A 72,089-nucleotide genomic window follows, 5' to 3' on the forward strand; every position below is an offset into this window, starting at 1 on the left:
GACAACGGCACTCTGTTCACAAGTGAGGAGTTTGCGAGATTCATGAAGATGAACGGCTGACGCCATATCCGTACCAGCCTCCCCGAACAGGCGCCGGAATGTGGCGACTAGGGCCTTTTCACAGTAACTTCATTGAAGCCTACTCGTGACAATAAGCGATTTTCATTTCATATCCGCACTGCCCCTTACCACCCGGCTTCAAATGGGTTGGCAGAGCGCGCAGTGCAGACATTCAAACGGGCCTAAAGAAGCAGTCTTCCGGGTCAATGGACACAAGATTGGCTCGCTTTTTGTTTTCGTATAGGACCACGACACATGCAGTGACTGGGGTAGTTCCTGCGGAACTCCTAATGGGCCGGAGACTTCGCATCCGCCTTAGTATGGTTTTCCCGGACATTGGCGCAAAAGTATGCCCTACACAAGAATGGCAGGGACATGGTTTTTCTCGGCATCGGCCGATTTGACAGTTTGCGCCCGGTGACCCAGTGTTCGTTCACAATTTTGCTGATGATGCCCAGTGGGTCCCTGGCATAATCTTTCGCCAAACGGGCCCTATCTCTTACCAGGTGCAAGCCCAGGGTCGTCTCCAGCGCAAGCATGTAGACCACGTTCGGTCCAGAAAACCATCCCTTCCAAAGATTCCCTGCCACCAGAGCTCATTTCTCCAGCTACAGAAACCAGACACAGTGGAAAGTATTCCTCACAATCTTCCTCTGTTGCCGCACTCAAAGCCTGCGCAGGTCATTGCAGAACCGTGTGGAGATAATGACGCTGAGGTGACGGAGGCAGCGGACTCCGACTCTGAGATGGAGATACAGGACGCCTCAGAGGGGGAATCCTCGGACCCACAGGCCGGGGATGTACAACCGTTATGCCGTTCGTCATGGAAGCGCCGTTCTCTGTCTCGTTACACGCCGCCCGATCCACGCCTCATGCAAATGGTGTCCGGCCTGCGGCAAAACGAGTCCGATGCCCTCCTTCGCCAGGGCCTTCGGTGGATTCCTTGGACTTTGGGGGGAGGGATGTTATAACCTGTCTGCTTACACTGGCTGGGGTCTAATGGCCATCCCACAATCCTTTGGGAGTATGAGCTTCTCCAATGAGGGGGGCGGAGAAATCATTAGCAGATTCCCCGCATAAATAAAGCTGGCCAGTTTGGAACCGGCTAGAGGAGAGTGAGCAGCAAGGAAGTTGCTGCTGCAGTTGTATATATATGTTCTTGTAAATAAATGTTATTTCTTTCTATCCTTCAACGCGTGCTGGATTCTTCGTGGCCCTCACAAAAGAGGAAATTTTTAAGGTGATGGATGGGGTGCCAATCGAGGGGACTGCTTTTCCCTGGATGGTGTCAAGTTTCTTGAGTTTTGGAGCTTCTCGCAAGTGGAGATATTCCTTCACATGTGTGCCTTGGAGATGGTGGGCAGGCTTTGAGGAGTCAGGAGGCGAGTTCTCTGCAGATTTCCCAGCCTCTGACTCGCTCTTGTAGTGACAGTATGTTTATGGCTGAACCAGTGCCAGTTCCGTTTCTATCAATGGTAACCCCAAGAGTGTTGAGAGTGGGGGATTCAGCAATGGGAATGATGTTGAATGGAGGTGGTTAGATGGTTGGAGATGTACATTGCCTGGCACTTGTGTGGCACAAATGTTACTTGCAACTTATCATCCCAAGCCAGATTGTTGTCCAGGTGTTGTGCAAATGGACATGGACTGCTTCAGTATGAGGAGTGATGAAAGGTTCTGAATATTATGCAATCATTAGTAAACACCCCGACTTAGAAGACAGTTCGGACTAGAATTATTATTTCTCCGTTTTATTGGTGTTCCATTTTAAAGTATACAAGACCAGTTCAGACCAGTATTCTTATTTCCCCGTTTACTGTTTTTTTTCTGCAAGGGAAAATCAGTGACTATGGTCGCCACACTGTTCCATGAAACAGTTCCTGATGTTACAGCAGGGATAGGCATGGGCTAAGGTGTCACAACATTGCTCCATCAAACACTACCAGAACAGGAATGGCACAAATACAGAGGAAAGCTCCCTCCACATTTGAATCAAACACCCTTAAGGCAGCTCTGCACAGATGAGTGTTGTGGTGGACAGGACTCGGCAGAGACTTTGGCACAGTGTAATTGTTATATTGAAGTGTACACCAGGAGGGCTGTGACTTCCAAGAAGGCAGCAGGAATTCTGACAAATGCATTCCACTCTACAACAGATATACACAGGAGGGTGTGCTTACTCACGTCACAGGCTTTCCACATGACCGTGTACATCCTGTGCAACCACAAATGATTCCCACCTTCATCTACACTTGCTCCAGGAACATTTATTTCCTCCCCAGGTTCTACTGTATCCACTCTCTTATTTAGTATCAACATACTTAATCTATATACATTACTGCTTTCCCAAGCTATCCCTGACTAAACTAAATTTCATTCCACTATAACATTAGATACAATGTAACTATCCCTTTATCCTGGGTCCAAAGATGTGCGGGTTAGGTGGATTGGCCGTGCTAAATTGCCCTTAGTGTCCAAAATTGCCCTTAGTGTTGAGTGAGGTTACTGGGTTACTGGGTTATGGGGATAGGGTGGAGGTATTGACCTTGGGTAGGGTGCTCTTTCCAAGAGCCGGTGCAGACTCGATGGGCCAAATGGCCTCCTTCTGCACTGTAAATTCTATGATAATCTAAATAAATGTAAGTTGTCCTATATAATTCGAGCTACCTATGTATGATGCAGTGACAGAATCCTTTTAAGTATTGAACGTGATCTTAGCTACCTAGAAGTGACTGATCCAGTTATAGCTAAAGCCCTAATCACAGACATACAGCCCGCCATCATTCCCTGACTGGGCTCAAAGCTGAAGACAGAGATGTGCAGGCGAGGGAGCAGATAACTACCAGCACCAGCAGAAATACACCTATCCAAGTTTCATGAAAAGAGAAGATATGGGAATGAAAATGGAAAAGGGGAAGAAACTCTGAGACACATTAACATAGGCATGTGCATGGAAATGTTTAACTAACGGACATTTTAAGACTCAGTACGTGAGTAATTGAGGCTTGACATGTGGTAAGTGTCCGGGAGAAACAGGTGACTTTGAACCTGGTCTCTGCCACTGGAATCCCTTATCACATATTGTCTGGGTCTGTCGTAATCCACTTAATGGAGGCTGATTGGTAGAATTAGTCAACAACTCCATTAGCAATATGCCACTCGACTAGAAGGATAGCAGGAGATAATTTGGGTTTGTCTCCAACTTCTGCCATGCCTATTGCAGAAGGGTTTTGCCAGGGTGCCAGCGGTGATGGACTTCAGTTCCCTGGAGCAGAGAAGGCCAGAAGGAGATTTAATACAGTCCTTCAACAGTGTGAACGGTTTTGATAGGGTAAGGAGAAACTGTTTCCAGTGGCAAAGATGATTGGTACAAGAACCAAAGGTGACAGGAGGATTTGTTTTCACACTGTGCTCCAGAATGCACTGCCCGACAGATTCAATAGAAATTTTTTTAAAGGATAAATACTTCAAAGGAAAATAACTTGCAGTGCTAAGGGTACATGGCAGAGTACTGGGATTATACCACAGTTCTCTACCAAAGAGTTGGCACAGATAGGATGGGCCGAATGGTCTACTCTTATGTTGCATCATTCAATGATCAGGGGTTGAGTGACGGGGGAGGGGGGAGCGAGGAGGTCAAAGTCAAACTAAGTTGACCAATACTTTTTAAAATGACGGATATGTCCTTTCAAAGGAAATTCTTCCTCCTCTCCTCGATATTGTATATTTTTGAAATGGTTCAGGAGAATGAAAATAAATAATAAGCAGTTCAGGGAGTCAATCTAGAAGCGGCTGAGGGGCGGGAGCCAAGACTCAAAACATTTCCACCATCGATTTCACTTTCGTTTTCTCCTGCTGGAGACTCGGTGCAGGAAGGGGGCGGCTGGGCTGGCGACATTCACCATGAGACGGTGCGAACCCAGCCACTTTGCCCCGGCCAGGTAAGGACTCAGGGAGAGCCTGAGGTTACAGCAATTGCCCCTCTGTCACCCCCCCCCCCCCCATTCCTCAGGAGGGAAAGCGAAACACCGCGGGACGCTGTCAGAGTATTTCTAACGTTTCCTGTTTTTTAGATTAGTTATGAGGAAATCCGATTCGCAAAATCAGAAAGAAACCTCGATCAAAGTTCGGTCCGGCTTTGGGAGTTCGTGAGTTCTGAGCAGGCGAGGAAGGTCTACGTTTGAGGAGGGATTTGCCTGAATCCGGGGTTTCATTGGCACCGGGATTGGGGTGGATTGATGCTTATCATGTTCTGACAGTGACATCAGCATTCTTGTGCAAGTGACCGCGGATGGAACAATCTGTACACCAGAGAAATGTATCTTTCAATAATAATCTTTATTCTCAAAAGTAGGTTTACACTGCAAGTAAATTACTGTGAAAATCCCCTAGTCGCCACATTCTGGTGCCTACACAGAGGGAGAATTCAGAATGTCCAATTCACCTAACAGCACATCATTCAGGACTTGTGGGAGGAAACTCCACACAGACCGTGGCCAAGCCAGGAATCGAACCTGGGACCCTGGCGCTGTGAAGCAACAGTGCTAAGCACTGTGCTGCCCCTCAAGTGATACCTGAGGATCACCATACCTCAGGCGAGGGGCAAGGTTGTGAAGGTGGGGGTCTTCATGAATAACCTCAACCAGTACTGGAATTGGCCTCAATCTGCATCACGAACCAACTGACCAGCCAACTGAGCTAAACTGACTGCCCCATGGGGTGGATTGAAGCTGCTGTGACCATTTGTAAAGAGATTTGTGGGGGGGGGGGGGGTGCTGGTGGCGGAGGAAGAGGCACAATTCTCCCATTGCTAAGAGGAAGGAAAACAGTGGTTAAAGAAGCAAGGGGTGGGAAGAGGGGAAGGAAGAAGAATTTTTTTTTAACAAGACAAATTATGACCCTGATTGCAGAGATAATAATAACTTTCACAACAAATCTTATAGTGAAAATTGAAAATGAAATACAGGACCTTGGGGAAGGAGAAGGGGTGTGTGACTAATTGAGTGGAGTTGTACAACCATTATGGACAGAAGGAAGTCATTTGGCCCATCCTGTCTATGCTGCTTCTCCATGGAGCGATCCATCACACCCATTCCCTCCTATTCCATTGCCCTGCAAGTTTATTTTCCTCAAGTGCCTGTCTGTTTTCCTTTTGAAATCATTGATTGTCTCTGTGTCGAGTGCCCTCGTAGACATAGAGCTCCAGATAATTAAGCTGTGTAAAGATGTTCTCCCTCACATCCCCCACCGCATGGCTGAGCGACTCAATGCATTATTTGGTTCTGTCTTCACAACTGAGAACACAAATAAGATACCATAAATGATGGGAACGCTGGGTTTAGGGGGTGGGAGGAACTGAAAGAAATCAATATTAGTAGAGAAATGGGCTTGGGGAAATTAATAGGATTCAAGGCAGATAAATCCCTAGAGCCTGATAATATACAACCCAGAGTACTTGCAGAAGTGGCTCTAGAAATAGCAGATGCATTGGTGGTCATATTCCAGGATTGTATAGACTCTAGAACAGTTCCGACAGATTGGAGGGAAGCTAAAAAAATTTTTTAAAGGGGGGTAGAGAGAAAACTGGGAATTATAGACCAGTAAACCTGATGTTGGTCGTGGGGAAAATTCTAGAATCCATTATCAAAGACGTTCACTTAGAAAATAGTGGCAGGATCAAAAAGAATCAGCATGGATTTATGAGGGGGAAATCATGCTTGACAAATCTGCTGGAATTCTTCGAGGTAGAGTTGATGAGGGAGAGCCAGTGTTTGCAGTTTATTTGGACTTTCAGAAGGCTTTTGACAAAGTCCCGAATAAGAGATTAGCGTCTAAATTTAAAGCACATGGGATTAGGGGTAGTATATTGAGATGGATAGAAAACTGGTTGACTGAAAGAGTAGGAATTAACAGGTCTTTTTCAAGTTGGCAGCTAGTGACGAGTGGGGTACCACAAGGACCGGTGCTTGGACCCCAGCTATTCACAATATTTATTACTAATTTAGATAAGTGAGCAAAATGTAATATCTCCAAATTTTCAGATAATACAAACTGGGTGGGAGGGTGAGCTGTGAGGAGGATGCAGAGACCCTTCAATGTGCTCTGGACAAGTTGAGTGAGTGGGTAAAATGAATGGCAGATGCAGTATAATTTGGAGAAATGTGAGGTTATCCATTTCAGTAGGAAAACAGGAAGGCAGACTATTATCTGAATGGCCATAAATTAGGAGTGGGGATTGTGCAATGGGACCAGGGAATCCTCGTACACCAGTCACTGAAGGTAAGCATTGAGGTGCAGCAGGGGGTAAAGAAGGCAAATGATATGCTGCCCTTCATTGCGAGAGGATTCAAGTAAGGTGCTAAATTGGGGGAAGGCTAATTATAAGAATATTCGGCATGAACTGAAGAATGTAGATTGGGGCGGATGTTTGAGGGTAAGTCAACATCTGGCATGTGGGAGGCTTTCAAATCTCAGTTGATAGGAATTAAGGACCGGCATGTTCCTGTGAGGAATAAGGATGGCAAGTTTCGGGAACCTTGGATAACGAGGGATATTGTGAGTCTAGCCCAAAAGAAAAAGGAAGCATTTGTAAAGCTAGAAGGCTGCAAACAGATGAAGCCCATGAGGAATGTAAGGAAAGTAGGAAGAAACTTAAGCAAGGAGTCAGGGGGGCTAAAAGGGGTCACGAAAAGTCATTCGCAAACAGGATAAGGAAAATCCCAAGGCTTTTTACATATATATAAAGAGCAAGAGGGTAGCCAAGGACAAGAGGAAATCTATGCATGGAACCTGGGGAAATGGGTGAGATACTGAATGAATACTTTGCATCAGTATTCACCAAAGAGAAGGACCTTGTGACTGATGAGTATGGGGAAGGGTATGTAAATAGTCTGGGTCACATTGAGATCAAAAAGGAAGTGTTGGGCAACTTGAAAAACATTAAGGTTGATAGGTCCCCAGGAGCTGATGGGATCTACCCCAGAATACTGAGGGAGGCAAGGGAGGAAATTGCTGGGGCCTTGACAGTAATCTTTGTATCATCACTGGCTACAGGTGAGATCCCAGAGGACTGAGAATAGCTAATGTTGTTTCTATGTTTAAGAAGGGTAGCAAGGATAATACAGGACATTATAGTGAGTCTTGCGTCAGATTATTAGAGGCAAATTATTAGAGAGGATTCTTCGAGACAGGATTTACTCCTATTTGGAAGAAAATGGATGTATTAGCGAGAGGCAACATGGTTTTGTGAAGGGGAGGTCATGTCTCACTAACTTGTCCCACTAACTTAATCGAGTTTTTCGAGGAAATGACGAAGATGATTGATGACGGCAGAGCATGTTGTCTACATAGACTTCAGTAAGGCCTTTGACAAGGTTCCTCATCCCTGACTGGTACAGAAGGTGAAGTTGCGTGGAATCAGAGGTGAGCTGACAAGATGGATACAGAACTGGCTCAGTCTTAGAAGACAGAGGGTAGCAGTGGAAGGATGCTTTTCTGAATGGAGGACTGTGATTAATGGTGTTCTGCAGGGATCAGTACTGGGACCTTTGTTTGTAGTACACATAAATGATTTGGATGAAATTGTAACTAATAATAATCACTTACTGTCACAAGTAGGCTTCAATGAAGTTACTGTGAAAAGCCCCTAGTCGACACATTCCGGCGCCTGTTCGGGGAGGCTGGTACAGAAATTGAACCTGCGCTGTTGGCCTTGTTCTGCATTACAAGTCAGCTATTTATCCCACTGTGCTAAACCAGCCCCTCTGGTCTGGTTTGATTAGTAAGCTTGCGGATGACACAAATGTTGCTGGAACTGCGGATAGTGATGAGAACTGTTAGAGGATACAGCAGGATATAGATCGGTTGGAGATTATGGCGGAGAGATATCAGATGGAGTTTAATCCGGACAAATGTGAAATAATGCATCTTGGAAGGTCTAACACAAGTGGGAAATATACAATAAATGGCAGAACCATTAAGAGTATTGACAGGCAGAGGGATCTGGGTGTACAGGTCCACAGGTCACTGAAAGTGGTAACGCAGGTGGAGAAAGTAGTCAAGAAGTCATATGGCATGCATGCCTTCATCACCTGGGGCATTGAATATAAAAATTGGCAAGTCATGCTGCAGGTGAATAGAACCTTAGTTAGGCCACACTTGGAATATGGTGTTCAATTCTGGTCGCCACAATACAGGGGCTGGTTTGGAACAGGGCTAAATAGCTGGCTTTTAAAGCAGACCAAGGCAGGCCAGCAGCGTGGGTTCAATTCCCGTACCAGCCTCCCCGAACAGGCGCTGGAATGTGGCGACTAGGGGCTTTTCACAGTCACTTCATTTGAAGCCTACTTGTGACAATAAGCGATTTTCATTTCATTTCATTTCACCAGAAGGATGTGGAGGCTTTGGAGAGGGTACAGAAGAGGTTTACCAGGATGAGGAGAGGTTGGACAAACTTGGTTTGTTCTCACTGGAACGACGGAGGTTGAGGGTCGACCTGATAGAGGGCTACAAAATTATGAGGGGTGTGGCCAGAGTGAATAGTCAGAAGCTTTTTCCCAGGGTGGAGGAGTCAATTGCTAGGGGACATAGGTTTAAGCTGCAAGGAGCAACGTTTAGAGGAGATATGCGAGGGAAGTTTTTTTTATGCAGAGAGTAGTGGGTGCCTGGAACTCGCTGCCAGCGGAGGTAGTGGAACAGGTACGAAAGTGATGTTTAGGGGATATCTTGATAAATACGTGAATAGGATGAGAATAGAGGGATACGGACCCTGGAAGTGTAGAAGGTTTTAGGTTAGATGGACAGCATGGTTGGTGCAGGTTTGGAGGGCCGAAGGGCCTGTTCCTGTGCTATACTTTTCTTCATTTTTTGTACAGGAGCAGGGATGTCATGCTGCAATTCTACAGGGCCTTGGTGAGGCCACACTTGGAATATTGCATGCAGTTTTAGTCTCCTTATCTGTAGAAGTATGTTCTTGCTATTGAGGAAGTGCAGCGAAGGTTTACCAGACTGATTTCTGGGATGGTGGGACTGACGTGTGAGGAGAGATTGAGTCGGTTAGGATTATATTTGCAGCAGTTCAGATGAATGAGGGGGGAGTCTCATAGAAACCTTTAAAATTCTAACAGGAATAAGCAGGGTAGATGCAGGAAGGATGTTCCCAATGGTGGGAGTGTCCAGAACCAGGCGGCACAGTCTGAGGATACGGGGTTGACTATTTAGGATAGAGATGAGGAGAAACTTCCTCACCCAGAGAGTGGTGAACCTGCTGCCATCTCGGACAAGGTCTGCATGCTCGCGGCCATGTAGCACAGGGAGTGGACCACCTTTGTCTGAGACTGCGCCACATCACCCGTTGACTGTTCCACCACCTGCTGGATCTGTGCCACATCAGCCAGTGACAGCGCCATCTCCCTCTGGGACTGGGCCACCTCCCTCTGTGTCTGTCGGCCAGCGCCTGGGCAAAGCCACCGATGCTCTTAGCCATGGCCTGTTTTGACTGGGCCATGCTCAGGAGTGCCGCTGCAATGTCCAGCTGCCTCTAGCATATGGCTGCCTGTGAGAGGACAGCCCTGTCCTGGGCCTCGGCCACCGCCTGCACAGAGTGCCCCAGGCCTTGGGAATGCTGACCCATAGCCGCAACCCTCGCCCTCAAGGCCTCCACCGCAGATGCCACCCGTGCGATGTGGCATGCATGGTCGGCACCACCGCCTGCTCCTGCAAGTGATTGGACACCTCCACCTATGGCTGCAGGTGCTGGATGCTCATCGACAATCCCTCATGTAGTCTGGCTCTGTCACTGCACCTTCACGATCGATGGGACTGTCCGTTCCAGATGCCCAAAACCTGTCTGGACGCCATCTAGACCCTGGGATCAGCCGGCTCTCCGACCGTCCGCCCGTTCGGGAGTTCCTACCTCCACCTGATGTACTGGAACATCTGTTGGGTGCGCACCAGAGAGTGTCCCAGGAGCCTCTTCACTAAAGTTCTCAACTGAGGTGAATGTCTCTGGGAGGTGGAGGGTGTTGCCGATAGCTGTGGTGGGAATTCCATGTCAACATCGGGCTGGAGCTCCGGAGTGTCCTGGGTTTCAGGCATATATGGGTCAACTCCCTGTCAGTGTCGCCGCCAGTGCTCGGCTTCTGGGGTTGGGGCTGTGGCTGGGGGCATATCCCTGTAACCCCACCAAATCTTTGTATCTTTGAGCATTAATTTAGCATTGTCAATCCACCTAAACTGCACATCTTTAGACTGTGGGAGGAAACCGGAGCACCCGGAGGAAACCTACGCAGACACGAGCAGAACATGCAAACTCCACAGTCACCCTCGGATGCAACAAATGATCAAATCAAAGGCCATCAAGTAAAAACATTGCGAAGATTTTAAGACAAGTTGAATAATATTTGGACCAAAATTTTAATTATTGAAAAAAGGCTGAATAAAATATTTTCAGAAAGCAGTTTGAGTAATTTTTGAGGGAAAGAGTGATGCAGTTACATCTGTGCCATGCTCAGGAGTGCTGCTGCATTGTACAGTTACAACGTGACAGGAACAAGTTGCCCAGGATTTTTCGACAAATGCAAAATACAGCAGATGCTGGAAATCTCAAAGAGAAACAAAAAATGCTGGAAATATTCAGCAGGTCAGCCAGCCCCTGTGAAGAGGGAAACAGAGTTAATTATCATTATCATAGAATTTACAGTGCAGAAGGAGGCCATTCGGCCCATCGAGTCTGCACCGGCTCTTGGAAAGAGCACCCTACCCAAGGTCAACACCTCCACCCTATCCCCATAACCCGTAACCCCACCCAACACTAAGGGCAATTTTGGACACTGAGGGCAATTTATCATGGCCAATACACCTAACCTGCACATCTTTGGACTGTGGGAGGAAACCGGAGCACCCGGAGGAAACCCACGTGCACACGGGGAGGACGTGCAGACTCCGCACAGACAGCGACCCAAGCCGGAATCGAACCTGGGACCCTGGAGCTGTGAAGCAATTGTGCTATCCACAATGCTACCGTGCTGCAATGCTTAATGCTTCATATTGATGACTTTTCATCAGTTTATCGGACTTTATATTTCAAATGTGCACTGTGCACATGGAAATTAATGATAGAAATCTTGAGAAAACAGGGATGAGATATAGGAGGCTGGATTTTCCGTTCCTTCCTGTTGGCAGGCTCTTCCAGTTCCGCCGATGGCGACTCTCAACGGCAGGTTCCATGGCGGCAGAGGGTGCGAGCCATGCGGTGGGGCCGGAATATCCTGCTCGTAGCAAATGATGGGCCACTACCACCGCTAGAAAACACGACCCGGGGTTGGGGTTGGTGGGGGGGGGGGGGGGGGGGGGGAGGTTGCTGGTCAATCCCTCCCAATGTTTCTGGACAAGAGTGCATGTGAATATAAGATTAGTAACTATATATGTATGTACAGGTGCAGAACTATGCTTCTTTAAGGTGCAAAACTGTGTTTTATAAATAAACAGAATTCAAATGTTCAAACTTATATGGTGGGATTTGAACTCAGAATCCTTCCAAGTTCTCCTCCAAGTCAAGTACCATTCTGACTTGAACTTATGTCGCAATTCCATTGTTGCTATTGAATCAAAATCTTAGAATTCTCTACTTAGCAGCGCGGTGAAAATGCCTTCAGCACATTGCTGTGGCTCAAGGGGGCCACCACCAATTGCTGTGGCAACCAGGAAGATGCAAGAATTGCCAGCGACACCTGCATTTTGCAAATGGAAAAAATTGTCCATGTTACCTAACCAGTCAGCTAAATAGGGGAAATTTTCGACAGGTTAATCAAAAAGCTGCCTTTGTTACATCAAAGGGAACATGACTTGGTTTTTAATTGTGTGGGTTCATCCATTGCGTCGTATCTTTCTCCAAGAGGGTGCAGAGGTCTGCAACCACCTTCCATGAGAACCATCGTCTTTTCAGGCGCGGCTGGTGTAAAAGGTTCAAGACGCTGACTCTTAGCCTGTAGATCCTGTGCTGATGGTATCACCTTGTTAATGAGGTGTCCTGCGGCCATCCACTCTGTTCCATCCACCTGCAAATGCCTGTGTATAATTGCGTAGTTGCCGCTCCTGTTACTGTGGCTGCTCATCTGTGAGAGGCTGCATCTTTTTTCCGTCGCCTGCCCGACTTCAGAATATATGGATCCTATGACGCTCTGAATAAACGCGCAGTCAAAAAGGTGAATTGCCCTTAGAATCTTGGTGGTTTCTTGAAAGCTCCAATGAAGCGTCATATGGGACTTGAAACACTAACTCTGTATTTCTCTCTCCACAGATGCTGCCAGACCTTTGAAACATATAGAACAGTACAGCACAGTACAGGCCCTTCGGCCCACAATGTTGTGCCGACCATTTATCCTAATCTAAGATCAACCTAGCCTACACCCCTTCAATTTATTGCTGTCCATGTGCCTGTCCAAGAGTCGCTTAAATGTCCCTAATGACCCTGACTCCACCACCTCTGCTGGCAGTGCATTCCACGTACCCACCACTCTGTGTAAAGAACCTACTTCTGACATCGCCCCTATACCTTCCCCCAGTCACCTTAAAATGATGTCCCCTCGTGACAGCCATTTCCGCCCTGGGGAAAAGTATGGGAGTAAAAAAAATGAAAATCACTTATTGTCACAAGTAGGCTTTGGTGCGCAACCAATTACTCTCGAGAAAAGGTGAGTCATAACTAATAGGCTTTAATCTGCTCGAACTGTTCCCCAGCAGCTTCTATACAGAAAGTGAAGGCTGCTGGGACGGCATTGGTTCTTATACTCCGCCTCTCAGGGCGGAGCTATGTACATCAGCCAATGGTAGACTCCTAGGTCTAGCCAATGGTCATCCACCTCTCGGGTACCGCAATACCTGGTATTACCACAGGCCTCAAATGAAGTTACTGTGAAAAGTCCCTAGTCACCACATTCCGGCGCCTGTTCGGGGAGGCTGGTACGAGAATTGAACCGTGCTGCTGGCCTGCCTTGGTCTGCTTTAAAAGCCAGCTCTTTAGCCCTGTGCTAAACCAGCCCTACTATCTTGACACTATTCAGGACAAAGCAGCACACTTGATTTGCACCCACCCATCACCTTCAACGTTCACTCCATCCACCGGCAGAACAACATGCCTGCAATGTCTACTATCTACAAATGCACTGCAGCAACTCATCAAGGCTTTATTTGCACCTAGGGGCCGGAATTCTCCGAGCCCGCGCCGGGTTGGAGAATCGATGTTGATGCCGGAAATTCCCGCCATGACGCAGGGACGCAATCCTCCGGCGACTGGAGAATCGGTTGCAGTCGCGCGCGGTCGACGCGTCGCCAGTCAGGGGCCGTTGAAAGCGGCCCCCGCGGCGATTCGCCGTGGTTAACCGGCTAAGTTCCTGCCGAGTTGCGGCGGTGTGTAAGCTCAGACCCGCGGCCGCGGTGGCCATCCTGGTGGGGGGGCCTCCACGACGGCCCGCTCATGATCGGGGGCTACGGATCGGCGTGCGCATGGATCTGGGGGGAGCCTACCTTCTTCCGCGCGGGCCCGCTGTATCGCTACGCATGTTGCCCGGCGCCGGCACGGAAACGGCCACCATGGGCATGCGCCGGCGCAGACGGCCGCCGCGCACATTCGCCGGCGTGGAAACGGCCGCCGCATGCATGCGCAGACCTGCGCCGGCAGTGCAGGGCCGTGTATCGGCGCTGGAGCTGCGTGATGCACTCCAGCACCGTGCTGGCCCCCTGTGGGCCACTGAATCGCTGGGCCAAGATGCCTGTTGCCACCGGCGTGAAACACTCCGGTGTTTACGCCCGCGTCAACACCTAGCCGGGGTTTTGGAGAATCCCGGCCATTGTTCTCAGTGCTGGGGGAGCTCCCGATGTGCAAATTGCCTGCTGCATTCCTTACACGACAGTCGTGACCACACTCCAAAGGTTCTTCTTTGCAAACTTCTGAGATTGTGACAGGGCTCAATACGGGTTCTTTCTTTGGTGGCAACCTCGCGTTCTGTCATCGGGAAGTAGTTTTTCAGCCCAACAAACCCCCCTTCCTCCAAAGGTCATGTCACATCTACGTTCAGGAATGTTGCTTTTGACCCAGTTCCACAATGACCACCCAGCTTTTGCTGGATCCTGCGCCATTTCCTGTGCCAGCTGCTCAGGAACCATGAGCTTCCTCAAGCATTTCACTGTATCTATCCATGCTTACTGTTATAACTTTCAACTCATCTACTCAGCTATCCAGATCTGGATTCTTAGAAGTCCAAATCATTCCAGATCATAACAATTTGTTCTGTTAAAAAGGTTCTGCATCTTTCCTTATCAGCTGTATCAAAGTCAACATAAAATTCAACTCAACCAATTGTTTGTGCTCCACAGACGCCACAGACTCCAGGAAGCAGAAATGATGTCACAAATGCCAAAGAAAATTCAGGTCCTGAATGTTCCCAAAGCCATTCCTGTGCCACGGATGTTGAATAAATTGACCATTTATTTCCAGAAGCCAAGTAACGGAGGAGGTGAAGTGCTGGATGTGGAATATCCAACCAGGGTTAACAACTGTGCTTACATCATCTTTAAGAAGGAGGAAGGTACTGGAGCTAATATTGGGAAGGGGGCAATCGTGTTTGGAGGATAGGAAGGTGGGTTGTGGTTGGTGGAGATCAGGAAGGGCAGAAGGCATGATCGAGAAGCATAGGCTGGAGTCGGTGGGGTGGGGGGTTGAAGCCTGGGATCTGGGATGTGCAGAGGCCTGGATTTGGAGGGCAGAAGTCCAGACCTCGGGAAGAGTAGTGGCAGTGGGCACTATGCCGATCCCAATCAGAGAGTAACAGTTGACACGGCACTCTTCAGAGGAATCTGAATGTTCTCGTACACACATCTCAGAATTTCAAGGTGCACGGGTAGTAAATAATTAGGAAGGCAAAAATAGACTATTAGCATTCATTGCAAAGGAATTGGCATATCTGAGTAAATAAGGCTTACTGCAATTATATAGAGCTTTAGCGAGACCTCATCTGAATTACTGTCTACACTTTAGGACTCCCTACCTAAGGAAGCACAATAAAGGTTTGCCAGACTGCTTCCTGGCCCTAGGAATTATTCTACAAAGATAAATTGAGTAGACAAGGCCTATATTCCTTAGAATTTAAAGGAATGAGAGGTGTTCTCATTTAAACATACAAAATTCCTTTTTTTTCTTCAAATTTAGAGTACCCAATTCTTTTTTTTTCAATTAAGGGGCAATTTTAGCCTGGCCAATCCACCTACACTGCACATCTTTGGGTTGTGGAGGTGAGATCCACACAGGCACAGGGAGAATGTGCAAACTCCACACGGACAGTGACCCAGGGCTGGGATCGAATCTGGGTCCTCAACACCATGAGGCAGCAGTGCTAACCACACAACCATCATGCCATCCCTAAAAATATAAAATTCCTAAGGGACTTGACAGAGTAGATGCTGGAAGGATGTTCCTCCTGGCAGAGTAATCAGCAACCAGGGATAATCGTCTCAAAATAATTGATTGGCCATTTAGAAATGAGCTGAAGAAAGTTTCTTTACTCCAGAATTGTGATTCTTTGAAAATTTGTACTCCACAAAGTTATGGGTGCACATTTAAGAGAGATGTTGTCATGTGAGAGTACCTTTAAAAAAATGGGTGCTTCAGAAATGTACCTTTAAGAAATGGGTGTTTATCAGTGATGTCAGAGTGTGGGTGGAGCTGTGTGTCAGCTTTTTACTTTCATTTTAGGCTGTTTGCTGTAGGACGTGTTTTAGTTTTGTTTTCAGTGTTGGAGCTGAAGCCAGACAGAGCAGGTGTACTGTTGATCTCTCTGCCATGAAAAGACTATCTCTTGATCATTTGGTGAATTCAGAATTATAAATGTTTTCAGTAGTGAATTTAAACCTGATGCACTTCTGTTAAAAGGTGTTTCTTCTGTCTTCTGGATGTTGTTTGGGAAGTTATTAAGGATTACTTAGTGTTGTATTCTTTGGGGATTGTATTTGAATTAATGGTTGCTAAGATGCTCACTGTATTGTTTCAAAAGGTTAACTTGAGTTAATAGAATAAACACTGTTTTGCTTTAAAAATTAATTTTCCATTACTGCTGTACCACACCTGTAGAGTGGAGTGTCTGCTCCCCATACCACAATCTATTAAAAGTTGTGGGTCAGGTGAACTCCATGATACACTTTGGGGTTCTCTAAACCCTGGCTTATAACAGTATTGATAGATTTGCGGATTTTAAGGAAATTAAGGGATACAGGGATAGTGTGAGAAGGTGAAGTTGAGCTAGAAGATTAACCATAATCTGAATGAATAGCTTGAGGGTCCGAATAAGAGCATAGGAAGTAGACCATACAGTCCCTGAGTATGCTGCTCTATTTAACGTGATCAAGACTCATATTCTGCCTCATCTCCACTTTCCTGCCCACTTTGTTATTCAACGAGACCAAAACTCTGTCTATCTCTGCCTTGAATGGACTCAGTAATGGAGCATGCACAACTCTCTGAGGTAGAGAGTTCCAAAGATTCAGAACCATTCTTCTCATCTCAATCCTAAATGATGTACCCCTTATCCTCGGGTTTGTTCTAGATTTGGCAGGCAGGGGAAACAATGTCTGTGTTTATCGATCAAACCCTCTCAGAATTATGGAATCATAGAATCCCTACAGTGCAGGAGGGGGCCATTTGGCCCATTGCCTATGCAGAGTTCCCGACCTAGGCCCACTATACCGCTCTATCTCCGGAACCTCGCCCAACCAGTAGATCCCTGGACACCAAAGGGCAATTTTACCATGGCCAATCCACATAAACTGTAAACCGGAGCATCCAGAGGAAACCCACGCAGACACGGGGGGAATGTGCAAACTCCACACAGACATTCATCCAAGGCTGCAATTGAACCTGGGCCCCTGGCGCGGTGAGGCAGCAGTGCTAACTACTGTGCCACCGTGTCGCCCCCTTATACATTTCAATGAGATCACCTCCCATTCTTCCAAACCCCAGACAGTATGGGCCCAATTTACTCAGCCGCTCTACATAAGATAGCCCTCTCAACCAACCTACTGAGCATTTGCTGTATTGCCTCTGATGCAAGTATATCCTTCTTTAAAATGTAGAAATACTTTTTGTGGTTTTGTTTGTTGCCAATGCGATGCATGCATAGTTGCACCGCATCACTCCATGATGTCATGCAAATGACAGATTTCAGAACGATATTCATTCCACGTTTAGTTTCTCATATTGTTTTTAGGATTTTGGAACCAGAAATGGTTATTTCATTCAGAGCAAAATATAATACCCATTTTTGCCTAGGTAGATCCCCTCTGTTTTATCTTTTTCTATGGCATGCATCCATTTCAAACAAGCGAGCATGTACATAGACTAGAGACATCAAACTCCCTTTGAAGTGTGATTGAGCAAATTTTCGTGTTCCTGCTTCTGTAACACCTAAACACAGCCTCAAAGATCAAAAATGGGTTGGAAAATTGGCTGGGTACGTGATCCTCCTCACTCAAAATTTCCCGATGCTCAATACCTAGATGATTTAGTATTCCCAATTGAGGAACACAATTTGCACCTATTTTTTAAAAATTCTCTGAGAATATGAAATATATAGACCATGTTTATCTAACATTGAATTATAAGTGCAATTTAAATTTGTGCATCTGTTGGCAAGATTCAGATTTAGGTTTTCTGCACATGTGCGGACAAGTGGACAGGCACAGGTGGATGTCGGTGGCCATTTTGCATTTTCAGGGGACACAGTGGGCAGGATTTCCCCCACCCCCCTCCAGTGGCGTGTTTTGCAGCAGGAGAGGCGACCCACCATTGGCTGGAGGCAGAACCTTCCCAGTTCTATCGCTATCAACGGGGCTTGCAGTTGTTCCCACCCTCTGCTGCTGTAGGGGAGGGGGGCGGTCGCTGTCAGCCCGACCTGAGGATGTTGCCGATGGGAACAGCCTCAAGATCCCGCCCAGTGTCTTGTGCCCCAAATCCCTTGCAATAAAAGCCAACATGCCATTTACCTTCCTAACTGCTTGCTGCCAACATTCTGTGTCTTGTACAAATAAACCCAAGTCCCTCCCTAGAAATGTTACCCCTTTTTAAAAAGTAATTCTGTTTTGCTATTCTTCGTACCAAAGTGAATAGCCTCAGAGTTCCCCACAATATATTCCATCTGCCCCCTGGTTGCCCACTTTCTTAACCTGTCTCTATCCATTTGCAGCCTCATTGTTCCCTCCTCAAAGTTTACATTTCTACCGAGCTTCGTATTGTCAGCAAACCTATACACATTTCTCTTGGTCTGTTCATCTAAGTCAATACTAATGGTAAATAATGAAAGAGAAAATGCTGGATAATCTCAGCAGGTCTGACAGCATCTGTAGGGAGAGAAAAGAGCTAACGTTTCAAGTCTGATGACTCTTTGTCAAAGCTGTCCGATCTAATGGTAAATAGTTGAGTCTGAGCACTAATTCTTGCAGCAGTCCACCAGTTACAACCTGACAACTTGAAAATACCCCATTTATCCCCCTTCTCTGCTTCCTATACATTAACCAATCTTCCACCCCCAACTCCATGATCCCTTCTTGGCCGTCAACTTTTTGTGTGGTATTTTATCAGTTACCAATTTCCTTTTTTAAATCCAGGTACACCACTTCTGCTGGCTTCCCATCCAACATATTAATTACATCTTTGAACAAACTCTTAATAAATTTGTCAAATACGATTTCACTTCCATAAAATCATGTTGATTCTGTCTGCTCATCCTTTGATTTTCTGAGTGGATTGTTGAGACTTTTAATAATAGATTCTAACATTTTCCCGATGACTGATGTCAGACTAACTGGTCTGTAGTTCTCTGTTTTATCTCTCTTCTTTCTTGAATTATATATATCCCACATGTATTTCTCACGTTTCTTTCTTATATTGAATGTGGAAATGGAAAAGAATTTCTAGCTGTGTATTTTGGTAAGCATGGTTGAATTCTAATTTTATTGCAATTGGCTTCAGAGAAGTGCTACAGTCAGCATGTTCAGTTACCTAGTTAGGTCTTAGCCTATCTATGAGGTAATGGGACCTACTGTTTGTGTTCCTGAAAATTATTTATTTCTTACAGATGCAAACAATGTCCTTAAACAAGAGCATGTATTGCAGATAGAGAAGAAGACATACAAATTGGAAGTACGTGAGGTTGAAAAAGGATTCCGCAACGCTGATAGTGAACAGGTATATACTTTGGGGGAGAAATTCCATTCCAGCCAAAACAGATACCAATTCATGGTTAATTCTGTTCATAAGCCTTGGCTAAATAGATATTGGAACTTGTTTGAGTGAAAGCTGTAATCTCAGGGTACCAGGATTCTGTTTGCCAGTTAGGGCTGACCCATTCCATGGAGCAACTTTCAAAAGAGCTGGGAGAACAATTTATAGAAGAGTGGAGGGCAAGGATAAAAGGGCAGAGGTGTGGCGGGAAGAACAAAGGGGAGATCTGTGATAGTCTCGAGGTTTGAGGTGATTGCATAACGGAAAGGATGATAGTACAAAGCAAGTGACAATAAGACAGATAATGAAACAAAACATAAGTCCAGTCCAGGTGTGACTGTACCTACAGTCTGAGAAAATGGACTATGATCGAAAGTGTTGGACTCAGTATTGAATGTCAAGTGCCCAATCAAAAGAGAAGGTGCTGTTCTTCAAGTTTGTATTGAGTATCAATGGAAAAGTGATAGGCTGCAGACAGTGAGGTAATAGTAGGAGCAGGAATTCAAATGTCAAACACCTGGAAACTTACCAACTCAATGGAGGTGTTCACTAAGCCATTATCCAGTCTGTGTTTGATCTTCCCAATGTAGAGACGACATTGTGATCAGTGAGTACAACGTACTCAGTTGGAAGGAGTACATGCAAATTGACACTGCACCTGGAAGCAATGTTTGGGCCCAAGATAGTGGGAAGGCAGGCAATGAGAGGGTGTGTGGTACTAACTAGATATTCCTTTTTTATCTTTCAGGTGATACAGTTTGTGACTACAACACTGGACACAAGCCACTATCCCAAAGAGAAGGCTCTTCAATTAATCTTCAGACATGATCTTGAAATTGTATCTTCCAGTGGTTGCATTGTGGAGATCAAAGGCTCTTTCTCTTCTTTAAAGAAACTTTGGAGTGACCTTATGGACTTGATTCACCATTTGTCTCCACAGCAAGTCACCAACCTAAGACATTTGGCCAAGGCGAAGGGTCTCAATAAAGATGAGAGATCCTTCCAATCTGGATCATTTAGAAGTTACAGACAAGCAAATGCCTCTGGGAGTAGCTCAAATTCATCAACAAATAGTGATGAGGATGATTATAGTGCTGACCAATGTGCCTCAAATATCCAATCAAGATCTTCTATGTCACATTCTGGTAAAAGCAAAAGTTCCCCATTGCCTATGGTTACTTCCCCACCTTCTCTGCCAGTTACCAGTTCCAATAGCCTTGAAGCTAAATCTCCACACACTCATAGGAGCACTCGTAGACTTCAAGAAACAGTGGGGCAAAGCAGTGCTGAAAAGAACAAAAGTAGCCTCAATGTATATTCACCTCATTCTTCAACTCGCTCTTCTTTTCCTCCTACCTTAAGCTTCACAGTTGATAAATTGGGTTTCGACTACCTGAAGGCTTTTGGCATGCAAGAGTTCAATCACCTTCTTGAAATATGTTTCATTACCATTGAAACAGTTTATCCTGGTGATCTGTATGAGATGCATTTACACCCAAGAAGAACATCAACCAATTGCCATGAAATGCTAGCCCAAACCAAGTCGGCAATTTGTGAGCACATCGAGAAAGTCCAACAACAACTGAGGGTTCATCAGGTTGATCTAACTATGAAGAAACCTTGTAAACATGAGATATTGCAGAGGTGCCACTTGGTCCCTTGGGATTCAATAAAAGTTCTATTGGTGACCAGTGATGAAACCATAAGTTTGGTGGGTCCATCATCTGAGAGTTTTCATGTACTTCAATATATTTTGGGGAAAATTCACATGTTTTCAACTGGAAGTAGTGGGCCATGTCAGCGAGGAAGGAGATTGAATCGCACAGAACAACGCTCCAAACGCAACTCTTCATGCCCTCCAACTGGTAAGAAAGATCCATTGGATGATTCCAATGCCAACCACCCAACAATCAAAAATGTCAACCAAACCCAGGCCCAAACCACTGACCAAACGAAGATCCTACCAAGAAAGCCAAGTCCTGGCAGCACCAACCGAAAGAGAAGGTCCTTATCAGAGAGCAGGAAGACAACAAACAAGCAGAGGTCTTCAATTGACTTTGGTGTTCAAGATTCACAAACCAAAGTAGGCAGAAGTGTTGAGGCTCAAAGAATGCAGGATAACAAACAGTCAAAGTTCCCAGGGACCCGTCAAAGCTTGACCCCACATTCTGGAATATTTTCCTACAAAAATAAGAAGAAAGGACAAGGAGCAATAAATGTCTAACATCCCACGGGCTCACTGCTGTTTCATTTTCCTCCTCAGATATGGAGCATCAAATGGAATATGAGAGGAGAAGTTGAAACTGTTGCAATGTATTCATTAGTTTGTTCTTGAGGGAAGGGGTGAGGTTTTCTTTATTCCTTACATTACAACAGTGACTACATGTCAAAAGGACTTTATTGGTTGTAAAGCTTGAAGCAATCTCCTGAGATTGTGAAAGATGATATATAATACAAGATCTTTATATGTCCATTCTCACTGACCCTGCAAAAAGTACCAGAGCCAGTGCTGCAGGGTGTAACTGCAGATTAGTGGCTCACAGGCATCGAAGGCTCCCTTTCCAACACCCCTTTATTACAACATTTAATTGTTTAAAAGCTCCCGTTTTCTCTAATCCTCTATCCAGCTCCCAGTTCAGATGTTAATTACTCTGAACTACTCCCAAACATCTGTCCTGCATTTGCTTTTAACTATCTGGTTCCATATGCTCCCTTATCATGCAGTCATGACTCAAAGAGATACTGCAGCATAATAATTTAGTCAAATAATGATATAACGGACATGAGTTCAAATCCTACTATGGCAATTTGAAAATTCAAATTCAGATTTTTTTTTAAATCTGAAATAAAAGGCACGTTTCAGTAAAAGTGACCATGAAGCTGCCAGATTGTCATAAAATCCCAACGTGTTCACGAATGACCGGTTGTTGATGAAATCTGCCGACCTTACTCGGTCTGGCCTAAGAAAAGTGCTTTGTGCTTGATCTGATTTGTTACCAGTGACTCCGGTCCCGCATCAGTGCGGTTCACTCTTAATTGGTGTCTCAATCCATTCAGTTGAATCAAGTCCCTAAATGCTGTATTCAAGAAGATCTACCACCACCTCTCCAGGGCAACGAGGGATGGCTGGTAATCGCCAACCTTGCCAGTGATGCCCACATGCTAAGAATGTATAAAAGATCGAATTTTAATTTTATATAATTCTCTACTTATAAAGTCCCCTCTTATTCACTGGGCGGGATTCTATGGTCCCCCAGCTGCATGTTTCTCACTGCGCACCATTCGCTGCCAGCGGGATTCTATCTTCCCACCGCTTGTCAATGGCATTTCCCATTGAAACAAACCCACGTTGCGTTGAAACCCACTGGCAGGGATGCTTTGCCAGTGGGAAAATTTAATCCTGACGACCAGAGAATTCTGGCCGCTCTCTCAAAGCTACCGAGGTTGTGCCTTTCTGGACCTCTCCGAACTCAAGTAGTCTGACAATGAGGGGACACATCATGGTCCTTTTGCTGTGCTGCTTGAAGTGACAACTGGGAGAGGCATTGGAGGACTGCTAGTGCTGGTGCAACTGGATCCCAGCAGGAGTGAGCTTCTTAGGAGAGAACATGGAATTAGAGATCATAAGATGATTTTGCTTGAGCAATAGGTTAGCTCCAGGTTGACATATAAGGCATTCTGACATTGCTGCATTATGTCACTACTTATTTTTAATAAAGACATAAATCTTATAACTTTCGAATTGCCAATCGTATTTGAGGAAAACGTAGTTCACTCCTCAGACCATCACAGACCACATGTTTGTCTGCAGTTGACTGGAAAACACCTGCAATCTCTCACTTTCCATTCGAAGGACTGTATGATAACTGCCTCTTGATAAGCAGACACACTTATCTGCTACAGTTTGTGACCAGCCAGGATTGGATACATTTGACCAATGGTGCCTCAGACAAATACTTGGAGTCCGCAAATGCTACTGTATTATTTTAGGTTTCAGAAAATTTGTTATTTTCCAGCTATCTAATTTTTAAAAAATCATATTTTATTGCCCACATTTAATTGCCCTTGAGAAAGTGTCAGTGGCTTCTTAAACTGATATAGTCCATCTCGTGCAGGTACCCTGACAGTACTATTAGGTTAAGAGTTCCAGAGCTTTGACCCAGCAGCAATGAAGGAATGGCAAATGCTTCGAAGTTAGAATGATGTGTGATTTGGAGGGAAAGTTGGTGATAGACTTGTGTCCCAAGCACCTGCTCTCCCTTTACCTTCTAGGTAGTAGACATTAGGGAGGTGATGGCAAAGAACCTTTGGCAAGTTGCTGCATTGAAGCTTGTATGTGATATACACTGCAGCTGTTGTGCACTGGTGATGGGTTGAGTCAATGTTTTAGGTGGCTGATCTGGGGCGAAATTCTCCCCCAACGGCGGGATGCCCGCCGACTGGCGCCAAAGCCGGCGCAAATCAGACGGGCATCGCGCCGGCAAAAAGGTGCGGAAGTCTCCGCATCTTTGGCGGCCCAGCCCCAACATTGAGGGGCTAGGCCGACGCCGGAGGGATTTCCGCCCCGCCAGCTGGCGGAAATGGCGTTTGTTGCTCCGCCAGCTGGCGCGGAAATGCGGCGCATGCGCGGGAGCGTCAGCGGCCGCTGTCAGTTTCCCAGCGCATGCGCGGGAGCGTCAGCGGCCGCTGTCAGTTTCCCGCGCATGCGCAGTGGGGAGAGTCACTTCCGCCTCCACCATGGTGGAGACCGTGGCGGAGGCGGAAGGGAAAGAGTGCCCCCACGGCACAGGCCCGCCGGCGGATCGGTGGGCCCCGATCGCGGGCCAGGCCACCGCGGGGGCACCCCCCGGGGTCAGATCGCCCCGCGCCCCCCCCCCCCCAGGACCCCGGAGCCCGCCCACGCCGCCTGGTCCCGCCGGTAAATACCAGGTTTGATTTACGCCGGCGGGACAGGCAATTCCTGGGCGGGACTTCGGCCCATCCGGGCCAGAGAATCCAGCGGGGGGTCCCGCCAACCGGCGCGGCCGGATTCCCGCCCCCGCCCAATCTCCGGGAGCGGAGACTTCGGCGGGGGCGGGGGCGGGATTCACGGCGGCCAACGGCCGTTCTCCAACCCGGCGGGGGGTCGGAGAATGACGCCCAAGGTGTCAATCATGCAGGCTGCCATGTCTTCGGTGGTCTCGAGTTTCTTTTGAGTATTGTGGCAGCTGTACTCATGGAGACTATTTCATCACTGTCATGACTTGTACCTTTTAGATAGTGGAAAGGCATTGGGAGGCAACACGGTAACACAGTGGGTAGCACACTATTGCTTCACAGCTCCAGGGTCCCAGGTTCGATTCCCGGCTTGGGTCACTGTCTGTGTGGAGTCTGCACCGTCTCCCTGTGTCTGCGCGGGTTTACTCCGGGTGCTCCGGTTTCCTCCCACAAGTCCCGAAAGACGTGCTGTTAGGTAATTTGGACATTCTGAATTCTCCCTCTGTGTATCCGAACAGGTGCCGGAATATGGCGACTAGGGGCTTTTCACAATAACTTCTTGCAGTGCTAATGTAAGCCTACTTGTGACAATAAAGATTATTTTTTAAAAAGTCAGGAGATGACTCCCTGATGATTTTACTGCAGAATACCCAAACTCTGACCTGCTCATGTTGCCACAATATTTATGTGACTGATCCAGACAGCTTTCCGGCCAATGGTGTACCCAGAATACCGATGAGGGGGAAAGAAAATTATGGCAATGCTGTTGAATGTCAGCAGTGTTTAGATTCTCTCCTGTTGGAGCTGACCATTGCCTGGCATCTCTGTAGCATGAATGTTGCTTACCACTTACCAATTCTAGCTTGAATGCGTTCCAGGTCTTGCTGCATGTGGACATGGACTGCTCCGGTGGCCAAAAAGTGCACATGGTACTGAACACTGTGTTGTCATCAGCAAACATGCCCATTTTTGCCCTTATGATGGAGAGGATATTGACGGAGCAGCCGAAGATGAGCTTGGGTCATTGCTCTGTGAAAGTCCTGCAACAAAGTGCTGAGGTTGAGACTATTGGCATCTAACAACCATAACCCATCATCCTCTGTGTTGGGTATCTCCCGAGCTACTGGAGAATCTTCTACCTGATTCCCATTGACTTCAATTTCACTAGGATCAAATGATGTCTTGATGTCAAGGGCAGTCACTCTCACCTCATCCCTTGAATGCAGCTCTTTATCCCATGTTTGGATCAAGGCCGTATTTAACTCTGGAGCCCAAGTTGTCCTGCCAAAACCCAAATTGAACATCAGTGAGAAAATTATTGATGAGTGAGTACTGTTGATAGCACAGTCAACAACGCCTTCCATCACACTGCTGATGATCGAGAGTCAGCTGATCGATGGGTAATTGGCTGAAATGATTTTCTCCTGTTTTTTTATGGGCCTAACATAATCTGAATGTTCATGTAGTCGGGTAGAGGCCAGTATTGTAACTGTACTGGAGCAGCTTTACTGGAGACACAGCTAGTTCTGGAGCACAGTCTTCCAGCACTATTGGCGGAATGTTTCAGGACCCATAGACTAAAGTGCCTTCAGTGTGCCCAGCTGCTTATTGATAGCATATGGATTAAAGCTAATTGGCTGAAGGTTGGCATCTGTAGTGGTGGGGATCTAGGGAGGAGGCTGAGATGGATCAGCCACTTTGCAGTAGATGATTGTAAACGCTTCCACCTTAATTTTTTTCATTCATGTTGGGCTCTGCTATCTTCAAGGATGAGGACATTCATGGAGTCTTCACAACAGGGTGTAGTCGCACCACAGAGCTTTGATCTGATCCATTGGTTGTGAGATTGCCTAGCTCGAGTCTATTGCCTGCAGATTCTACTGATTGATGTGAATAGTTTCTGTGTTTTAGCTTTACCAGATTGTCACCTCATTTTTAGGTAGGCCTGGTGCTGCTCCTGGCATGCTTTACTACAGCCCTCATTGAACTAGGGTTAATCGCCAGGTTTGATAATAATCATAGAGTCAGGGAAATGCAAGGCCATAAGGTTACAAATTGTGATGGAATGCAATTCTGCTGCTAATGGCCTTAGCAAGTTCTGGATGCCCAGTTCTGAGCCACGAGATATGTTCTGAATCTAACCCATTTGGCAAGGTGAAAATGCACCCAACACAATGTTGGGCTTCCTTACTGTAAAGACGAGACTTTGCCTCCACAAGGTCTATGTGGTGGTTACTCCTACCAATACTCTCATGGACAGATGCACTTGCAACAGGTAGATTAGTGTGGATGAGGTCAAATAGCTAAGGAAGAATATATTTGTCTCAGAAGGGGTGCAACAATTCCGGCTTGTGCTTTGTCTGCGGAGTCGGTACGTTCTCCCTGTGCATGCGTGCGTTACCTCCCTGTGGTCCGGTTTCATCCCACAGTCCAAAGATGTACAGGTTAGGTGGATTGGCCATGCTAAATTGCCCTTACTGTCCAAAAAGATTAGATGGGGTTACGGGATAGGGCGGAGGCGTGGGTTTAAGTAGGGTGCTCTTTCCCAGGGCCGGTGCAGACTCAATGGGCCGAATGGCCTCCTTCTGCACTGGAAATTCTATGATTCTACTAACAGGTTCACTAAATTGATTCCTTAAATGATAAGGCTACCTTATGTTGAGAGAGAGAGTAGAATGGCAGAGCAAGCTGAAAGGGCTGAATGGCTTCATCCTGCTGTGCAGTCCAAAGTCTTATTTAGAACCTACCTATATTTTGTGAAGTTTTGAAGAAATGAGAGGTGATCTCTTTGAAACATTTAAGACTGTGAGAAGACATGGCAGCTACTGAGAGGCTGTTTCCTCTGAACATAGTCTCAGGACTTAAATGTGCCAACATTTCTTCATTCAGATGATCTTTGATGCTCTGCAGTCCAGAAAGCTGTAGATGCTCAATCATTGAGTATATTCAAGGCTGAGATCAATAGATTTTCAGATTCCAAGGGAATCAAGGGATTTGGTAATTCAAGAGGAAAGTGGAGCCAGAAGTCCAATATCAGCCATGACATGATTACAAGACGGAGCAGACTCGATGGGCTGCGTGAGCTACACTTGCTCCTATTTCTTAGGTCTTTATGTAAGTTGGTAATTGTATTCCAGCAATAAATATGTGGTATGAAAAAAACCTTTTGGGATTTTGGATATGATTTATGACTGACCTGGGAATGTACTGCATGAGTAAACCTTACACACCTCTCACTCAAAACATGGAACACACACACCTCTCACTCAAAACATGGAACACAATCACTGTGGCACCAGCCTCTTGCTTAACAAAAAGTGACACAGTTGCCATCATGTTATCTTTGGCGCTGAGGTCATGGTATCACCGGGCTGGGTTTCGGCACCCAACAGCCAAGTGGAATTTTACTCGATCCTCGTGGAATCAGAGATGGAATCATCGAAAGCACAATAGAGAGTAGGCAAGGAAAGAAAAAACGGAAACCATGGTTTTCTAAAAATGCTTTTATTTTTGTTTATTTCTAAAGCACACTGAGAGGAGCTATCCTGCAGAGTGGTAAGGCGGACAAAGTTTTTGAGTAAAGGGCTCCATTTGCATCACACAGGGAAGATTGTGGTCAAAAACAGAGGGGTCTGGCTGTTTCAGGTCACTGTAGTCTCAGGAACCAAGTAGGCTAAAGAGGAGAAATGAGCTGCAGAGATTCAGGCTGGGTTTGTCAAGACAGTGAGAAGCACGCTGACCCCCCCCCCCCAAAAAAAAAACTAACTTTCCAGATGAGCCATGCCGAGAGTTGGAGCAAGGCCAGTCAGTGTGTGCTTGTCATAGAATTCCAATTTCTAGCGAATGTTGCCATGGCCACACCAGAACCGGGGCAGCAGGTCATTGTCCACCATTGCCAGAGTAGTCCATCCATCCTTCTGTAAATTCATTTATTAATTCAACAATTAATTAAAACACACTCATTCAATAATTTATTACTGTAACACTAGCGGGTTCCTCAGGCTCACCTTTGGTTTTTTTAAAGCAGAAGCCTTTCAAGCAAACTGGTTAACCTATCAGGAATGCACAATTCTCTGGAGGTCTCAGCAGCTGAAGAGTTGAAAATAAATCGTTCACCTGGTCTTGAGCTTCATCTTGGGGTGGGCTGAGCTATATCTTGAGAGGCGAGGGGGTTGTGCTGTCTCGGGATGGGGCTGCTGAGCTGTATTTGGGAGGTGGGTGAACTGTACTGGATTGTTTCAGACACCCCTCAAGTTTGAAAACTGCTCAAATCCCATCCAATCCTTCTACCATAACTTTAAATCTATGCCTCCAGTTATTGACCTCTCTGTTATTGGAAATAAGTCATTCCGATTTCTATCAACAACCTGCCAACAACCACATTACACAAGTTCATCTATGCTGATGATATCTTTGCCACCCAAGCTCAATGTTGTGGCTAGGACCAAGTCCTTAACAAAGACGTTACAAAGTTGGTGATTTATGTCAGCTCATGGCACTTGATATTAAATCACTCCAAAACCATATCCAGTGTATCCCGCCTTCACAATGCCTATGCCAAAAAAGAATTGCATATCTACATGGATAGCCAGAGATTGAAGCATGATTACAACCGAACATACTTGAGAGTCACTCTAGATGGAGCTCTGTCCTTTCGGGAACATCTGAACAAAACAACAGCAAAGGTCAAAACCAGAAACAACCGACTCACCAAAGTTGCTGGACCTATTTGCTACCACAGCACTCCAGACCTCAGCAGTTGCCCCACCATACTCGTGCAGCAAAATACTGTGTACCTGCCTGGCAAAGGTCATCATACATCTCAATTTAATGTAACAATGAACTCTCCGCTCAACAGCTCTCCCTGGCTTCCTGCCCTCACTCCCCCACACATCTGCCAATCGCAAAAAACTCACAAACTTGCGAAACCATCCGTGCTGCACCTTACCACTCCATGATGGCCTATTCGGCCCACCTATCACCCATCTCAGCGCCCCATATGGAGCAACCTTCTTGAGCAAGATCAATCAGCAGACATCCTTTGGATCAAGGAATGGGAAGAAAACAACAAGTTCCTTGTGATAAACCCTCTGTCGAATGGCTTTGAACTACCATGGCGACAGTGGTCCTGATAAAAGAGGTCCAGGATGGGCCAAGGCCCCTATGCAGCCAACCTCCTTATGCACTTGTGAAAAGACACAAATAATGTAGAACATTACCCAGGAGGCCTCATGTAGCATCTACTATTCCTCCTCCTCCTCGGCTGCCGCCTGTTCCTCTGGAGTAGGCTCCGCTGCTGCAGCTTCCTCCTCCGGAATGTGGCGACTAGGGGCTTTTCACAGTAACTTAATTGAAGCCTACTCGTGACAATAAGCGATTTTCATTTCATCTCTTTTAGCACTCTGGGGTGCATTCCATCAGGGCCAGGAGACTTATCTACCTTTAGCCCCATTAGCTTGCCCATCACTACCCCCTTGGTGATAACAATCCCCTCAAGGTCATCACCTGTCATAGCCTCATTTCCATCAGTCACTGGCATGTTATTTGTGTCTTCCACTGTGAAGACTGACCCAAAAAAACCTGTTCAGTTCCTCAGCCATTTCCTCATCTCCCATTATTTAATCTCCCTTCTCATCTCTAAAGGACCAATATTTACCTTAGCCTCTCTTTTTTGTTTTATATATTTGTAGAAACTTGTACTATCTGTTATTATATTCTGAGCAAGTTTACTCTCATAATCAATCTTACTCTTCTTTATAGCTTTTTTAGTAGCTTTCTGTTGCCCCCTAAAGATTTCCCAGTCCTCTAGTCTCCCACTAATCTTTGCTACTTTGTATGCTTTTTCCTTCAATTTGATACTCTCCATTATTTCCTTAGATATCCACGGTCGATTTTCCCTCTTTCTACCGTCCTTCCTTTTTGTTGGTATGAATCTTTGCTGAGCACTGTGAAAAATCGCTTGGAAGGTTCTCCACTGTTCCTCAACTGTTTCACCATCAAGTCTTTGCTCCCAGTCTACCTTAGCTAGTTCTTCTCTCATCCCATTGTAATTTCCTTTGTTTAAGCACAAAACACTAGTGTTTGATTTTACCTTCTCACCCTCCATCTGTATTTTAACTTCCACCATATTGTGATCGCTCCTTCCGAGAGGATCCCTAACTATGAAATCATTAATCAATCCTGTCTCATTACACAGGACCAGATCTAGGACCACTTGTTCCCTCGTAGGGAAGCATGAGAAAGCACGGTAGCATTGTGGATAGCACAATTGCTTCACAGCTCCAGGGTCCCAGGTTCGCTTCCGGCTTGGGTCACTGTCTGTGCGGAGTCTGCACATCCTCCCCGTGTGTGCGTGAGTTTCCTCCGGGTGCTCCGGTTTCCTCCCACAGTCCAAAGATGTGCAGGTTAGGTGGATCGGCCATGATAAATTTCCCTTAGTGTCCAAAATTGCCCTTAGTGTTGGGTAGGGTTACTGGGTTATGGGGATAGGGTGGAGGTGTTGACCTTGGGTAGGGTGCTCTTTCCAAGAGCCAGTGCAGACTCGATGGGCCGAATGGCCTCCTTCTGCACTCTAAATTCTATGATAATTACATACTGTTCTAGGAAACTATCACGGATACATTCTATAAACTCCTCCTCAAGGCTGCCTTGACCGACCTGGTTAAACCAATCGACATGTAGATTAAAATCCCCCATGATAACTGCTGTACCATTTCTACATGCATCAGTTATTTCTTTTGTTTATTGCCTGCCCCACCATAATGTTACTATTTAGTGGCCTATAGACTACTCCTATCAGTGACTTTTTCGCCTTACTATTCCTGATTTCCACCCAAATGGATTCAACCTTATCCTCCATAGCACCGATGTCATCCCTTACTGTTGCCCGGATGTCATCCTTAAATAACAAAGCTACACCACCTCCCGTACCATCCACTCTGTCCTTCCGAATAGTTTGATACCCTTGGATATTTAACTCCCAGTCGTGACCATCCTTTAACCATGTTTCAGTAATGGCCACTAAATCATAGTCATTCACGATGATTTGCGCCATCAACTCATTTACCTTATTCCGAATACTACGAGCATTCAGGCAAAGTACACTTTTTTACCTCTGTTCTGAATCTTAACACCTCGATCAGTAACCTCTCCTAAGTTATATTTCCTCTTAACCTTTCTCCTAATTTTACTTGTCGTTGAACGCATATCTTCATGTAACAACCTGCCTCGTCACTTACCATCAATGTTTTCACTTCCTGTTTTATTCCTTTTAGTATTCCTGGTGCTATTCACTGAGCTCCCCTCAGTCACTGCACCTTGTACTGTCACCCTTTTTGATTTTTGACAATGGCTTCTCTGCCTTACACTTTCCCCCTTACTGCCTTTTGTTTCTGTCCCTGTTTTACTATCTTCCAGCTTCCTGCATCGGTTCCCATCCCCCTGCCACATTAGTTTAAACTCCCCCCAACAGCTCTAGCAAACAACCCCCCTCGGACATCAGTTCCAGTCCTGCCCAGGTGCAGACCGTCCGGTTTGTACTGGTTCCACCTCCCCAGAACCAGTTCCAATGCCCCAGGAATTTGAATCCTTCCCTCTTGCACCATCTCTCGAGCCATGCATTCATCCTATCTATCCTGACATTCCTACTCTGACTAGCTCGTGGCACTGGTAGCAATCCTGAGATTACTACCTTTGAGGTCCTACTTTTTAGTTTAACTCCTAACTCCCTGAATTCAGCTTGTAGGAACTCGTCCCGTTTTTTACCTATATCGTTGGTGCCCATGTGCACCACGACAGCTGGCTGTTCACCCTCCCCCCCACCCCCCCAGAATGTCCTGCAGCTGCTCCGAGACATCCTTGACCCTTGCACCAGGGAGGCAACATACCATCCTGGAGTCTCGATTGCATCTGCAGAACCGCCTGTCTATCCCCCTTACAATTGAGTCTCCTATCACTATAGCCCTGCCATTCTTCTTCCTGCCCAGCTGCGCAGCAGAGCCAGCCACGGTGCCATGAACCTGGCTGCTGCTGCCTTCCCCTGGTGAGCCATCTCCCTCAACAGTATCCAAAGCGGCATATCTGTTTTGCAGGGAGATGACCGCAGAGGACACCTGCACTGCCTTCCTACTCTTGCTCTGTCTTTTGGTCACCCATTTTCTATCTCCCTCAGTACCTTTCACCTGCGGTGTGACCAACTCGCTAAACGTGCTATCCACGACGTCCTTAGCAGCGCGTGTTGTGGGGGTGAAACCCACGCAAACACGGGGAGAATGTGCAAACTCCACACGGACAGTGACCCAGAGCCGGGATCGAACCTGGGACCTCGGCGCCATGAGGCAGCAGAGCTAACTACTGCGCCACCGTGCTGCCCAGAACCAGGAAAGAATGACTACAAAAATAAAGGGTGGGAATTTCCCCGCAACTCTCCATGTGTTTGGTGGCAGCAGACACAGCCTGCCATTGGTCTGTGGCAGGATCTTCTGTTCCCGCAGTTGTCAACAGGGTTTCCCTTTGAATACATCTCTTGCCGCCAGGAAGCCCACGGCAGGGGTGCTCCATTGACAGGACCGGATGATTAGTGTGAATGACAAGAAAAGTCCGGGTAAAGAGAGACAGCCAGCTAGTGATATAAAAGCAGATGTTAGGTATTTAAACAGGAATAGAGCAACTTATGGTCTTCTCCTCCTCTAAGTCCTATGTCTCTAGTAAAAGGTAGAGAGGAGACTTGCCGGAACTGTAACAGAAGTGGGCCAATAATGGAGCTCTCAACTATTCTTTATGTGGGCTAGGACCAGCTTCCAGTAGAAAAAGGTGTGTCAATGTTCCACATAGGGCATGGTTTAACATATAATGGGATGTGTGAGAGCTCCACTGAGAACCTTGATCTTTGTATAAGACCATGTCTGTCCCAGCCTCCACCAGAACAGGGTAGGTGAAAGCTTCCTCTAGGGTGCAGCCTCCAGCATAACATGGTGGTTTAGACTTCCCTCTGAAGTTTGGCCACCAATATGTGGCTAAGGTGGTTAAGAGCTTCCCCTAGGGCCTGGTCTTTGTTACAATAAGATAGTTTAACATCAACATAATCTCAGAAGCTTAATGTTTACAGGAGGGCTTTTTGGAACAGCTTGTGATGGAGCCCACGAGGGAACAGGCCATTCTGGACTTAGTGTTATGTAATGAGCCAGACTTGATTAAAGATCTTAAAGTAAGGGAGCACTTAGGAGGCAGTGATCATAATATGGTCGAATTCAATCTCCAATTTGAAAGAAAGAAGGTAGAATCAGATGTAAAGGTGTTACAGTTAAATAAAGGTAACTACAGGGGCATGAGGGAGGAACTGACGAAAATCGACTGGGAGCAGAGCCTAGTGGGAAAGACAGTAGAACAGCAATGGCAGGAGTTTCTGGGAGTAATTGAGGACACAGTACAGAGGTTCATCCCAAAGAAAAGAAAGGTTATCAGAGGGGGGATTAGGCAGCCATGGAAGACAAAGGAAGTTAGGGAATCCATCAAAGCAAAAGAGAAAGCCTATAATGTGGCAAAGAGGAGTGGGAAGTCAGAAGATTGGGAAGGCTACAAAAACAAACAGAGGATAACAAAGAGAGAGATAAGGAAAGAGAGGATCAAATTTGAAGGTAGGCTAGCCAGTAACATTAGGAATGATAGTAAAAGTTTCTTTAAATACATTAAAAACAAACGGGAGGCAAAAGTTGACATTGGGCCGCTCCAAAATGACGCTGGTAATTTTGTGATGGGAGACAAGGAAATAGCTGAGGAACTGAATAAGTACTTTGCGTCAGTCTTCACAGTAGAAGACATGAGTAATATCCCAACAATTCCGGAGAGTCAGGGGACAGAGTTGAATATGGTAGCCATCACAAAGGAGAAAGTGCTAGAGAAACTAAGAGGTCTAAAAATTGATAAATCTCCGGGCCCAGATGGGCTACATCCTAGAGTTCTAAAGGAGATAGCTGAAGAAATAGTGGAGGCGTTAGTTATGATCTTTCAAAAGTCACTGGAGTCAGGGAAAGTCCCAGAGGATTGGAAAATCGCTGTTGTAACCCCCCTGTTCAAGAAGGGAACAAGGAAAAAGATGGAAAATTAAAGGCCAATACGCCGAACCTCGGTTGTTGGCAAGATTCTAGAATCCATTGTTAAGGATGAGATTTCTACATTCTTGGAAGTGCAGGGTCGGATTAGGACAAGTCAGCATGGATTTAGTAAGGGGAGGTCGTGCCTGACAAACCTGTTAGAGTTCTTTGAAGAGATAACAAATAGGTTAGACCAAGGAGAGGCAATGGATGTTATCTATCTTGACTTCCAAAAGGCCCTTGATAAGGTGCCTCACGGGAGACTGCTGAGTAAAATAAGGGCCCATGGTATTCGAGGCAAGGTACTAACATGGATTGACGATTGGCTGTCAGGCAGAAGGCAGAGAGTTGGGATAAAAGGTTCTTTTTCGGAATGGCAACCGGTGACGAGTGGTGTCCCGCAGGGTTCAGTGTTGGGGCCACAGCTGTTCTCTTTATATATTAACGATCTAGATGATGGGACTGAGGACATTCTGGCTAAGTTTGCCGATGATACAAAGATAGGTGGAGGGGCAGGTAGTATGGAGGAGGTGGGGAGGCTGCAGAAAGATTTAGACAGTTTAGGAGAGTGGTCCAAGAAATGGCTGATGAAATTCAACGTGGGCAAGTGCGAGGTCTTGCACTTTGGAAAAAAGAATAGCGGCGTGGACTATTTTCTAAACGGTGACAAAATTCATAATGCTGAAATGCCGAGGGACTTGGGTGTCCTAGTCCAGGATTCTCTAAAGGTAAACTTGCAGGTTGAGTCCGTAATTAAGAAAGCAAATGCAATGTTGTCATTCATCTCAAGAGGCTTGGAATATAAAAGCAGGGATGTACTTCTGAAGCTTTATAAAGCATTAGTTAGGCCCCATTTAGAATACTGTGAGCAATATTGGGCCCCACACCTCAAGAAGGACATACTGGCACTGGAGCGGTTCCAGCGGAGATTCACACGGATGATCCCAGGAATGGTAGGCCTAACATACGATGAACGTCTGAGGATCCTGGGATTATATTCATTGGAGTTCAGGAGGTTGAGGGGAGATCTAATAGAAACTTACAAGATAATGAATGGCTTAGATCGGGTGGATGTAGGGAAGTTGTTTCCATTAGCAGGGGAGACTAGGACCCGGGGGCACAGCCTTAGAATAAAAGGGAGTCACTTTAGAACAGAGATGAGGAGAAATTTCTTCAGCCAGAGAGTGGTGGGTCTATGGAATTCATTGCCACAGAGGGTGGTGGAGGCCGGGGCGTTGAGTGTCTTTAAGACAGAAGTTGATAAATTCTTGATTTCTCGAGGAATTAAGGGCTATGGAGAGAGCGGGTAAATAGAGTTGAAATCAGCCATGATTGAATGGTGGAGTGGACTCGATGGGCCGAATGGCCTTACTTCCGCTCCTATGTCTTATGGTCTTATGGTCTTATGGCACAGTCTACAAAATTCTGACTTAAGGTTTGGTTCACCATAACTAAGGAGCAAAAGGTGTTTGTTTACTACTCAACTCCTTTGAAAGAGCTCAGATAAGATAGGATGCAGAAGCCACGTGGTTATGTAATTTTGACAACTATCCAGAGCTTATGAGATGTTCCAGCTGTGTCTTGATAGAGAGATAGAAGTGAATCCAGACAATGCCAATGGAATAGAAATGGTGGAGCAGGATAGCATGATCAATGTGCCACAGTAATACCAATACAGAGAAGTAGGAATAATATACCATGTAGCAAGCAGTGAAATTGAACTCGGGAAATTTGATAATTTGCTGGGTTGCCACAAAACAAACTGGTTCATTAGTATCAAACAGGTAAGTGAACCTACAACCTTTCCACAGTTTTGCATACACCCGACTCCCTGTTATACTGGTGGTGAAGCCCCAGGGAGCTCTCACACATCCTGTTATACTGATGGCTGAGCCCCAGGGAGCTCTCACACACCCTCTTATACTGGTGGCTAAGCCCCAGGGAGCTCTCACATAACCTGTTATTCTGGTGGTTAAGCCCAAGGGAGTTCTCACGCACCCTTTTATACAGATGGTGAAGCCCAAGGACTTCACACACACCCTGTTATATTGGTGGCAAAGCCCCAGGGAGCTCTCACACACCCTGTTATACTGATGGCTGAGCCCCAGGGAGCTCTCATGCACCCTGTTATACTGATGGAGAAGCCCGAGGGAGCTCTCACGCACCCTGTTATACTGATGGAGAAGCCCGAGGGAGCTCTCACGCACCCTGTTATACTGGTGGCTAAGCCCCAGGGAGCTCTCACGCACCCTGTTATACGGATGGAGAAGCCCCAGGGAGCTCTCACGCACCCTGTAATACTGATGGAGAAGCCCGAGGGAGCTCTCACACACCCTGTCATACTGATGACTGAGCCCCAGGGAGCTCTCACACTGTTAAACTGATGCCTGAGCCCCAGGGAGCTCTCACACTGTTACACTGATGCCTGAGCCCCAGGGAGCTCTCACACTGTTACACTGATGCCTGAGCCCCAGGGAGCTCTCACACACAGTGTTATACAGATGGTGAAGCCCCAGGGACTTCTCACACACCCTGTTATACTGATGCCTGAGCCCCAGGGAGCTGTCACACTGTTATACTGATGCCTGAGCCCCAGGGAGCTCTCACACACCCTGTTATACTGGTGGCTAAGCCCCAAGGAGCTCTCACACACCCTGTTATACTGATGGCTGAGCCCCAGGGAGCTCTCACACGCCCTGTTACACTGGTGGGTAAGCCCCAGGGAGATCTCACACACCCTGTTATACTGATGGCTAAGCACCAGGGAGCTCTCACATACACTGTTATACTGATGGCTAAGCACCAGGGAGCTCTCACACACCCTGTTATACTGGTGGCTAAGCCCCAGGGAGATCTCACACACCCTGTTATACTGATGGCTAAGCACCAGGGAGCTCTCACATACCCTGTTATACTGATGGCTGAGCCCCAGGGAGCTCTCACATACCCTGTTATACTGATGGCTGAGCCCCAGGGAGCTCTCACACACCCTGTTATACTGATGGCTAAGCACCAGGGAGCTCTCACATACCCTGTTATACTGATGGCTGAGCCCCAGGGAGCTCTCACACACCCTGTTATATAGATGGCTAAGCCACAGGGAGCTCTCACACACTCTGTTATACTGATGGCTGAGCCCCAGGGAGCTCTCACACACCCTGTTATACTGATGGCTAAGCCCCAGGGAGCTCTCACACACCCTGTTATACAGGTGGCTAAGCCCAAGGGAGCTCTCACACGCCCTGTTATACTGGTGGCTAAGCCCAAGGAAGATCTCACACACCCTGTTATACTGATGGCTATGCACCAGGGAGCTCTCACACACCCTGTTATACTGATGGTAAGCCACAGGGAGCTCTCACACACTCTGTTATACTGATGGCTGAGCCCCAGGGAGCTCTCACACACCCTGTTATACTGATGGCTAAGCCCCAGGGAGCTCTCACACACCCTGTTATACAGGAGGCTAAGCCCAAGGGAGCTCTCACACGCCCTGTTATACTGGTGGCTAAGCCCCAGGGAGCTCTCACACACCCTGTTATACAGATGGTGAAGCCCAAGGGAGCTCTCACACACCCTGTTATACTGGTGACTAAGCCCCAGGGAGCTCTCACACGCCCTGTTATACTGATGGCTGAGCCCCAGGGAGCTCTCACACACCCTGTTATACTGATGGCTAAGCCCCAGGGAGCTCTCACACACCCTGTTATACAGGAGGCTAAGCCCAAGGGAGCTCTCACACGCCCTGTTATACTGGTGGCTAAGCCCCAGGGAGCTCTCACACACCCTGTTATACAGATGGTGAAGCCCAAGGGAGCTCTCACACACCCTGTTATACTGATGGCCAAACCCCAGGGAGCTCTCACGCACCCTGTTATACAGATGGTGAAGCCCAAGGGAGGTCTCACACACCCTGTTATACAGATGGTGAAGCCCCAGGGAGCTCTCACACACTGTTATACTGATGCTTGAGCCCCAGGGAGCTCTCACACACCCTGTTATACAGATGGTGAACGACAAACAAATAACAAAGAAATGTACAGCACAGGAACAGGCCCTTCGGCCCTCCAAGCCCGTGCCGACCATGCTGCCCGACTAAACTACAATCTTCTGCACTTCCTGGGTCCGTATCCCTCTATTCCCATCCTATTCCTGTATTTGTCAAGATGCCCCTTAAATGTCACTATCGTCCCTGCTTCCACCACCTCCTCCGGTAGCGATTTCCTGGCACCCACTACCCTCTGCGTAAAAAAACTTGCCTCGTACACCTACTCTAAACCTTGCCCCTCTCCCCTTAAACCTATGCCCCCTAGTAATTGACCCCTCTACCCTGGGGAAAAGCCTCTGACTATCCACTCTGTCTATGCCCCTCATAATTTTGTAGACCTCTATCAGGTCTCCCCTCAACCTCCTTTATTCCAGTGAGAACAAACCGAGTTTATTCAACCGCTCCTCATAGCTAATGCCCTCCGTACCAGGCAACATTCTTGTAAATCTCTTCTGCACCCTCTCTAAAGATCCAGGGACTTCTCACACACCCTGTTATACCGGTGGCTAAGCCCCAGGGAGCTCTCACACACCCTGTTATACTGGTGGCTAAGCCCCAGGGAGCATCACGCACCCTGTTATACTGATGGAGAAGCCCGAGGGAGCTCTCACGCACCCAGTTATACTGGTTGCTAAGCCCCAGGGAGCTCTCACACACACTGTTATACTGATGGCGAAGCCCCAGGGAGATCTCACACACCCTGTTATACTGATGGCTGAGCCCCAGGGAGCTCTCACACGCCCTATTATACTGGTGGCTAAGCCCCAGGGAGATCTCACACACCCTGTTATACTGATGGCTGTGCCCCAGGGAGCTCTCACACGCCCTGTTATACTGGTGGCTAAGCCCCAGGGAGCTCTCACACACCCTGTTATACTGATGGCTAAGCACCAGGGAGCTCTCACACACCCTGTTATACTGATGGCTGAGCCCCAGGGAGCTCTCACACGCCCTATTATACTGGTGGCTAAGCCCCAGGGAGATCTCACACACCCTGTTATACTGATGGCTGTGCCCCAGGGAGCTCTCACACGCCCTGTTATACTGGTGGCTAAGCCCCAGGGAGCTCTCACACACCCTGTTATACTGGTGGCTAAGTCCCAGGAAGCTCTCACGCACCCTGTTATACTGATGGAGAAGCCCGAGGGAGCTCTCACACACCCTGTTATACTGGTGGCTGAGCCCCAGGGAGATCTCACACACCCTGTTATACCGGTGGCTAAGCCCCAGGGAGCTCTCACACATCCTGTTATACCGGTGGCTAAGCCTCTGGGAGCTCTCACACATCCTGTTATACCGGTGGCTAAGCCCCAGGGAGCTCTCACACACCCTGTTATACTGGTGGCTAAGTCCCAGGAAGCTCTCACGCACCCTGTTATACTGATGGAGAAGCCCGAGGGAGCTCTCACACACCCTGTTATACTGGTGGCTAAGCCCCAGGGAGCATCACGCACCCTGTTATACTGATGGAGAAGCCCGAGGGAGCTCTCACGCACCCAGTTATACTGGTTGCTAAGTCCCAGGGACCTCTAACACACCCTGTTATACTGATGGCGAAGCCCCAGGGAGCTCTCACACTGTTATACTGATGGAGAAGTCCAAGGATGCTCTCACACACCCTGTTATACTGGTGGCTAAGCCCCAGGGAGCTCTCACACACCCTGTTATACTGGTGGCTAAGCCCCAGGGAGATCTCACACACCCTGTTATACTGATGGCTGAGCCCCAGGGAGCTCTCACACGCCCTGTTATACTGGTGGCGAAGCCCCAGGGAGATCTCACATACCCTGTTATACTGATGGCTAAGCCCCAGGGAGCTCTCACACTGTTATACTGATGGAGAAGTCCATGGGAGCTCTCACACAACCTGTTATACTGGTGGCTAAGCCCCAGGGAGCTCTCACACCCTGTTGTACTGGTGGCTAAGCACCAGGGATCTCTCACACACCCTGTTATACTGATGGCTAAGCCCCAGGGAGCTCTCACACACCCTGTGATACTGATGGCTGAGCCCCAGGGAGCTCTCACACACTCTGTTATACAGATGGTGAAGCCCAAGGGAGCTCTCACACACCCTGTTATACTGGTGGCTAAGCCCCAGGGAGCTCTCACGCACCCTGTTATACTGATGGCTAAGCCCCAGGGAGCTCTCACGCACCCTGTTATACTGATGGATAAGCCCGAGGGAGCTCTCACACACCCTGTTATACTGATGGCTGAGCCCCAGGGAGCTCTCACACACCCTGTTATACAGATGGTGAAGCCCCAGGGAGATCTCACACACCCTGTTATACAGATGGTGAAGCCCCAGGGAGCTCTCACACACCCTGTTATACAGATGGTGAACAACAAACAAAGAACAAAGAAATGTACAGCACAGGAACAGGCCCTTCGGCCCTCCAAGCCCGTGCCGACCATGCTGCCCGACTAAACTACAATCTTCTGCACTTCCTGGGTCCGTATCCCTCTATTCCCATCCTATTCCTGTATTTGTCAAGATGCCCCTTAAATGTCACTATCGTCCCTGCTTCCACCACCTCCTCCGGTAGCGACTTCCTGGCACCCCCTACCCTCTGCGTGACAAACTTGCCTCGTACATCTACTCTAAACCTTGCCCCTCTCCCCTTAAACCTATGCCCCCTAGTAATTGACCCCTCTACCCTGGGGAAAAGCCTCTGACTATCCACTCTGTCTATGCCTCTCATAATTTTGTAGACCTCTATCAGGTCTCCCCTCAACCTCCTTCATTCCAGTGAGAACAAACCGAGTTTATTCAACCGCTCCTCATAGCTAATGCCCTCCGTACCAGGCAACATTCTGGTAAATCTCTTCTGCACCCTCTCTAAAGCTCCAGGGACTTCTCACACACCCTGTTATACTGGTGGCTAAGCCCCAGGGAGCTCTCACACACCCTGTTATACAGATGGTGAAGCCCAAGGGAGCTCTCACACACCCTGTTATACTGGTGACTAAGCCCCAGGGAGCTCTCACACGCCCTGTTATACTGATGGCTGAGCCCCAGGGAGCTCTCACACACCCTGTTATACTGATGGCTAAGCCCCAGGGAGCTCTCACACACCCTGTTATACAGGAGGCTAAGCCCAAGGGAGCTCTCACACGCCCTGTTATACTGGTGGCTAAGCCCCAGGGAGCTCTCACACACCCTGTTATACAGATGGTGAAGCCCAAGGGAGCTCTCACACACCCTGTTATACTGATGGCCAAACCCCAGGGAGCTCTCACGCACCCTGTTATACAGATGGTGAAGCCCAAGGGAGGTCTCACACACCCTGTTATACAGATGGTGAAGCCCCAGGGAGCTCTCACACACTGTTATACTGATGCTTGAGCCCCAGGGAGCTCTCACACACCCTGTTATACAGATGGTGAACAACAAACAAATAACAAAGAAATGTACAGCACAGGAACAGGCCCTTCGGCCCTCCAAGCCCGTGCCGACCATGCTGCCCGACTAAACTACAATCTTCTGCACTTCCTGGGTCCGTATCCCTCTATTCCCATCCTATTCCTGTATTTGTCAAGATGCCCCTTAAATGTCACTATCGTCCCTGCTTCCACCACCTCCTCCGGTAGCGATTTCCTGGCACCCACTACCCTCTGCGTAAAAAAACTTGCCTCGTACACCTACTCTAAACCTTGCCCCTCTCCCCTTAAACCTATGCCCCCTAGTAATTGACCCCTCTACCCTGGGGAAAAGCCTCTGACTATCCACTCTGTCTATGCCCCTCATAATTTTGTAGACCTCTATCAGGTCTCCCCTCAACCTCCTTTATTCCAGTGAGAACAAACCGAGTTTATTCAACCGCTCCTCATAGCTAATGCCCTCCGTACCAGGCAACATTCTTGTAAATCTCTTCTGCACCCTCTCTAAAGATCCAGGGACTTCTCACACACCCTGTTATACCGGTGGCTAAGCCCCAGGGAGCTCTCACACACCCTGTTATACTGGTGGATAAGCCCCAGGGAGCATCACGCACCCTGTTATACTGATGGAGAAGCCCGAGGGAGCTCTCACGCACCCAGTTATACTGGTTGCTAAGCCCCAGGGAGCTCTCACACACACTGTTATACTGATGGCGAAGCCCCAGGGAGATCTCACACACCCTGTTATACTGATGGCTGAGCCCCAGGGAGCTCTCACACGCCCTATTATACTGGTGGCTAAGCCCCAGGGAGATCTCACACACCCTGTTATACTGATGGCTGTGCCCCAGGGAGCTCTCACACGCCCTGTTATACTGGTGGCTAAGCCCCAGGGAGATCTCACACACCCTGTTATACTGATGGCTGTGCCCCAGGGAGCTCTCACACGCCCTGTTATACTGGTGGCTAAGCCCCAGGGAGCTCTCACACACCCTGTTATACTGGTGGCTAAGTCCCAGGAAGCTCTCACGCACCCTGTTATACTGATGGAGAAGCCCGAGGGAGCTCTCACACACCCTGTTATACTGGTGGCTGAGCCCCAGGGAGATCTCACACACCCTGTTATACCGGTGGCTAAGCCCCAGGGAGCTCTCACACATCCTGTTATACCGGTGGCTAAGCCTCTGGGAGCTCTCACACATCCTGTTATACCGGTGGCTAAGCCCCAGGGAGCTCTCACACACCCTGTTATACTGGTGGCTAAGTCCCAGGAAGCTCTCACGCACCCTGTTATACTGATGGAGAAGCCCGAGGGAGCTCTCACACACCCTGTTATACTGGTGGCTAAGCCCCAGGGAGCATCACGCACCCTGTTATACTGATGGAGAAGCCCGAGGGAGCTCTCACGCACCCAGTTATACTGGTTGCTAAGTCCCAGGGACCTCTAACACACCCTGTTATACTGATGGCGAAGCCCCAGGGAGCTCTCACACTGTTATACTGATGGAGAAGTCCAAGGATGCTCTCACACACCCTGTTATACTGGTGGCTAAGCCCCAGGGAGCTCTCACACACCCTGTTATACTGGTGGCTAAGCCCCAGGGAGATCTCACACACCCTGTTATACTGATGGCTGAGCCCCAGGGAGCTCTCACACGCCCTGTTATACTGGTGGCGAAGCCCCAGGGAGATCTCACATACCCTGTTATACTGATGGCTAAGCCCCAGGGAGCTCTCACACTGTTATACTGATGGAGAAGTCCATGGGAGCTCTCACACAACCTGTTATACTGGTGGCTAAGCCCCAGGGAGCTCTCACACCCTGTTGTACTGGTGGCTAAGCACCAGGGATCTCTCACACACCCTGTTATACTGATGGCTAAGCCCCAGGGAGCTCTCACACACCCTGTGATACTGATGGCTGAGCCCCAGGGAGCTCTCACACACTCTGTTATACAGATGGTGAAGCCCAAGGGAGCTCTCACACACCCTGTTATACTGGTGGCTAAGCCCCAGGGAGCTCTCACGCACCCTGTTATACTGATGGCTAAGCCCCAGGGAGCTCTCACGCACCCTGTTATACTGATGGAGAAGCCCGAGGGAGCTCTCACACACCCTGTTATACTGATGGCTGAGCCCCAGGGAGCTCTCACACACCCTGTTATACAGATGGTGAAGCCCCAGGGAGATCTCACACACCCTGTTATACAGATGGTGAAGCCCCAGGGAGCTCTCACACACCATGTTATACAGATGGTGAACAACAAACAAAGAACAAAGAAATGTACAGCACAGGAACAGGCCCTTCGGCCCTCCAAGCCCGTGCCGACCATGCTGCCCGACTAAACTACAATCTTCTGCACTTCCTGGGTCCGTATCCCTCTATTCCCATCCTATTCCTGTATTTGTCAAGATGCCCCTTAAATGTCACTATCGTCCCTGCTTCCACCACCTCCTCCGGTAGCGACTTCCTGGCACCCCCTACCCTCTGCGTGACAAACTTGCCTCGTACATCTACTCTAAACCTTGCCCCTCTCCCCTTAAACCTATGCCCCCTAGTAATTGACCCCTCTACCCTGGGGAAAAGCCTCTGACTATCCACTCTGTCTATGCCTCTCATAATTTTGTAGACCTCTATCAGGTCTCCCCTCAACCTCCTTCATTCCAGTGAGAACAAACCGAGTTTATTCAACCGCTCCTCATAGCTAATGCCCTCCGTACCAGGCAACATTCTGGTAAATCTCTTCTGCACCCTCTCTAAAGCTCCAGGGACTTCTCACACACCCTGTTATACTGGTGGCTAAGCCCCAGGTAGATCTCACACACCCTGTTATACGGTGGCTAAGCCCCAGGGAGCTCTCACACACCCTGTTATACTGATGGAGAAGCCCGAGGGGGCTCTCACGCACCCAGTTATACTGGTTGCTAAGCCCCAGGGAGCTCTCACGCACCCTGTTATACTGGTGGCTAAGCCCCAGGGAGCATCACGCACCCTGTTATACTGATGGAGAAGTCCGAGGGAGCTCTCACACACCCTGTTATACTGGTGGCTAAGCCACAGGGAGCTCTCACACACCCTGTTATACTGGTGACTAAGCCCCAGGGAGCTCTCACGCACCCTGTTATACTGATGGAGAAGCCCGAGGGAGCTCTCACACACCCTGTTATACTGATGGTTAAGCCACAGGGAGATCTCACACACCCTGTTATACTGGTGGCTAAGCCCCAGGGAGCTCTCACACACTGTTGTACTGACGCTTGAGCCCCAGGGAGCTCTCACACACCCTGTTATACAGATGGTGAAGCCCCAGGGAGCTCTCACACACTGTTGTACTGACGCTTGAGTCCCAGGGAGCTCTCACACACCATGTTATACAGATGGTGAACAACAAACAAAGAACAAAGAAATGTACAGCACAGGAACAGGCCCTTCGGCCCTCGAAGCCCGTGCCGACCATGCTGCCCGATTAAACTACAATCTTCTGCACTTCCTGGGTCCGTATCCCTCTATTCCCATCCTATTCATATATTTGTCAAGATGCCCCTTAAATGTCACTATCGTCCCTGCTTCCACCACCTCCTCCGATAGCGATTTCCTGGCTCCCACTACCCTCTGCGTAAAAAACTTGCCTCGTAAATCTACTCTAAAACTTGCCCCTCTCCCCTTAAACCTATGCCCCCTAGTAATTGACCCATCAACCCTGGGGAAAAGCCTCTGACTATCCACTCTGTCTATGCCCCTCATAATTTTGTAGACCTCTATCAGGTCTCCCCTCAACCTCCTTCATTCCAGTGAGAACAAACCGAGTTTATTCAATCGCTCCTCATAGCTAATGCCCTCCGTACCGGGCAACATTCTGGTAAATCTCTTCTGCACCCTCTCTAAAACTCCAGGGACTTCTCACACACCCTGTTATACCGGTGGCTAAGCCCCAGGGAGCTCTCACACACCCTGTTATACTGGTGGCTAAGCCCCAGGGAGCTCTCACGCACCCAGTTATACTGGTTGCTAAGCCCCAGGGAGTTCTCACACCCTGTTATACTGGTGGCTAAGCCCCAGGGAGCTCTCACACATTCTGTTATACCTGTGGCTAAGCCCCAGGGAGCTCTCACACACCCTGTTATACTGGTGGCTAAACCCCAGGGAGCTCTCACACACCCTGTTATACTGGTGGCTAAGCCCCCGGGAGCTCTCACACACCCTGTTATACCGGTGGCTAAGCCCCAGGGAGCTCTCACACACCCTGTTATACTGGTGGCTAAGCCATAGGGAGCTCTCACACGCTGTTATACTGGTGGCTAAGCCCCAGGGAGCTCTCACACACCCTGTTATACTGGTGGCTAAGCCCCAGGGAGCTCTCACACACCCTGTTATACTGATGGCTGAGCCTCAGGGAGCTCTCACACACTCTGTTATACTGGTGGCTAAGCCCCAGGGAGCTCTCACACACCCTGTTATGCTGATGGCTGAGCCTCAGGGAGCTCTCACACACTCTGTTATACTGGCGGGTAAGCCCCAGGGAGCTCTCACACACCCTTTTATACAGATGGTGAAGCCCAAGGACTTCACACACACCCTGTTATGTTGGTGGCTAAGCTCCAGGGAGCTCTCACACACCCTGTTATATAGATGGCTAAGCCCCAGGGAGCTCTCACACACCCTGTTATATTGATGGCTGAGCCCCAGGGAGCTCTCACGCACCCTGTTATACTGGTGGCTAAGCCCGAGGGAGCTCTCACACACCCTGTTATACTAATGGCTAAACCGCAGGGAGATCTCACACACCCTCTTATACTGGTGGCTACGCCCCAGGGAGCTCTCACACACCCTGTTATACTGATGGAGAAGCCCGAGGGAGCTCTCACACACCCTGTTATACTGGTGGCTAAGCCCCAGGGAGCTCTCACACACCCTGTTATACTGATGGAGAAGTCCGAGGGAGCTCTCACACACCCTGTTATACTGATGGAGAAGCCCGAGGGAGCTCTCACACACCCTGTTATACTGGTGGCTAAGCCCCTGGGTGCTCTCACGCACCCTGTTATACTGATGGAGAAGCCCGAGGCAGCTCTCATGCACCCTGTTATACTGATGGAGAAGCCCGAGGGAGCTCTCACACACCCTGTTATACTGGTGGGTAAGCCCCAGGGAGCTCTCACGCACCCTGTTATACTGATGGAGAAGCCCAAGGGAGCTCTCACGCACCCTGTTATACTGATGGAGAAGTCCGAGGGAGCTCTCACACACTCTGTTTTACTGATGCCTGAGCCCCAGGGAGCTCTCACATACCCTGCTATACAGATGTTGAAGCCCGAGGGAGCTCTCACACACCCTGTTATACTGATGGCTAATCCCCAGGGAGCTCTCACACACTCTGTTTTACTGATGCCTGAGCCCCAGCGAGCTCTCACATACCCTGCTATACATATGTTGAAGCCCGAGGGAGCTCTCACACACCCTGTTATACTGATGGCTGAGCCCCAGGGAGATCTCACGCACCCTGTTATACTGATGGAGAAGTCCGAGGGAGCTCTCACACGCCCTGTTATACTGGTGGCTAAGCCCCAGGGAGCTCTCACACACCCTGTTATACTGGTGGCTAAGCCCCAGGGAGCTCTCACGCACCCTGTTATACTGATGGAGAAGCCCGAGGGAGCTCTCACACACCCTGTTATACTGATGGTTAAACCGCAGGGAGATCTCACACACCCTCTTATACTGGTGGCTAAGCCCCAGGGAGCTCTCACACACCCTGTTATACAGATGCCTGAGCCCCAGGGAGCTCTCACACACCCTGTTATACTGGTGGCTAAGCCCCAGGGAGCTCTCACACACCCTGTTATACAGATGCCTGAGCCCCAGGGAGCTCTCACACACTGTTGTACTGACGCTTGAGTCCCAGGGAGCTCTCACACACCATGTTATACAGATGGTGAAGCCCCAGGGAGCTCTCACACACCCTGTTATACAGATGGTGAACAACAAACAAAGAACAAAGAAATGTACAGCACAGGAACAGGCCCTTCGGCCCTCCAAGCCCGTGCCGACTATGCTGCCCGACTAAACTACAATCTTCTGCACTTCCTGGGTCCGTATCCCTCTATTCCCATCCTATTCCTGTATTTGTCAAGATGCCCCTTAAATGTCACTATCGTCCCTGCTTCCACCACCTCCTCCGATAGTGAGTTCCAGGCACCCACTACCCTCTGTGTAAAAAACTTGCCTCGTAAATCTACTCTAAAATTTGCCCCTCTCCCCTTAAACCTATGCCCCCTAGTAATTGACCCATCAACCCTGGGGAAAAGCCTCTGACTATCCACTCTGTCTATGCCCCTCATAATTTTGTAGACCTCTATCAGGTCTCCCCTCAACCTCCTTCATTCCAGTGAGAACAAACCGAGTTTATTCAATCGCTCCTCATAGCTAATGCCCTCCGTACCGGGCAACATTCTGGTAAATCTCTTCTGCACCCTCTCTAAAACTCCAGGGACTTCTCACACACCCTGTTATACCGGTGGCTAAGCACCAGGGAGCTCTCACACACCCTGTTATAATGGTGGCTAAGCCCCAGGGAGCTCTCACGCACCCTGTTATACTGGTGGCTAAGCCCCAGGGAGCTCTCACACATTCTGTTATACCTGTGGCTAAGCCCCAGGGAGCTCTCACACACCCTGTTATACTGGTGGCTAAGCCCCGGGAGCTCTCACACACCCTGTTATACTGGTGGCTAAGCCATAGGGAGCTCTCACACGCTGTTATACTGGTGGCTAAGCCCCAGGGAGCTCTCACACACCCTGTTATACTGATGGCTAAGCCATAGGGAGCTCTGTCCCACCCTGTTATACTGATGGAGAAGCCCGAGGGAGCTCTCACAACCTGTCTACTGGTGGCAAAGTCCCAGGGTGCTTTCACATACCCTGTTATACTGGTGGCTAAGCCCCAGGGAGCTCTCACACACACTGTTATACTGATGGCTAAGCCCCAGGGAGCTCTCACACACCCTGTTATACTGATGGCTGAGCCTCAGGGAGCTCTCACACACTCTGTTATACTGGCGGGTAAGCCCCAGGGAGCTCTCACACACCCTGTTATACTGATGGCTGAGCCTCAGGGAGCTCTCACACATTCTGTTATACTGGTGGCTAAGCCCCAGGGAGCTCTCACACACCCTGTTATGCTGATGGCTGAGCCTCAGGGAGCTCTCACACACTCTGTTATACTGGCGGGTAAGCCCCAGGGAGCTCTCACACACCCTTTTATACAGATGGTGAAGCCCAAGGACTTCACACACACCCTGTTATGTTGGTGGCTAAGCTCCAGGGAGCTCTCACACACCCTGTTATATAGATGGCTGAGCCCCAGGGAGCTCTCACGCACCCTGTTATACTGATGGAGAAGCCCGATGGTGCGCTCACGCACCCTGTTATACTGATGGAGAAGCCCGAGGGAGCTCTCACACACCCTGTTATACTGGTGGCTAAGCCCGAGGGAGCTCTCACACACCCTGTTATACTGATGGCTAAACCGCAGGGAGATCTCACACACCCTCTTATACTGGTGGCTACGCCCCAGGGAGCTCTCACACACCCTGTTATACTGATGGAGAAGCCCGAGGGAGCTCTCACACACCCTGTTATACTGGTGGCTAAGCCCCAGGGAGCTCTCACACACCCTGTTATACTGATGGAGAAGCCCGAGGGAGCTCTCACACACCCTGTTATACTGATGGTGAAGCCCGAGGGAGCTCTCACACACCCTGTTATACTGGTGGCTAAGCCCCTGGGTGCTCTCACGCACCCTGTTATACTGATGGAGAAGCCCGAGGGAGCTCTCATGCACCCTGTTATACTGATGGAGAAGCCCGAGGGAGCTCTCACACACCCTGTTATACTGGTGGGTAAGCCCCAGGGAGCTCTCACGCACCCTGTTATACTGATGGAGAAGCCCAAGGGAGCTCTCACGCACCCTGTTATACTGATGGAGAAGTCCGAGGGAGCTCTCACACACTCTGTTTTACTGATGCCTGAGCCCCAGGGAGCTCTCACATACCCTGCTATACAGATGTTGAAGCCCGAGGGAGCTCTCACACACCCTGTTACACTGATGGCTAAGCCCCAGGGAGCTCTCACACACTCTGTTTTACTGATGCCTGAGCCCCAGCGAGCTCTCACATACCCTGCTATACAGATGTTGAAGCCCGAGGGAGCTCTCACACACCCTGTTATACTGATGGCTGAGCCCCAGGGAGATCTCACACACCCTGTTGTACTGGTGGCTTGGCCCCAGGGAGCTCTCAGACACCCTGTTATTCTGATGGAGAAGCCCGAGGGAGCTCTCACACACCCTGTTATACTGATGGCTGAGCCCCAGGGAGCTCTCACACACCCTGTTATACAGATGGTGAAGCCCCATGGAGCTCTCACACACTGTTATACTGGTGCTTGAGCCCCAGGGAGCTCTCACACACCCTGTTATACTGGTGGCTAAGCCCCAGGGAGATCTCACACACCCTGTTATACTGGTGGCTAAGCCCAAGGGAGCTCTCACACACCCTGTTATACTGGTGGCTAAGCCCCAGGTAGCTCTCACACACCCTGTTATACTGGTGGCTAAGCCCCAGGGAGGTCTCAAGTACCCTGTTATACTGATGGAGAAGCCCGAGGGAGCTCTCACGCACCCTGTTATACTGGTGGCTAAGCCCCAGGGAGATCTCACGCACCCTGTTATACTGATGGAGAAGCCCGAGGGAGCTCTCACGCACCCTGTTATACTGGTGACCAAGCCCAAGGGAGCTCTCACACACTCTGTTTTACTGATGCCTGAGCCCCAGGGAGCTCTCACATACCCTGCTATACAGATGTTGAAGCCCGAGGGAGCTCTCACACACCCTGTTATACTGATGGCTAAGCCCCAGGGAGCTCTCACACACTCTGTTTTACTGATGCCTGAGCCCCAGCGAGCTCTCACATACCCTGCTATACAGATGTTGAAGCCCGAGGGAGCTCTCACACACCCTGTTATACTGATGGCTGAGCCCCAGGGAGATCTCACACACCCTGTTATACTGGTGGCTTGGCCCCAGGGAGCTCTCAGACACCCTGTTATACTGATGGAGAAGCCCGAGGGAGCTCTCACACACCCTGTTATACTGATGGCTGAGCCCCAGGGAGCTCTCACACACCCTGTTATACAGATGGTGAAGCCCCAGGGAGCTCTCACACACTGTTATACTGGTGCTTGAGCCCCAGGGAGCTCTCACACACCCTGTTATACTGGTGCTTGAGCCCCAGGGAGCTCTCACACACCCTGTTATACTGGTGGCTAAGCCCCAGGGAGCTCTCACACACCCTGTTATACAGATGGTGAAGTCCCAGGGAGCTCTCACACACTGTTGTACTGACGCTTGAGCCCCAGGGAGCTCTCACACACCATGTTATACAGATGGTGAACAACAAACAAAGAACAAAGAAATGTACAGCACAGGAACAGGCCCTTCGACCCTCCAAGCCCGTGCCGACCATGCTGCCCGACTAAACTACAATCTTCTGCACTTCCTGGGTCCGTATCCCTCTATTCCCATCCTATTCCTGTATTTTTCAAGATGCCCCTTAAATGTCACTATCGTCCCTGCTTCCACCACCTCCTCCGGTAGCGATTTCCTGGCACCCACTACCCTCTGCGTAAAAAACTTGCCTCGTACATCTACTCAAAACCTTGCCCCTCTCACCTTAAATCTATGCCCCCTAGTAATTGACCCCTCTACCCTGGGGAAAAGCCTCTGACTATCCACTCTGTCTATGCCCCTCATAATTTTGTAGACCTCTATCAGGTCTCCGCTCAACCTCCTTCGTTCCAGTGAGAACAAACCGAGTTTATTCAACCGATCCTCATAGCTAATGCCCTCCGTACCAGGCAACATTCTGGTAAATCTCTTCTGCACCCTCTCTAAAGCTCCAGGGACTTCTCACACACCCTGTTATACCGGTGGCTAAGCCCCAGGGAGCTCTCACACATCCTGTTATACTGGTGGCTAAGCCCCAGGAAGCTCTCACACACCCTGTTATACTGGTGGCTAAGTCCCAGTAAGCTCTCACGCACCCTGTTATACTGATGGAGAAGCCTGAGGGAGCTCTCACGCACCCTGTTATACTGGTTGCTAAGCCCCAGGGAGCTCTCACACACCCTGTTATACTGATGGCGAAGCCCCAGGGAGCTCTCACACTGTTATACTGATGGAGAAGTCCGAGGGAGCTCTCACACACCCTGTTATACTGGTGGCTAAGCCCCAGGGAGCTCTCACACCCTGTTATACTGGTGGCTAAGCCTCAGGGAGCTCTCACACATTCTGTTATACTGGTGGCTAAGCCCCAGGGAGCTCTCACACCCTGTTATACAGGTGGCTAAGCCCCAGGGAGCTCTCACACACCCTGTTATACTAGTGGCTAAGCCCCCGGGAGCTCTCACACACCCTGTTATACTGGTGGCTAAGCCATAGGGAGCTCTCACACACCCTGTTATACTGATGGCTAAGCCATAGGGAGCTCTCTCCCAGCCTGTTATGCTGATGGAGAAGCCCGAGGGAGCTCTCACGCATCCTGTTGTACTGATGGCGGAGACCCAGGGAGCTCTCACAACCTGTCTACTGGTGGCGAAGCCCCAGGGTGCTCTCACATAACCTGTTATACTGATTGCTGAGCCCCAGGGAGCTCTCACACCGTCTGTTATACTGGTGGCTATGCCCCAGGTAGCTCTCCCACACCCTTTTATACAGATGGTGAAGCCCAGGGACTTCACACACACCCTGTTATATTGGTGGCTAAGCTCCAGGGAGCTCTCACACACCCTGTTATATAGATGGCAAAGCCCCAGGGAGCTCTCACACACCCTGTTATACTGGTGGCTAAGCCCCAGGGAGCTCTCACACACCCTGTTATACTGCTGGAGAAGCCCGAGGGAGCTCTCACGCACCCTGTTATACTGATGGAGAAGCCCGAGGGAGCTCTCATGCACCCTGTTATACTTGTGGCTAAGCCCCAGGGAGCTCTCACACACCCTGTTATACTGGTGGCTAAGCCCCAGGGAGATCTCACACACCCTGTTATACTGGTGGCTAAGCCCAAGGGAGCTCTCACACACCCTGTTATACTGGTGGCTAAGCCCCAGGTAGCTCTCACACACCCTGTTATACTGGTGGCTAAGCCCCAGGGAGGTCTCAAGTACCCTGTTATACTGATGGAGAAGCCCGAGGGAGCTCTCACGCACCCTGTTATACTGGTGGCTAAGCCCCAGGGAGATCTCACACACCCTGTTATACTGGTGGCTAAGCCCAAGGGAGCTCTCACACACCCTGTTATACTGGTGGCCAAGCCCAAGGGAGCTCTCACGCACCCTGTTATACTGATGGAGAAGCCCGAGGGAGCTCTCACGCACCCTGTTATACTGGTGGCCAAGCCCAAGGGAGCTCTCACACAACCTGTTATACTGGTGGCTAAGCCCCAGGGAGCTCTCACACCCTGTTATACTGGTGGCTCGGCCCCAGGGAGCTCTCACACACCCTGTTATACTGGTGGCTAAGCCCCAGGGAGCTCTCACACCCTGTTATACTGATGGCTCGGCCCTAGGGAGCTCTCACACACCCTGTTATACTGATTGTTCAGCCTCAGGAAGGTCGCACACACCCTGTTATACTGGTTCCTGGGCCCAGAGTCCACTCTATTGGCTGTCTGTGGTAACAGGAAGGCAGGCAGCATTTTTAGAGACTCCTCCCACCCAGGCATTGCCTTCTTCCGGACCCTTCCATCAGGCAGAAGGTACAGAATTCTGAAGACCCGCACATCAGGACATCGGAACAGCTTCTTCCCTACAGTTACAAGACTCCTCGATGACTCCCACTTGGACTGATCTGTTCCCTGTAAGAACACTATTCACGCCGCCCTATGTTGCTCTTGCTCATGTATTTGCTTTGTTTGGCCCCTTGTTCCGCACCATAACCAATCACTTTTTGACGATGTACCATTTCTCCATGTTCTCTGTTGATTATTCTTTTTGTCTACTATATACGTGCTGTGTACCATAATTCTTGATTGAAGTGGCACTCTTTTAGCTGCAATATTCTTGGCATCACACTTTAGGAAGAATGCCCCGGTCTTGAAAAAGGTGCAGAGATATACCAAAATGTTACCAGAGACAGGCAATAGAGTGGACGCTGACCTACCTTTTATGTGGCCTTGGGCCCAGCCACCAGTATAATAGAGTATGAGAGCTCCCTCAGGCCCAGCTACAAATATAGCAGAATGCAAGAGTCCCTCAGGCCCAGCCACTGGTATAGCAAGGTGTGTGAGAGCTGCCTAGGGCCCAGGTGTGAGAATAACAGAGGGAGCTGCTGAGGACCCAGCTGCCAGAATAACAGTGTGAGAGCTGTCTCGGAGAGCCGCCAGTATACTAATGTGAGGACTGCCTAGGGCATGGCTTTTAGTATGACAGGGTGTGAGAGCTACCTGGGGCCCAGTCACTCATATGATAGGGTGAGTGAGTGTTCCGTGGCACCCTGCTGTCAGTATATTGGCGTGTGAGAGCTGGCATAAGCCCAGCAACAGATTTTGCAGGGTGTGAGAGCTCCCTAGAGCTTAGCAGCAAATATAACAGAGCAGTTCAGAGCTGCCCTAGGGCTCAATCTCCATATAGGGCTGATGCACATCCAGGCTTCCACTATAGCAAGATGGATAAGACCCATTGCCTAGCCTCTAGCACTGCATGGTTCAATATGGGTGACACGGTAGCACAGTGGTTAGCACTGTTGCTTCATAGCGCCAGGGTACCAGGTTCAATTCCCAGCTTGGGTCATTGTCTACGGAGTCTGCACGTTCTCCCCGCGTCTGCGTGGGTTTCTTCCCGGTACTCCGGTTTCCTCCCACAAATCCTGAAAGACGTGCTGTTAGGTAATTTGGACATTCTGAATTCTCCCTCTGTGTACCTGAACAGGCGCCAAAATGTGGTGACTAGGGGCTTTTCAAAGTAACTTCATTGCAGTGTTAATGTAAGCCTACTTGTGACAATAAAAAATATTATAAAAATAAATACAAATTACCACTTTCTCTGCAAGCTCCCATCAAATACTCCCAAACCAGGTGCCGCAATGATTAGATGTAGAGAAAAACATTATCCCATCAAACATTCCCAGACCCGGTACTGCACAAATTTGATACTGAATAAAGAACCCTCGGTACTATACTATATTAGATTATCAAGGGCACCAAACTCTTCTATAGTTACTTCTTTCACTGTAATTTTGTGGTCGATATGTATCATTGTGTTAACTTACCTCCCGTGTTTAATGTGAAAACAGGACGTTGCTACCTCACTGTATTACCTTATTTATGCTCCAAATACTTGCAAACGGAAATGTTAATGTCATTGACCACATGAAGTGTCACGAAGTGTAGACAGGAAGTGCAGCCACCTTAAAAGCTATTCCTGACAGTATGGTTAAAAAAATATCATACTTTGCACATTCTCCCAGTGTCTGCGTGGGTTTCAAGCTCGCAACCCAAAGATGTGCAGGGTAGGTAGATTGGCCATGCTAAATTGCCCCTTAATTGGAAAAAATAAATTGGGTGCTCTAAATTTATATTAAAAGAAACACCATACAACAACTGTTTGAGAAATCAAAGGCCCATATGGGTGGCATTGTGAGAAAATCAATTTTGGAGGTACAGGAATATTTCAAATTTATTAGATCTACTTTTCTGCTGTTGAGCGCAGTTGCAGAAGATTCAGTTCTCCGTTGCTGATCAGGGGAATGGGGAGTCCGATATCTGCTACCGATACGGCGGGATTCCCCGGTCGCTGACGCCGAAATCATGTTCGACAATTGGCCGGAGAATCAATGTTTCCGACGAAATCGGGGGTGGCGCCACTTTCACGATGCTCCGCCCCCTCCAAAACAGCAAACTCTAGGAGTATGCCGCATGCCGTATCGACAGCCTCAGGATGTTGCCTGAGGCCCTCCTCCTGATGTTCCGCCCCCGACTGGCTGAGTTCCCTTGGCATGGGTCTCTCATGCTATTGCTTGTCGGGAACTCAGCATAGCGGCTGCGGACTCAGTCCAGCGCTGCCACAGTCAGGGGAGGGTGGGGATTCGGCAGGGGCTGGGGACACTGTTGAGGGGTGGTTCGGGGGTCGCGAGAAGGCCAAAGGGGGGCACTATTTCGCAGGCCATGTCTGCGCGCGGCCACGGACCCGGCAATTCTCCAGCCATATCGGTAGCTAGAGCTGAGTGGTCTACACTGCCTGCCTACTAGCGCCCCCCACGAACGGAGGATCGTAGGCCATTTTGGGCCAAATTTCCGTTCCCACACCGGCATCAGGACATAGCCTGAAAATCGGAGAATGCAGCCCCAGGTTTTTAAACATTACTCTGCTTCACTTAGATTGCCAAGAATTTTCAAAGGGGGCATACCCAGCCTTCGGCCTGCATCAGGTGAAGATCGGATGTGAAGATGATGCAGGCATTTTAAGCATTCAGACTTTCTTCGGTGGCACAGTGGTTAGCACAGTGCCTGGGACCAGGCTTCGAATCCAGCCTCGGATGACTGTCTGTGTGGCGTTTGCACTTTCTCCCCATGTCTGCGTGGTTTTCCTCCAGGTGCTCCTGTTTCCCCCCACAGTCCAAAGATGTGCAGGTTAGATGGGGTTAAGGAGTTATACAGATACGGTGGGGGAGTGGGCCTCAGTAGGGTGCTCTTTCAGAGGGTCTCTGAAGACTGGCTGTGCCAAATGGCCTCATTCTACAATGTATGGATTCTATAGATCATATGGAATCATTTGGCAGGATTCTCCGTTTCAGAAAGTATAAGGACCCAATTCATTTTTTTCAATTAAGGGGCATTTTAGCATGGCCAATCCACCTAGCCTGCACATCTCTGGGTTGTGGGGGTGAAACCCACGCAAACACGGGGAGAACGTGCAAACTCCACACGGACAGTGACCCAGAGCCGGGATTGATCCTGGGTCCTCGGCATCGTGAGGCAGCAGTGCTAACCACTGCGCCACCGTGTTGCCCTACAAACTAAGTGTTGACGCTGGGACTGAATCGGCGGTGTTCTATGACAACAAAATTGGCGCCATTCCCCGAGGAAGTTATCAACCGTTAATGGGATAGCACCGGCGCCGCGTGGAACGTGATCAATGCCAATGGAAAACAATGTCCGATTCGCCTGGGTCGGGATTGGCAGTCAAGAGGCTGACAAGCTGCAGCCGAATATCAGTACTCCACTCCCCACACTCACACGCATCCCAGCCAACAAGATGGCAGAAAGAAGAGTGGCACCCCGATTCACCGATGCTGAACTCAAGACCCTACTGGATGCAGTGGAGGCGAGGCGAGCCACCCTGTACCCCGGTGTGAGAAGGGTTGCCTCCCACCGCTGTGAACTGGGCCTGGGCGTAGGTGGAAGAGGTTGTGAGCATTGTGGGCAAAACCGCCAGGATCGGCCAGCAGTGCCGTAAAAACCTGCACAACCCCCTCAGGGTGGCCAGGGTGAGCACTGTGCCCCTGGCACTAACCCCTGACCCACACACACATAACCCCACCCTCCTCCCCATCCAGAGGATGACCGAACCCCCACCCTGCACACCTGCCAGCACCCATACCAGCCACCATGGCCGGGTACCCTGGCCACGAAGACCACCAGCTACCCACCCCCTGTGCAGCATGTGTCCGAAAGTCTAACACTGTGTGTTTCTGTCTCCCACCCCGCCAGGAGAAGGCGGTCCACAACCGCCCAGAGAGGGAAAAGACCGGAGGGGGACCGCCGGACCTGCGGCCCCTCACCACAGCAGAGCAGCGGGCACGAGACCTGGTCGGTGAGCTGGAGAGAGGGCAGTCACCAAGGCGGAGTTCAGCATCGAGCGAGCAAGTGAGATCCCGCTGACTTGCGGTTCTGCATGGCAGTGTCGCCTTCTCCAACACCCCACCACCACCACCCGCCACCCTAAACTGCGATTCAATCATGCATCCTGTCTGGTGTCTTGCAGGATCTCATAGCGATGAGGCGGGCCCTTTGAGTGCGCCCCCCCGGACCACAACCACAGCCCCAGGTGAAGAGCGATGAGGAAGAGGATACGGACAGCGACGGAAGCCCTCGTCCCGCAGCCTGAGACACCCCGGAGCACCAGTCCGGGGATGACACTGACTTCCCATCACAGCTGTCTCCAACACCCTGCACCATCCCAGAGGCACTCATCTCGTTTGGGCATGTTAGCGAAGAGGCTCCTGGGGCACCATCTGGTGCGCACCACACACATGTTGCAGTACATCAGGTGGAGGTAGAAACCCCGAGGGGGCAGGCGGGGGCACGGGCGGGGGGAGGACCTACCCCCATACCCCAGGGATGAGCTGCAATCAAGATGTGTTTCGGGCTTCAGGAAAGGGTGATCCCATCTATAGTGGCGATGCAGTCGCAGTTGCAGAGAGTACATGAACGCAGAACAGAGAACATAGAAAAATACAGCACAGACAGGCCCTTTGGCCCACGATGTTGTGCCGAACGTTTGTCCTAGATTAAGAACAAATTAATCTAAATCCCATCATCTACCGTAATCCATGTACCTATCCAATAGCCGCTTGAAGGTCGCTAATGTTTCCGACTCAACTACTTCCACAGGCAGTGCATTCCATGCCCCCACTACTCTCTGGGTAAAGAACCTACCTCTGACATCCCCCCTATATCTTCAACCATTCACCTTAAATTTATGTCCCCTTGTAATGGTTTGTTCTACCCGGGGAAAAAGTCTCTGACTGTCTACTCTATCTATTCCCCTGATCATCTTATAAACCTCTATCAAGTCGCCCCTCATCCTTCCCCGTTCTAATGAGAAAAGGCCGAGCATCCTCAACCTTTCCTCGTAAGACCTACTCTCCATTCCAGGCAACATCCTGTTAAATCTCTTTTGCACCTTTTCCAAAGCTTCCACATCCTTCCTAAAATGAGGCGACCAGAACTGCACACAGTACTCCAAATGTGGCCTTACCAAGGTTTTGTACAGCTGCATCATCACCTCACGGCTCTTAAATTCAATCCCTCTGCTAATGAACGCTAGCACACCACAGGCCTTCTTCACAGCTCTATCCACTTGAGTGGCAACTTTCAAAGATCTATGAACATAGAACCCAAGATCTCTCTGCTCCTCCACATTGCCAAGAAACCTACTGTCAACCCTGTATTCCGCATTCATATTTGTCCTTCCAAAATGGACAACCTCACACTTTTCAGGGGTAAACTCCATCTGCCACTTCTGAACCCAGCTCTGCATCCTATCTATGTCTCTTTGCAGCTGACAACAGCCCTCCTCACTATCCACAACTCCACCAATCTTCGTATCGTCTGCAAATTTACTGAACCACCCTTCAACTCTCTCATCCAAGTCATTAATGAAAATCACTAACAGCAGAGGACCCAGAACTGATCCCTGCAGTACGCCACAGGTAACTGGACTCCAGGCTGAATATTTGCCATCCACCAACACTCTCTGACTTCTATCGGTTAGCCAGTTTGTTATCCAACTGTCCAAATTTCCCACTATCCCATGCCTCCTTACTTGCTGCATAAGTCTACCATGGGAAACCTTATCAAATGCCTTACTAAAATCCATGTACACTACATCCACTGCTTTACCTTCATCCACGTGCTTGGTCACCTCCTCAAAGAATTCAATAAGACTTGTGAGGCAAGACCTACCCCTCACAAATCCGTGCTGACTATCCCTAATCAAGCAGTGTCTTTCCAGATGCTCAGAAATCCTATCCCTCAGTACCCTTTCCATTACTTTGCCTACCACCGAAGTAAGACTAACTGGCCTGTAATTTCCAGGGTTATCCCTCTTCCCTTTTTGAACAGGGGCACGACATTCGCCACTCTCCAATCCCCTGGTACCACCCCTGTTGACAGTGAGGACGAAAAGATCATTGCCAACGGCTCTGCAATTTCATCTCTTGCTTACCATAGAATCCTTGGATATATCCCGTCAGGCCCGGGGGACTTGTCTATCCTCAAGTTTTTCAAAATGCCCAACACATCTTCCTTCCGAACAAGTATCTCCTCGAGCTTACCAGTCTGTTTCACACTGTCCTCTCCAATAAAATGGCCCCTCTCATTCGTAAATATTGAAGAAAATTACTCGTTCAAGACCTCTCCTATCTCTTCAGACTCAATACACAATCTCCCGCTACTGTCCTTGATCGGACCTATCCTCGCTCTAGTCATTCTCATATTTCTCACATATGTGTAAAAGGCCTTGGGGTTTTTCTTGATCCTACCCGCCAAAGATTTTTCATGCCCTCTCTTTGTTTTCCTAATCCCTTTCTTCAGTTCCCTCCTGGCTATCTTGTATCCCTCCAGCGTCCTGTCTGAACCTTGTTTCCTCAGCCTTACATAAGTATCCTTCATACTCTTAACAAGACATTGAACCTCTCTTGTCAACCATGGTTCCCTCACTCAACCATCTCTTCCCTGCCTGACAGGAACATACATATCAAGGACACGTAGCATCTGTTCCTTGAACAAGTTCCACATTTCAATTGTGTCCTTCCCTGACAGCCTATGTTCCCAACTTATGCACTTCAGTTCTTGTCTGACAGCATCGTATTTACCCTTCCCCCAATTGTAAACCTTGCCCTGTTGCACAAACCTATCCCTCTCCGTTACTAAAGTGAAAGTCACAGAATTGTGGTCACTATCTACAAAATGCTCCCCCACTAACAAATCTATCACTTGCCCTGGTTCATTACCAAGTACCAAATCCAATATGGCCTCACCTCTGGCCGGACAATCTACATACTGCGTTAGAAAAGCTTTCTGGACACACTGCATAAACACCACCCCATCCAAATTATTTGATCTAAAGAGTTTCCACTAAATATGAGGGAAGTTGAAGTCACCCATGGACTTCTGCACCTTTCCAAAATCTGTTTCCCAATCTGTTCCTCCACATCTCTGCTACTAATGGGGGATCTATAGAAAACTCCCAACAAGGTGACTGCTCCTTTCCTATTCCTGACTTCAACCCATACTACCTCAGTAGGCAGATCCTCCTCGAACTGCCTTTCTGCAGCTGTTATACTATCTCTAATTAACAATATAACCCCCCAACCTCTTTTACCACCCTCCTTAATCTTATTGAAACATCTATAACCAGGAACCTCCAACAACCATTTCTGCCCCTCTTCGATCCAAGTTTCCGTGATGGCCACCACATCGTAGACCCAAGTACCGATCCATGCCTTACGTTCACCCACCTTATTCCTGATGCTTCTTGCGTTGAAGTCTACACACTTCAACCCATCCCCGTGCCTGCAAGTACTCTCCTTTGTCAGTATTACCTTCCCCACTGCCTCACTACACCCTTTGACGTCCTGAACATCAGCTACCTTAGTTGCTGGACTACAAATCCGGTTCCCATTCCCCTGCCAAATTAGTTTAAAGCCTCCCGAAGAGTACTAGAAAACCTCTCTCCCAGGATATTGGTGCCCCTCTGGTTCGGATGCAATCCGTCCTGCTTGTACAGGTCCCACCTTCCCCAGAATGCACTCCAATTATCCAAATACCTGGGAGGGTGCAGTTGGAGGAGTCCAACCACATACAAGAACAGGAGATCGTGCCGGCCATACATGCCACTTAAGCCAACGCCGCACGGGTGGCGTCTGGTGTGGAGGCCTTGGGCGCGAAGGTTTTGGCCTGGGTGAAGATGTCCAAGGCCTGGGGCACTCTGTGCGGGAAATGGCCGAGGTCCAGGACAGGACTGCCCTATCACAGGCAGCCATCTACTCGGGCCACCTGGTCATTGCCGCAGCACTCCAGAGCTTGATCCAGTCACGACGGGACATGGCTGAGGGCGTCAGCGACATTACACCAGTGCTGGCCGATGTGGGACAGACCTAGAGGGACGTGGTCCACTCCCTGGGCAGGATTCTCCGAAATGGAGGAAGAGTGTTCGCGCCGTCGTGAACGCCGTTGAGGTTCACGACGGCGGAAAATGGCCCCTATCCCGACCGATTCAGGGCCCGATAATGGGCTAGGAGCGGCGGCGCGGCATTTACGTGCGCCAGGCCTTGGTGCCACGTAAAGGTGGCGGCGCATACATGACGCGGTCGGCGCCGCATAACTGGCGTCACCCGCGCATGCGTGGTTGCTGTCCTCTCCGAGTCCGCCCCGCAAGAAGATGTCTGACGGATCTTGCGGGGCTGCGGAAGAAAGGAGGTCCTCCTTCAGAGAGGCCAGCCCGACAATTGGTGGGCACCGATCGCGGGCCAGACCCCATTTGAGGCCCCTGCGGTGCAGGATCCCCCCTCGCCCCCCCCCCCCCCCCCCCCTGCAGGCCGCCACCCCCAGCATTCCCGCACTGTTCCGGCTGGCAGTGACCAGGTGTGGACGGCGCCGGGGGAACCCTCCGTTTTGGGCAGGCCGCTCGGCCCATTCGGGCCGGAGAATCGCGGGGGTACCGGTGAATCATCATTTTGGCTGTCTCGGGCGATTCACTGTACCGCGCCGCGCAAAACGCGATTGTGCCGATCTGGCCACTTCCGTGAGGGCGTCAGACCGGCGTCGCGGGAACATTTGCTGACCCAGGCGATTCTCCCAACCGGCGCAGGAGCGGAGAATCGCGCCCTCTGTGTTCCATGGCCACAAGTATCGAGACCCTGGTCGGGACCAGAGCGGGCCCCCAGGACAGGCAGAGCTGGGTGGTGGGGAAGCCTCAGGGGTTAGCTCCACTCCCACTCCCGTCCAATGGAGTAGCCCGGGTGCTATCGGGCAGCCCAACGGAGGAGGAGATGATGGGGCCCGTGCCGGTGACTCCCGCAGTCTGAAGGGCAGGGGGTACAGCAGGGCAGCACCATGCCATCTGGGACTCCCGAGCACCAGCCGGCCCATCCAGGCACGGTCGCCCCAGAAGAGGGCGGGAATCGCAGCAGGCCACCTCCACCCCTGATGTACTGCCTGGGGATCCACCTCAGATAGAGTTAGGGCCTGATAGACTGGAAAGGTAGGCACCAGTTATGTTGGCACGGGTGCAGCACATAGGATAGCGTTAGTGACTAAGGCACAAACCTGTATACATATATTCACTTGCAATAAACACATGTTCACAATGTTACAACCTGCCTCTGTCAGAAGGGTGTGAGGGATGGGTTGGTCTGGCCTGGCTGCAGCGGCGGGGGGGAGGGGGGGAGGTGGATAGGTGGACATTGGGGGTGGGCATGAGCCAGTGACCCCAGTTCAGCCAGTGCTCATGCCGCTAGCCAAGCCTCAAGTCGGTGAACCTGGAGGCAATTACAACGTTCATTCGTGCCGGCCCAGGCGCGCATGTTGTGCGGCCTCCTGTACCAGTCTGGGTCCATGCCCTGCCCATCCTGACCCTCCCTCACACCCTCCTCGTCCGACGAGGCCTGGCGTTCATCCTCCTCCTCCAGCACTTTGCCCCTCTGCTGCGCGATGTTGTGGAGGACACAGCAGGCCACCACGAAGTGGAAGACCCGCCTAGCGCTATACTGGAGGGCCTCTCCAGAGTGGTACAGTCACCTGAGCCGCATGCCTAAGCACTGCTTGATCACGTCGGCGTCATTCAGTGGGCCTCCGTGTCGGTCTGTGGCCTCTGGATAGGCGTCATCAACCATTCCCATAGTGGATAATCCCTGTTAACCCCTGTCACCCGGAAGCCAACCCCTGAGCCAGAGGTGCACCTTGAAGAGGTCAGGAACCATCGAGTGTGCGAGGATGAAGGCGTCGTGCCTGCTGCCTGGATATCGGGCACAGACATGCATGATGTGCAGCTCATGGTCACGCACCAGCTGAATGTTCATCGTGGAACCCCTTTCATTTTGTGAACAGTTCCTCCATGCAACTGCCATGCACTATGGCTGGGGCGTAAATCGTCACCTCCAAAATGGCATTGACTAATATCACCCGCACTGCGGCAATGCCACAGAATGTGAGTATTCAGAGTCCCGGGTGCACACTCTAATACCCTCCCCCACCACCAATCATACTGAAGTGACTGTTGACAGCTATTAGGAAGATTAAAGGAAAGTTAGCCTTTATCGCAAGAGGATTGAGTACTTCAATTGTATATAGGAGCTTGGATAGACTGCCCCTCGAGTGCTGTGTAGTTTTGGTGCCCTTACCTCTGAAAGGATATTATTGCCACAGAGGGAACGCAACATAGGTTCACCAGACTTGTCCATGGCATGGTGGCACTGTCTCATAAAGAAAGATTTGGGCCTGTATTCTCTAGAGTTTCGAAGAATGAGAGGTAATCTCATTGAAACTTTAAAAATACTGAAATAAATAGAAAGGGGAGTCTAGAACCAGGTGGCACAATTTCAGAATAAGGGAAAAACAATTAGGACTGAGACGAGGAGAAATTTCTTTCCACAGGGATGTGAATCATTGGAATTCTCTACCCCAGAGGGCTGTGGAAGCTCAGATATTGTGTATGTTTAAAGGAGAGATTTCTGATTAACAATAACATAAAGGGTTATGGGAATAGTGGGTGTAAAAGGCATTGAAGTGTCCAATCAGCCATGATCATATTGATTGGTGGAGCAGGCTCAATGGACTGAATGATCTACTCCTGTTCCTATGTTCCTACACCTCTGCATCACCTAGCCCAGTATTTCACAATTGCTACAGGTGCTGTGCCGATGCTGGATGGTTTCAGGGATGAGGGACCTTAGTCTAACTATTCTGATAGACTTTAGCTCCTCTGTCTAGGTGGCTCATCATTTTGATCACCTCCATAAAATCTCCACTCAACCTTCTCTTCTCCAGCCCCCATTATTCCAATTTATCCACTGTTCCAATTCCTGCTGATGTTACTATTGGCCAAGTCAGATCTCAGGGTGGAACTTCGCTTAATAGATCACAGAATCGCAGAATCATAGAGTTTACAGTGCAGAAGGAGGCCATTCGGCCCATCGAGTCTGCACCAGCCCTTGGAAAGAGCACGTTCCACCCTATCCCCATAACTCAGTAACCCCACCCAACCTTTTTGGACACCAAGGGCAATTTAGCATGACCAATCCACCTATCCTGCACAGCTTTCATCTGTGGGAGGAAACCGGAGCACCCGGAGCAAACCCACGCAGACATGGGGAGAACGTGCAGATTCTGCACAGACAACGACCCAAGCCGGGAAACAAACCTGGGACCCTGGAACTTTTTTTTTGTTAAGATACATTTAGGGTGACTACTGGGCAGAGTCATAGGAGTCAGCTGATGTACTTTTAACAAAAGAATAAAACATTCATTAAACAAGAAAAGATTAACTATTTTACACTACTCCCTCACCCCAACTAGCCCTTTACAGATATATACAGATTTGTGAGGATAAAACAATTCAAAATCTATCTTATACTCTAATTTCACATAAAAATACACAGTCAACCAATAGGTGAAATGTGGTCAGATACCCCACACTCTGAAACCAAGTGCAGTTGCCATTCAAAACAGCTTCCACAGATTTCTCATCAATTCAGTGGCACTGATGTTAAACTTTGCAGATTTGAGTGATACAATTGGCTAGTCAAAGAAAGATGAGGTAGCATATCAGGAAAGTGACTGCCCCTTTTGGCAGATGAGGCACAGCTAATTCAAGTGAAGCCTGCAATGAGCATGACAAGCACATCCCTGGGGGGGCATGCTCAGTCTGCTAGGCCACAAAGGCTCCGGAGTTGACAAGCCTTCCATCAGCCATAGCCATCCACTACAACATTAATTTCTAACAGTCAAACATCCCCGAGTGGATTTGAACTTCTGTGCAGCTTAACTTCATTGTCTTCACAGTGCTGCTTGAGTGCGGGGTCCAACTCACATTGCAGTCACCCTCCCCGAAGTGGGAGTGTAGCCATCTGGGACGGCCACGTCCCGAGTACAAAATGGATACTTGCAAAGAATGCAGGGAAAATTGGACAATACCAAAAAAACAAGCAGGTGCAAGGTCTGTCTGTTGATTAGAGCTGTGGCTCTCAGACAGGACCGGTACTGCAGAACCATCTGTGTCAAGAGACACAGCCTGAGTGAGTGAGACACAGACAGAGTGAGAATTTGAAACTTGGTAATTTGGTGCAGTGAGGTAATTCGGTGCAGAGTGGGCGAAGGTGCTTTTTCCCTGCTGTTTTGTTCTCTCTCTTTCTTCAGGCCTAATTTCGGGAGCCGTTCGGAGGAGGAGGAGCAGTCTCTGAGTATAAAAGCCTAACAGTAACTTCCTGTTTTCCAGTTTTTTTCCCCCAAAAGTGACGTCAGAGGGAAGCTGTGATCTGATTGGTTGATAGCACAACTGCCCCAAATTAAAAAAAACACAGCAAAACTCGTAAACTTAAATTAAACTAATTAATTAATTAGAGATGGCTGGTCAAGTGATGTGCTTGAGCTGCTTGATGTGGGAGCTGGCAGATCCCATTGCGAGCTGCAGCGACCACATCTGCAGTAAGTGTTGGCTGCTCGAAGAGCTCCGGCTCAGAGTTGATGAGCTGGAGTCTGAGCTTGAAACACTGAGGCACATCCGGGAGGGGGAGACTTACCTGGACACTGTGTTTCAGGAGGCAGTCACACCTGTCACAGTAAGTAGTTTAAATCCTGCCAGTGGCCAGGGACAGCAAGGTGTGACTGCAAATCAGGCAGGTAAAGGGAACCAGCAGTCAGGAACTCAGGAGCCTCAGCCCTTGACCCTGTCCAACAGGTATGAGGCACTTGCTCCCTGTGTGGATGGCGAACAGAGCTGCAGAGCATGAGTCAGCTGACCAAGGCACCATGGTTCAGCAGGCCATTCAAGGAGAGGGAGTAAATAGGCAAGTTGTAGTTGTAGGGGATTCTATTATCAGGGGGATAGATAGTATCCTTTGTGAGCAGGATAAAGAGTCCCGCATGGTATGTTGCCTGCCCGGTGCTAGGGTGCGGGACATCTCTGACCGGCTTGAAAGGATACTGGAGAGGGAGGGGGAGGATCCAGTTGTTGTGGTCCATGTCGGTACCAACAACATAGGCAAGTCTAGGAAAGAGGACCTGTTTAGAGATTATAAAGAGCTAGGGTTCAAATTAAAAAACAGGTCCTCAAGGGTCATAATCTCCGGATTACTGCCCGAGCCACGTGCAAATTGGCATAGGGAGGCAAGAATAAGGGAAGTTAACACGTGGCTGAAAGAGTGGTGTGGGAAAGAGGGGTTCCTTTTCATGGGACACTGGCATCAGTTTTGGGACAGGGGGGACCTATACCGTTGGGATGGTCTCCACCTGAACCGAGCTGGGACCATTGTTCTGGCGAAAAGAGTAAATAGGGTGGTCAATAGGACTTTAAACTAGAGATTGGGGGGAAGGGAAAGTCAGGGAACCAAGACGTGAAGTAATCAGTGGGAAGCATAGCGGCTTAGGAATACAAAAAAGCACGAAAAGACAGAACTCAGGAGAGGTTACGATAGTCCCCATCTCACAAAATATGATACAGTGTATGGAAAGGCTCAGTAAACCAAGGTCCACCACACTAAGAAAACAAAAAGGGACGGTCAATAGAGAATTAAAGGTGCTATATTTAAAGGCGCGCAGTGTACGGAACAAGGTAGATGAGCTTGTGGCCCAGATTGTGACTGGCAGGTATGATGTGGTAGGCATCACAGAGACGTGGTTGCAGGGGGTTCAGGACTGGCATTTAAACATCCAGGGATTCACAACCTATCGAAAAGACAGAGAGGTGGGCAGAGGGGGCGGGGTTGCCTTGTTAATTAGGAATGAAATTAAATCAATAGTACTAAACGACATAGGGTCAGATGATGTGGAGTCTGTGTGGGTAGAGTTGAGGAACCACAAAGGCAAAAAAACCATAATGGGAGTTATGTACAGGCCTCCTAATAGTGGTCAGGACCAGGGGCACAAAATGCACCACGAAATAGAAAGTGCATGTCAGAAAGGCAAGGTCACAGTGATCATGGGGGACTTCAATATGCAGATGGACTAGGTAAATAATGCTGCCAGTGGACCCAAGGAAAGGGAATTCATTGAATGTTTACAGGAGGACTTTTTGGAACAGCTTGTGATGGAGCCCATGAGGGAACAGGCCATTCTGGACTTAGTGTTGTGTAATGAGCCAGACTTGATTAAAGATCTTAAAGTAAGGGAACATTTAGGAGGCAGTGATCATAATCTGGTAGAATTCAATCTCCAATTTGAAAGAAAGAAGGTAGAATCAGATGTAAAGGTGTTACAGTTAAATAAAGGTAAATACAAGGGCACGAGGGAGGAACTGACGAAAATTGACTGGGAGCAGAGCCTAGTGGGAAAGACAGTAGAACAGCAATGGCAGGAGTTTCTGGGAGTAATTGAGGACACAGTCCAGAGGTTCATCCCAAAGAAAGGAAAGGTTATCAGAGGGGGGATTAGGCAGCCATGGCTGACAAAGGGAGTTAGGGAATGCATCAAAGCAAAAGAGAAAGCCTATAATGTGGCAAAGAGTAGTGGGAAGTCAGAAGATTGGGAAGGCTACAAAAACAAACAGGATAACAAAGAGAGAAATAAGGAAAGAGAGGATCAAATATGAAGGTAGGCTAGCCAGTAACATTAGGAGTGATAGTAAAAGTTTCTTTAAATACATTAAAAACAAACGGGAGGCAAAAGTAGACATTGGGCAGCTCCAAAATGACACTGGTAATCTAGTGATGGGAGACAAGGAAATAGCCGAGGAACTAAATAAGTACTTTGCATCAGTCTTCACAGTAGAAGACATGAGTAATATCCCAACAATTCAGGAGAGTCAGGGGGCAGAGTTGAATATGGTAGCCATCACAAAGGAGAAAGTGCTAGAGAAACTAAGAGGTCTAAAAATTGATAAATGAAATGAAATGAAAATCACTTATTGTCACAAGTAGGCTTCAATGAAGTTACTGTGAAAAGCCCCTAGTCACCACATTCCGGCGCCTGTTCGGGGAGGCTGTTACGGGAATTGAACCGTGGTGGTGGCTTGCCTTGGTCTGCTTTCAAAGCCAGTGATTTAGCCCTGTGCTAAACAGCCCCTATCTCTGGGCCCAGATGGGCTACATCCTAGAGTTCTAAAGGAGATAGCTGAAGAAATAGTGGAGGCGTTAGTGGAGGCGACTTTCAAAAGTCACTGGAGTCAGGGAATAGAATGCATAGAATTTACAGTGCAGAAGGAGGCAATTCAGCCCATCGAGTCTGCACCGGCTCTTGGAAAGAGCACCTTACCCAAGATCAACACCTCCACCCTATCCCCATAACCCAGTAACCCCACCCAACACTGAGGGCAATTTTGGACACTAAGGGCAATTTATCATGGCCCATCCACCTAACCAAAGACCCAGAGGATTGGAAAATCGCTGTTGTAACCCTCCCGTTCAAGAAGGGAACAAGGAAAAAGATGGAAAATTATAGGCCAATGAGCCTAACCTCGGTTGTTGGCAAGATTCTAGAATCCATTGTTAAGGATGAGATTTCTACATTCTTGGAAGTGCAGGGTCGGATTAGGACAAGTCAGCATGGATTTAGTAAGGGGAGGTCGTGCCTGACAAACCTGTTAGAGTTCTTTGAAGAGATAACAAATAGGTTAGACCAAGGAGAGCCAATGGATGTTATCTATCTTGACTTCCAAAAGGCCTTTGATAAGGTGCCTCACGGGAGACTGCTGAGTAAAATAAGGGCCCATGGTATTCGAGGCAAGGTACTAACATGGATTGACGATTGGCTGTCAGGCAGAAGGCAGAGAGTTGGGATAAAAGGTTCTTTTTCGGAATGGCAACCGGTGACGAGTGGTGTCCCGCAGGGTTCAGTGTTGGGGCCACAGCTGTTCTCTTTATATATTAACGATCTAGATGACGGGACTGGGGGCATTCTGGCTAAGTTTGCCGATGATACAAAGATAGGTGGAGGGGCAGGTAGTACGGAGGAGATGGGGAGGCTGCAGAAAGATTTAGACAGTTTAGGAGAGTGGTCCAAGAAATGGCTGATGAAATTCAACATGGGCAAGCGCGAGGTCTTGCACTTTGGAAAAAAGAATAGAGGCATGGACTATTTTCTAAACGGTGACAAAATTTATAATGCTGAAGTGCCAAGGGACTTGGGAGTCCTAGTCCAGGATTCTCTAAAGGTAAACTTGCAGGTTGAGTCTGTAATTAAGCAAGCAAATGACTCGACATGTATGCTCAAGCCATCAGGAGTCGCGTCAATGCCAGATTCATCAGTCGCATTCACAAGACAGCCCCGAACATCACCCAAGCACAACGCAATGCCAACTGCGCTCTCAAGACCAACCGCAGCATCGTCATCAAACCAGCAGACAAAGGAGGGGCCACTGTCATACTGAACAGAACGGACTACTGCAAAGAAGTATACCGACAACTGAACAACCAAGAACACTACAGACAGTTACCCGCAGATCCGACCATGGAACACATACGCCAACTTAACAGACTGATCAGGACCTTGGATCCAGATCTTCAGAGCACCCTACATGCTCTCATCCCACGTACTCCCCGCATTGGAGATTTCTACTGCCTACTGAAAATACCAACACACCAGGCCGTCCTATCGTTTCAGGCAATGGGGCCCTGTGTGAGAACCTCTCTGGCTACATCGAGGACATCTTGAAATCCATCGTACAAGGTACGCCCAGCTTCTGTCGCGACACGACGGACTTCCTACAGAAACTCAGCACCCATGGACCAGTTGAACTAGGAACATTCCTCGTCACAATGGACGTCTCGGCACTCTAAACCAGCATCCCCCATGATGACGGCATTGCTGCAACAGCCTCAGTACTCAACACCGACAACTGCCAATCTCCAGACGCAATTCTGCAACTCATCCGCTTCATTCTGGATCACAACGTCTTCACCTTCGACAACAAGTTCTTCATCCAGACACGGAACAGCCATGGGGACCAAATTCGCACCACAATACGCCAATATCTTCATGCACAAGTTTGAACAAGACCTACTCACCGCACAGGACCTTCAACCGATGTTATACACCAGATACATCAATGACATTTTTTCCTTTGGACCCACGGCGAAGAATCACTGGAACGACTACACGATGACATCAATAAGTTCCATCCAACCATCAGACTCACCATGGACTACTCTCCAAAATCAGTTGCATTCTTGGACACACTCGTATCCATCAAGAACGGTCACCTCAGCACTTCGCTTTACCGCAAACCCACGGATAACCTCACGATGCTCCACTTTTCCAGCTTCCACCCTAAACACATTAAAGAAGCCATCACCTATGGACAAGCTCTCCGTATACACAGGATCTGCTCAGACGAGGAGGAGCGTAACAGACATCTACAGACGTTGAAAGATGCACTCGTACGAACGGGATATGGCGCTCGACTCATCGATCGACAGTTCCAACGCGCCACAGCAAAAAACCACACCGACCTCCTCAGAAGACAAACATGGGACACAACCGACAGAATACCCTTCGTCGTCCAGTACTTTCCCTGGGCGGAGAAACTACGATATCTTCTTCACAGCCTTCAACACGTCATCGATGAAGATGAACATCTTGCCAAGGTCATCCCACACCCCCACTACTTGCCTTCAAACAACCGCGCAACCTCAAACAAACCATTGTTTGCAGCAAACTACTCAGCCTTCAGAACAGTGACCACGACACCACATAACCCTGCCATGGCAATCTCTGCAAGACGTGCCAGATCATCGACATGGATACCACCATTACACATGAGAATACCACCCACCAGGTACGCGGTACATACTCGTGCGACTTGGCCAACGTTGTCTACCTCATAGGCTGCAGGAAAGGATGTCCCGAAGCGTGGTACATTGGCGAGACCATGCAGACGATGCGACAACGAATGAACGGACATCGTGCGACAATCACCAGGCAGGAATGTTCCCTTCCAGTCAGGGAATACTTCAGCAGTCAAGGGCATTCAGCCTCTGATCTCCGGGTAAGCATTCTCCAAGGCGGCCTTCAGGACGCGCAACAACGCAGAATCGCCGAGCAGAAGCTTATAGCCAAGTTCCGCACACATGAGTGCGGCCTCAACCGGGACCTGGGATTCATGTCGCATTACATTCATCCCCCACCATCTGGCCTGCAAAATCCTACCAACTGTCCTGGCTTGACACAATTCACACCTCTTTAACCTGGGGTTACCCCACCTCTGGATCTGTAAAGATTTAATCACTTTCTAATGCTCGCATTCCAAGCATTGTCTGGCATCTTTGAATCTGTC

The 72,089-nt window shown here is 49.0% G+C and overlaps 1 protein-coding gene across 1 annotated transcript; it reads left to right on the forward strand.

Moving 5' to 3' along the window:
* Positions 1-3,776: 3,776 nt before the first annotated feature.
* LOC140385721 (uncharacterized) lies at positions 3,777-24,919 on the forward strand. The gene is made up of 4 exons (XM_072468174.1): positions 3,777-4,001; positions 14,434-14,645; positions 19,182-19,291; positions 20,076-24,919. Exons 1-4 carry the CDS (start codon positions 3,964-3,966, stop codon positions 21,549-21,551), a joined length of 1,836 nt encoding a protein of 611 aa, XP_072324275.1. The 5' UTR covers positions 3,777-3,963; the 3' UTR covers positions 21,552-24,919.
* Positions 24,920-72,089: the final 47,170 nt, after the last annotated feature.

The sequence above is a fragment of the Scyliorhinus torazame genome, chromosome 11 (genome assembly GCF_047496885.1).
Source record: "Scyliorhinus torazame isolate Kashiwa2021f chromosome 11, sScyTor2.1, whole genome shotgun sequence".
In the NCBI taxonomy this organism is placed as follows: Eukaryota; Metazoa; Chordata; class Chondrichthyes; order Carcharhiniformes; family Scyliorhinidae; genus Scyliorhinus; species Scyliorhinus torazame.

Bases quoted from the DNA above. Each gene is read 5' to 3' on its own strand.
- LOC140385721 (XM_072468174.1), top strand. From the start codon at position 3,964: ATGAGACGGTGCGAACCCAGCCACTTTGCCCCGGCCAG. The intron at 4,002-14,433 runs GTAAGGACTCAG...TGTGCTCCACAG, and splicing joins AGCCACTTTGCCCCGGCCAG to ACGCCACAGACTCCAGGAAG. The intron at 19,292-20,075 runs GTATATACTTTG...TTTATCTTTCAG, and splicing joins GCAACGCTGATAGTGAACAG to GTGATACAGTTTGTGACTAC.